Source organism: Humulus lupulus, chromosome X, assembly GCF_963169125.1.
Source record: "Humulus lupulus chromosome X, drHumLupu1.1, whole genome shotgun sequence".
Classification (NCBI taxonomy): domain Eukaryota; kingdom Viridiplantae; phylum Streptophyta; class Magnoliopsida; order Rosales; family Cannabaceae; genus Humulus; species Humulus lupulus.
The window spans coordinates 32402077-32473718 of NC_084802.1; the positions used below are offsets into that span (position 1 = coordinate 32402077).

Consider the following 71642-nt stretch of genomic DNA (forward strand, 5'->3'; position numbering starts at 1 on the left):
TCATTTGGCAGCTGGGTGCACTTAGTTAGGGGGCTGGGAGATACTAGAATACTTTGACAAAAAATAGAAGAAGGAAAAAGGGAAACAATTTGATCTCTTTCTCTCCCACTCAATGCTCTCCCTCTCCCTCTCTAAGGTGGCTGAATTTGAAGGATTTTAGACCATTGATCAAGGGATTCAAGGCTAGGAATTGGGAGATTGACCTAGGCTCAAAGGTAAGTTTCAATTAGCTTCTTGATTGAATTCTGTTGAGAAATGTTAAGGTTAAGAGCTGATATGTGTTTTTGCTTGGTGGATTCTTGGGATGAAGCTTGGCTAGGTTTAGCTTGAGAATCAAAGGAAATCAAGCTTGGAGGTGGATTTGAAAGAAGCTCAGAGTTGAATTTCAGTTTGAGGTAAGAGTTTCGTGCATCTTTGAGGTTGATTTCTGGTGTGGTTTAAGATTTCTGAAGGGAGGTTTAAATTTTGTAAGTTCTGGTTTAAGTTTTATGAAGATTTTAACCAATTTGTGAATCTTGGGTTTGAATGTATGTTTGGGTTTGTTATTGATGTTTTTGGGTTGCCATATGGTCTATTTGGGGTTTTGGAATGAATTTGGGATTTAGGTATGTCTTGGTAATGGTTTGGAAGTGTTTTGGCTCGGGAAAATGTTGGGGAAAAACCCAGATTTCTGGGTTCGCGTATGGGTGTCGCGGCCCTATTCTTCCGTGCCGCAGCGCTAGGATGCATCAGGGAAGGGCACCATTCTGGGTGCTGCGGCCCCTATAGGGGAGTGCCGCGACACTAGGCCATTTCTGGGCAGGGGAAATTTTCAGTTTTTAGGCTTTTGCCCAGGGGGGTTCGGGGGATGCTTCCGCTACCTTGTGGGGGGAAACGAGAGGTCCCGAGAGCATGGGATTGGTTCCGGGGGATGATTATAAATTGATTAGTAATGAGAGTGCTATATATGTGTTGTGACTAGGTTTTCAGCGAGGCTCGGGTTAGAGGACTGTGCTCGTGATCGCGGTGCTTGAGAAGCTCGGGACACAGGTAAGAAAACTACTGTTCCCACAAAGCTTGTATGCAGGGCAGACCCCTATATGATTGTGTTGCAGGGTGTAACCCTTTGATTGAGTTTATTCATGTTTGGTATTTGCTTTATTATGCTATGTGTGAATGTTAGGCAAGAGTCGGGAATGGCGCAGGCTGAGGTCAGCAAGGCCGGGAACGACAAGGGGCCGAGAACGGAGTTAAGCACGTGGAGTCCAAGGCTGAGTGCAGCAAGGGGCCAGGAGCAACGTTTAGCATGTGGAGTGCGAGTTGCCAGGGCGAGACCCTAGAGGATACCTGGGATATCCTTACGCTGTGGACCGCGAACCCAGGGCCTGGTAAAGCGCCTGGGACGGCATGGCCGTATGTGTATAGCCTATTGATGGCATGTTTATATGCTAAGTGTTTGATATGCATATGTTATCTGCTTGTGAGGGTTTTCTTGCTGGGCTTCGGCTCACGGGTGCTCTGTGGTGCAGGTAAGGGCAAGGGGAAAGTCGACCAACCATGAGTACGGAAAGCGTGAAGCGACGCGTACATGTTTGGCCTCCCGACCGCCACGGCCAGGGGTATTTTGGGAGATGTTTGTATTGAACCTAGATTTTGTCGTTTAGCCGACTCTGATTATACTTTTGAGTTGTAAATATTTCTAAACAGCATTTTGGGATCCCAAATGTTAAACGCTTTATGATTTTCAGTAAATGGAATTATTCTCAAAGTTTATAACTCAGGTTTATGGTTTAATCACACTTTTGCCTTAAAACCTCGATTAGCGAGTTAATTGCACGTTTTAAAATCACTTAGTAATGGCTCTAAGGTAGTAGGGCGTTACAGACCCAATCTTTTTTTTAGTGGGTAAAGTACCCAAACATCCTAAAACTGCAATTCCATCCAATTCCGTCAATAGGGTCTCTGTTAGTGGGCCATACTAGACACGTTCAGGCTCCAGATTAATCCTAGGTTTAATTTTTTAAAACAAAAAAAAAATATTTTCAAATTTAATTTCATTATTATTATTATATTTTTAAAACATAAAAACTAAAACCCCCAAACCCACGAAGAGAAGCCATTTTCGAAGAGGCTGCAAGGAAGAAGTCGACGGTTGAAGAAGAAGCCATTTTTGAAGAGCTAAGGAAGAAGGAGGACTGGGAATATGGATGGTGAAGGTTCATTTTGCTATTCTAGTCGAGTACACAGTGGAGGGAGGTATCGGGGTAGGGGTCCAGTGAGGTATGATGGAGTAACCTATGATTGTGGCTTAACGTCAGCATTGAGGACCTCTTGGACCAATCGAAATCCTGGTAGAAGGTTCAGAACATTCTATAGAATGAAAGTAAGTTTTTTAAAATTTTCTCTTGTTCTTGATTATTCATGATTTGAATGGTGTTTTTGAAATAACTTGTATATTTTCTGCCTTATTACAGTCAGAGGAGGGATGTAATTTTTTTCGTTGGGTGGATCCAGAAACTTGTCAAGGTGGAAAGGGTTTGATTCCAGATTGGGTCAAGAGAATTGAAGGTGAAGATTGAAATGGGGAGGAAAAAGTTGGGTAATGATCAGAGACATGTAGAGATAGGTGACAAGAAAATTGGGAAACAAGTTTGTACAATGTGTGCTCATCCAAATAGTGGTCTTTGGTTGAATATAAGTTGGGAGAAACTATTTTTTTTTTTTTTGTAGTTGTCATTGTGCTAGTATTGCTGCTGAAGTAGTGGTCATTTTACAAATGTAATGGTCTCATGAGTTGTAACAATGACAAATGAATTGAAATGAAATTGTGCTGCTTTTTTGTTTGTGAAAATTGGTGTGTTTTGATTGAAAATTTTATGTTAAATTGTGTTGAGGGCACTTGGTTGTATTGGTGCATTTAACAAATTACATAATATCAATAACATAGGCATCAACATAAATACCAATACAACATTAACTAGTTTTCAGCAAGTTTGAGGTGGTGCCTTTGGTTAGAAGCATATACATAGTACATGTTGGCAATATTTTAAGGGTTGTACCTTATACATAAAATCAATTAAGCCAACATGTCAAAACAAAGTGTTTTTGTAGTTAATTAAAACAAAGGCATGACTTAAAATGAAATGTTCCAACTGCCTAATCTAAGGATGTTCAGTGGTTTGTGGATGTGGCTGAGATGATGAAGCTTGTGTTGCCTCTCTTGCCTTTTGTCTCACCCTCCTTTTCTTTCTTTTGATAGTTTCTGGTGTTGGATTTTTCTTTGGCAGTCTTCCCATTCTTCTCTGTTGAACAGGCTGCAAACAACATACCTTAGCATTAATAAGTTGTAATTATCAGTTCATATTAAACATAAAAGGAATATAGAATTTGCCCCAATACCTGTTCTGTAGGCTGACTCTTACAAGTACGTCAAGAGTGACCTTGTTTCCCACAGTTGCTGCAAAAGTTTGCCTGACCTACTCTTTGAGCTTTTGTGGCATTGGGGGCAGGAGGTTCATCTGGTTCTCTTTTCCTTGATTTCTTAGGTTTCCCATGCAAGACATTCTCAGTAGGTGGACAAATAGGATTTTGTCATGGATCTGGCCACTTATCAAGTGATGGCATTGGCTCTATAATTATAACGACCCAAATTCGCTAATAAGGCTTAAGGGCCTTGATTAGTGTGCCTGGAGGGCATAATGGGAATTATGTGTGATTTTAATGATTAAGATGCATGATTATGAGTTAAAGCATGTTATATGACTATTTGAATATTTTAGATGCATGACTATGTGTATTAGTATGCATGTAGGCCCTGATTAGGTTAGAAGGGCATAATCGTAATTTTGGCCATTATGGGCATAGCTGCTTTGTTATATGTGATAATTGTCGAGACCACATTATTATGTGGATATATCTGTGATCTGTGACTCGAGACGATCCTAGTGAGCAAAGTAGCGAAAAAGTCATGGCGGGGATTTATACCTGGCTCGGGGTGAGCTTAGGGGTATAAATGGGAATTTAGCGAATATACTGGAGTCTATTTTGACATTAAGGAATAATATTGATAACTAATTAGGTATCGGGAATTAAGCGGGAAATATTAGAGACACTCGAGGAATTAGCGGGAATTGGGTAAAGTGACTAAAATGCCCTTAAGTGGATTAAAGGGTTTAGACTTAATGGGGAGGGCATACTAGTCATTTGGCTTACAGAAGTTAAGTAATACCAAGGCTTTATGTTAGTGGGATTTGTAGAATATTGGAGAAGTCTGAAAAAGAAAGAAAAGGAAAGGAAAAGAAAGGAGAGAAAACAGAGAGAATTCTCTAGGTCGGTTTGTGCTTCCTTCACCTGTTTCTTGAGGATTTCTGGAGTAAAGCTCAGAGGAGAGCTGGGATTAACTAGGCATCAAGGATCCTAACCTAAGACTGAGGAATTGATAGAGGTTTAGCAAGGGTTCATCAGCACCTGAGGTAAGACTTAGAATTCTTCAGTTTCAGTTTCTGGTTTTTGAGTTGTGGTGTTTAAGATGAATTGGATGGAACCTTAGGGAATTTAGACTTAAGACTGAGGAGGAGCAAGCCAAGGGAGTCTAGAGACAGCTTGTGGTCGAAATTCTATCAAAGGTATAAGGTCTAAACTCTAAACTTTGATGTTCAGCTGGTTTTTACTGGGTTTTAGAGCTTAGAGATGATTATGGTGAATTCTGAGTTTGTGGGTGCATGTGCTTGGGTTTTCGGTGTTTGGGGTGCTTGGGATGAGTGGAGTATGGTCATGAGGTTGTTTTTGAGTTTGGGTAAGAGTTGGAAGAGGTTTGGTTGAGGTTGGTTCAAAGAAATCGCAGAAGGGAAAAATCAGTGCAGGGCTGTCTGTGACTTGCGCTACAGCGCTAGCCTTTGGGCGCTGTAGCGCTAGGCCATTATGCTGAAGGGAGTTTGGCTTCTGTTTGTAGCACTGTAGCGCCCTCCCAAGAGCGCTGTAGCGCTACCCTGCCTCCTGAAGGGGATTTTAGGGTTATTTGCAAGGGTTTTTGACCTAAGGTTTGGGGTTTGGTTCCACCACCTTGTTTGGTGGAACTAGGACTTCCCGGGGGCTCGGGATTGGCCCCGGGGCTAGGTTTTGAACTTGGGGATTTATAATGACTTTGGCCATGATTGTGACTAGGTGAGCGCTAGGGCTCGAGGGGGATCGTGCTCAAGGAGTCGAGGGATCAAAGTTATTGAATTGAAAGGTAAGAAAACTGCACCCGATTATATGATTGTGATGGGACTAAGTGCTCCCGAGAATTGTATCGTGTCAACGTTAGTATTACGCCATGGGACATGTAAAAGCGGCCTAAGAGTGCCGTACATGATATTAGCGCACAGGGCACGGATTGGCCACTGGTAGCCAAGGACAACGGGATAACAGAGGGAGCGGCCTGTGAGCGCTAACCCTAGTTATCATTTGTAAACTGTACATGTAACTAAATTGACATGCCTAGTATGTGGAGAACTTGATTATTCTGATTGATTATATGGTTGAGGTTATGTAATGCAATGTGAGATATCGACTTGTCTGCTAATTGCTTATGCTCTGTTGTTGTTGTATTTTCTTGTTGGGCCTTGGCTCACGGGTGCTACGTGGTGCAGGTAAAGGCAAGGGAAGCTGGACCAAGCCTGAGATGGAGAGCTCCGAGGTGAAATGTACATAGCCAGTTGTTCGATCACCATGGTCGAGGAGTAAGTCAGGACAAGGATTACCTAACTGTCTATTTTGCCTTAGCATGGCTGGTTATTGTACTTGAGTTTTATAACTTTTGTAAACGATCTTTAAACTTGTATTTTTGGGATCCCGTGTAACCAAGTAATGTTCCTTAATGAAAATGTGACCTTTGAGAACAACACACTTTTAACCCTAGTTCCTCTATAGCTTCTGTGACACAATTTTAATTAATTGACTTGGTTAGCAAATCTGGCACTTTATAAACACACAGTGTAACGGTCTTGGCTATCCAGGGTGTTACAATAATACTAGCATACTGAGCTATAAAAGCCTCTTACTTGTAAGCCGAATCCACAAAATCCATCACATTTAAGTTGGAGCTCCAAATGGCAGCCAAGGCATGGCCACAAGGTATACCAATCAACTGGTAACCTCTACAAGTACACACCCTATCCACCAAATTCACATAGAACCACTCTGAATCACAAAATGTACATGGAATTTGTGTGAGTCTGCTCTAGTGGACTGGTAGTGTTTGGCCACATGCTTGTTCTTTTCAATGACCTCCCTAACCCTCTTTCCTACAGGATGCACCCATTTGGAAACACTCTCCCTTTTCACACATAATCTAATCATTAACCAGAATCGAATCTTTTCTAGCAAGGTAATGACAGGCTTCTCCCTTGCATCCAATATTGCTGAGTTGAAGCTTTCACACAAATTGTTCAATAACATGTCACACTTTACATGGAACCTAAAATGACTCTTGCTCCACTCACTTGGATTTTTCTTCATCAACCAATCATATGCCTTCTCATCAACCTCTTTAAGTGATGCCATTTTTTTCTTGAAGTCCTCGGGTGTTGTAGCCCTTGCACATGCCCATAACTTTTGTTTTAGCAATAGACCAGGAAACTCTTTCTTGAAGTTGGAATGTAGATGTCTCACACAAAATCTAATTTCTGCACCTTCAAATATAGAACCCAAAGCATTCCCTAAGCCTTTTTGTCTATCACTAATCATAGTGATTTTTGTATGATCTATTCCTTCAAAATCCTCCTTCAACAAATTTAGGAACCAAGTCCATGTATCTGTGTTCTCCTTTTCACAAATAGCATATGCCATAGGAAACATAGAATTGTCAGCATTAATACCAACTGCAGCCAATAACATACCTTTGCAGTATCCCTTTAAGAAGCACCCATCCAAACCGACCAGTGGTCTACATGCTTTGAAACCATCCTTGCAAGCTTTCAGGCATATGTAGACTCTTTCAAATAACCTTCTATCATTCACCATGTTGTTCTTAATGATGGCTATGCTCCCAGGATTCAAAGCAAGAATTTTCTTGCAATAATTCTCCAATACAACATACTGCTCAGCCATAGATCCCTCTAGTCTCTTCTTTGCCTTACCCTTTGCATTGTAAAAAACATGCCTGCTTGTGTGGGAAAACTTAGTGTTGGAGGTTAGCTCCTTGAAGTTACTGTAATGCATCTTTGGATTCATTCGAAATTGAGGCAAGAAATGTTTAGCCAACCAAGTTTCATCAATATGTTTGTTGTTAAAAACAATGCCACAGTTATGAACATCCACTAATGTGTTCACTCTGAAAGTTGTGTTGTCCCTTTTCTGTACCCAAGCATATAGGCACCAACCACAACTTTGTGCTCTACAAACTGCTTTAAGCTTTGTCTGGTTGTTGAAAGCATATACAAATTATCGATCTGTACTTATGAAGTATTCCCTTAAAGCCTCTCTAAGTTGGTCCACATTAGCAAACTCCAATCCAAGAACAAACTTGAAATCTACCCATTCATCTCTTGGGACAAATTACTTTCTACTTTGCTTAGATCCACCTTCACCATCATCACTGTCTAGGCTCTGCAGTTCATCTTCATCCACATAACCTCCATCTGAGTTGTCTGCTTAGACCTGCCCACACACTTCGTTCATAGAACCCTACCATCGGCTAGGCTCAGTAATATTCTCTTCATATTGCCTCTCTTCTTCATCATCTAGGTCATACTCTTCTTCAACAAAATCTGTGTCTTCAGCAGAGTTTCCTTGGCCAAAATCAGCATCTGGCTGGACCTCCTCTTGTGTACTCTCTCTATGCTCGATTTTCCTTGAACACTGGCCCAAGTCAGGCTCTTCATGGACCTAAGTTTGGCTTGATGTGTGGCCCAAATCAAGCTCTTCATGGGCTTGGTTGGTTTCCCTTGGTCTCTGGCCCAAATCAACATCTTCATGGACCTGAGTTTGGCTTGGTGTGTGGCCCAAATCAACATCTTCATGGACTTGAGTTTGGCTTGGTGTGTGGCCCAAATCAACATCATTTAACACTTGACTTTCATTTCCCATGTCAAGCTCATCTACAAAGTTGGCTGCACCCTTACTTGTGCTGCCAGGGTGTGGCCGGGATGCTTCGGCCATCTCAGCTTCAACTTGGGTAATGTCACCCAAGTCATAATCATCTCCAGCCAAATCTGCCCCACCTCTGAATTGTTCCCATTCCTCACGTTCTAGAATCAGCACATCTTCTTCATCCTCATCACTGTCAACATCTTAACTGTCCTCATCGTCCTCTACACCTTCATAATCATGCTCATCATTCTCTTGATCATTTCCCCCCTAATCATCAGGCATATGCATAACAAATTGCTCTTCACCATCACCCTCTTCTCCTTCTACATCCTCATAACCATTTATGACCATTTCAAACTCTCTCTTATTAATGACATAATCATCCGCTTTAGCACTAACAACCACATCTACCCTAACATCAGCATCATTAGGCAGCTCCTCAATGACACATCTTTTCAATGCAGCTGTGGATGAGGAACAACATGGGGGGGCTACATGTGGTGCTGGTTCCAAACTGCTATCCCAACTAAGTTTCAAGACTTTCTCTGGCAGAATTATATAGACATCAACATGTCTATATTTTTTTACCTCCATGTCTTCCAATAGCTCAAGTACATTCTTGTTTGTGATTATTCTCTTCCCAACATGGAACTCTTTACCTTTTGGTGTGAACTAGAAACCAAACAGAAGCTCATATCCAATCTTCTTAACAAACCTCTCCATGTCCAACATGCCAAACTCATTCATTACACAACCATCAAAACAAGCCACCTGCTCTCCCTCATATTTCAACTTTCCATTTGGATTAAACCAATTACCCCCGTGATGTACAATTAGTTTGACCATTTATGAATTCAATCCTAGCCATCCAAAATATTCAAACATTAATAATCCCCCACGTACTTTAAAACTCAGCACATGTTAAAACAAAAGACAACCACAACCCCATCCCAATGCAAAGATTCCACAAAAATAGTGTGTAGGATAGTCAAAAACATCTTTAAAACCAAAATTGTCAAGCACTACTATTAATGTACTTACTAAACATTTAGTAAAAAAAAATATGTATAAAAATGGAACCCAATGGAAAACTTAGTGGTCCCAAAACCCATTCATGATTTTGTTCAAGCACAAGGATAACGGTAACAAACACAACCATTTTTCGTCTGAAAACTTACCATAAATGGGACCTGGAACCAATGCTTCCCTCCATGGCATTGTAGTCGTCTTCTCCAACAATCTGAACCAGAGTAAATGCCTCCTCCTCCGTCGTCCATCATCTTCGTCAATGCAAGGCCTGTCATCTTCGTCAACTTGGCTCGTCTTCTTCGTCAATGGGGTTTTCAAGACTTTGGGTATTTTTCGTGGGTTTGGAGACTATAACTGAACTTTGGGAGTTTTAGTTTTTAGGTTTTAAAAATAAAATAATAATAATAATGAAATTAAATTTTAAAATATATATTTTTAAAAAAAAAAAAAAAATTAAACGTAGGTTTAATCTGGAGCCTACACGTGCCACTATGGTCCACTAACGGAGACCCTATTGAAAAAATTGGACGGAATTACAGTTTTAGGATGTTTGGGTACTTTATCCACTAAAAAAAAGATTGGGTCCATGCCGGGTATTTTCCCCAAACATTGGGTACTTATGCCGCTATTATCCCAATTCCACGTGACTCCACTAAAGACTCAAAATTGCACTCTTAAATTCATAGAATGCTTTATAAGCAATATAGATACGTTATTAATTATCCATTGTTACAACCATAATTATCACTCAATCCTCTATAGATGGTCTACAATGAGAAGAGACTAAAATATTGTTTTACCCCTCATTGTATTTTATCCTTAAAACACTTAGTTCCTTGTAAATGATATTTCAATAAACTAATATTAATTACTGAAATGAGATCTCTATCATTTAGCACCTTGAACCAAACTAAAAGGAAACCATCATTTCACTTCTTCATCAGAAGCTATAGATGTTCATATCTAGGATTAACACTCCCACTCAATTATACTATCGAGTTCCTAAGATGTAAGTATGGGCTAGTCCGTAGGGTTAGCTGGTAACGAACAAGTCAAAGACCTCAAATAATACAATCAGTTAGAATACTAACCACTCAGAATTGAGATTGAATTGACCTATGGTCAACTATATGATATGACTAGAATAGATAATAATGGTATGTTTACTTATCCTATCTACTATCAATATCGGTCCAGTCCAATGTAACAAATACATCCAATCTTATCTACTTTGCTAATGTTCTGGAAAGAAGATAACACTACATCGTGTAAGTAGATCATATCGTGGATTGGAAAGTTAGTGTAAATCATGTGCATGGACTAATCTTAGGACTAACTTATGTTTGAACATATAATCATATTCATATACCATTCTGATTATGTCACTACAAATACGATTAGCTATATGCTCAGGATTTAATAGAAGTTTATATTAAACAAATAATCATGAAAATAAAACATGTGAGCAAAGTGATTGACCAAGTTAAAAAATGATTTCTATTCTTTTATTGATAATAAATGAGATTACAAAGAAATTTGGTTTTAATTAGGGCATAAAACCCCAACAAACTCCCACTTGCACTAATTGAAACTAATGCCTTAATTATACTAATCTCATTTCCTTGATATGCTTATCAAATGTAGCTTCTGGTAGTGTCTTTATAAATGGATCTGCAAGATTGTCTTCAGATGCAATCTTCATAACCTTCACATCTCCACTGGCCACATATTCTCGAATTATGTGATTCTTCCTTTCTATATGCTTACTCCTCTTGTGACTTTGAGGTTCTTTCGAATTGGCCATCGCTCTTGTGTTGTCACAAAACAATACAAGCGGTTTATCCATTTCTGAATAACACCAAGTTCTGAATAGAACTTCTTTAGCCAGGCTGTTTCCTTAGCTACTTCAGACGCAACTATGTATTCAGCCTCCATGGTGGAATCTGAGATCGCAGACTTCTTTACGCTTCTCCATATCACAGCTCAACCCCCAAGAGTAAACACCATTCTAGAAGTAGACTTCTTGTCATCGACATCAGACTGAAAATCTGAATCGGTGTAGCCTACAGGGTTCAAAACACCACCCTGGTAGACTAACATATAATCCCTAGTTCGCCTTTAATACTTCAGGATATGCTTAACTGCTATCCAATGTTCCGGTCCTGGGTTTGACAAATACCTGCTCACTACTCCCACCGCATAGCAGATATTTGATCTAGTACGCAACATAGCATACATCAGACTTCCAATTGCAAATGCGTAAGGTACTTTTCTCATTGCATCTTCCTCTTTAGAAGTCTGGGGATACTGCTTCTTTGAAAGATAAATTCCATGGCGAGACGGTAGACGCCCTTTCTTGGAATTTGTCATTGAGAAACGTTCAAGCACTTTATCAATGTAAGCTGCTTGAGATAAAGCTAAGAGTCTGTTCTTTCTATCCCTAATGATCTGGATACCAAGAACATAACTTGCTTCACCCAAATCCTTCATCTGTATTTGAGTGCTCAACCAATTTTTCACATCTAACAATTTCTTAACATTGTTTCCAATGAGTAAGATATCATCTACATAAAGAACTAGGAATACCACTATTTGATTTGCCTTCAGTTGGTAAACACAAGGCTCATCAATATTTTGTCCAAAGCAATAGGTTTTGATTATTTCATCAAACCTAAGATTCTAGGAACAAGAAGCTTGCTTAAGTCCGTAGATGGACCTATTTAACTTGCAAGCTTTTCCTTCTTGTCAAGCTACTTTAAATCCTTCTGGTTGATCCATATAAATGACTTCGTCAAGCTTTCCATTAAGAAAAGGTGTCTTGACATCCATTTGCCAGATCTCATAGTCGAGAGCGGCTGCTATGGATAGGAGGATGCGAATGGACTTGAGCATGGCTATCGGACTAAAAGTTTCCTCATAGTCCACACCTTCTCTTTAGGTATAACCCTTTGCCATTAATCGAGCTTTATAAGTTTCGATATTTCCATCAACACCTCATTTCTTCTTGTAGATCCACTTTCACCCAATGGCCCTAAAGTCACTAGGTGCTACCACAAGATCCCAGACGGAATTTGAGTACATGGACTCCATTTCCTGTTTCATGGCTTCGAGCCATAGTTCCTTTTTAGGGCTAGCCATTGCCTGTTTGAAAGAAAATGGATCATCATCACTAGTGTCACCAACAACCATATTGGTTTCACCATCCAAACCATAGCGATCTGGGTTCCTAGAAATCCTCCCACTACAACGAAGCTCCGTGACTGTTTGCTCAGGAACATTGGTACTTTCTTCATTTAAATCAACTTGGGTCGATTGGACATGAAGAGTGGCAATTTCATTATCAACTTTCATTGATGACGATGGGATTTTGGTTGGAGTGAATTCTTTAACCATCTCCTCTTAAACTAATTTGATGCGTGGTTTAAAGTTTTGGACATTAGTCATTTTCCAGAAAAGTAGCATTCGTAGAAGTAAACACTTTCTTTTCTGAATGATTATAGAAAAGTCCACCCTGAGTACCTTTAGGATAGCCAACAAACATGCAAACTTCAGTTCTACGGTTCTAGCTTTCCTTTTTCCCCAGGACATGGGCGGGATACCCCTAGATTCTATAATGGCGTAAACTAGGTTCAGACCATTCCAACATTCTAAAGGTGTTTAGGGGATTGATTTAGATGACACGACATTGAGAATGTCGTTTGCGGTTTCAATTGCATGTCCCTAGAATGAAGTTGGTAGACTTGAGTAATTAAGCATGCATCTAACCATTTCTAATAAAGTTCTGTTTCGGCATTCCGCTACACCATTTTGTTGCAGAGTACCTAGGGTAGTAAGTTGTGATAAAATCCCAAGATTAGTTAAATGATCTTGGAACTACATATCCAAATATTCTCCACCCCTATTAGATCACAAGATCTTTAACGTTTTACCTAATTGGTTCTGAGCCATAGCTAAGAATTCCTAAAACTTTGAAAATGTTTCTGATTTCCTATGCATTAGTTAAAGACATGAGTATCTAGAGTAATCGTCAATGAAAGTGACGAAATACTCAAAACCACCTATGGCTTGTACATTCAAAGGTCCACAAACATCTTAATGAACAAGTCCAAGTGGTTCCTTGGCCCTATCACCCTTTGCAGAGAATGGACACTTGGTCAGTTTACCTTCTAGACAAGATTCACAAACAGGTAATCCACCTCAGGTAAGTACCCTCAAAGGCTCGTCCTTTGTAAGTCTTTGAATTCTATCATAGCCAATGTGACCTAGTCTCAAATGTCATAAATACGTCATGTTATCATTTTTAGTATTTTGACGTTTATTGGTCCTAGGTTTAGCTACTTTGAATAAATCATTGTTAAGAGTAAAGGGTTCGTTAGGTCGCAGAATATAAAGCCCATTTTCTAAACATGCAATACACAATTGTGATCCATTAAAAGAATTAGTTATATTAGAACTTGTGAAAGTCATAACAAATTGTTCTAATTGCAACATGGAAACTGAAATTAAATCTCTGCTAAAATTCGTAATAAAAAAATACATCATTTAAAATAAAAAATTTATTTTCGAACTTCAGGCAAGCTCCTCCTCTAGCTTGGATCGCAACGAACGCACTGTTCCCAACTCTAAGCTTTAAGCCGCCTTTGTCCACTTCTTCCCACGATTCAAGAAGCTGTAAAGAGTTACAAACATGGTTAGTAGATCCAGAATCAATAATCCAAATAGATTTATAATTCTCTAAAACACATGTTTCTAAGATATATGAACCATAATCATTCCTTTGTTTTTAGCTGCTAGAAATTTGGGACAATCACGTTTCCAATGCCCATTCTCTTTGTAGTGAAAACACTTACCTCTACCTTTCTTATTTTTCTTGCTCTTCCCCTTAGGCGTCTATGCATTTGGTTGTGCACTCATATTTGCAGCCTTTGCAAGCTTGGGGTTGTTGTTTTGTCCACCTTTCCTCTTGTTTCCAGCTTTTGAAGACGAAGCTTGGTTAGCTTCAGCCTTAGCTGGATCAACAGCAGTAGTAGTAGTTATCTTCTTTTATCCTCCCTTACTTGGTCCACCCATGATTGACTCAATAGTCTAAAGCTTGATCATGAGCTACGTCAGAACATAGTTAAGTTTATTCAACGCATAGTTGGTGGTGAACGGCAGGAAAGCTGGAGAGAGACTGTTGGGGATTAAGCTGACTTGAGTTTCCTCATCTATTGTTGCTCCATGCAGCTCAACTTCCTAAAAGTAGTTTGTCATTTTGATCAGATGATCGCGAACATGTTGAGAAGGTGCCATTTGAGCATTGGCATATTTCTTAGTGGCCTCAAAACGAGTCTGCGTTGACTTGGCACCAAACATGTCTTGGAGCTGATCCATGATTTCATAGGCCGTCTCGACATTCTCCATCTTTGTCTCAAGAGTGTCGACCATACTAGTCAACATGTAGTACCATGCCTTGTTGTTAGCCGTCTGCCAACGCTCATACTTATCCCTCACATACTTGGTGGCTCCTTTAGTTGGAACTTCCGGAGATTCCTCAGTCATGATGAACTTGGAGTTGTCACCAATCAACACAATGTTGATGTTTTGCTTCCATTTAAGGAAGTTTTCTCCAGTGAATTTCTCGATAAAAAGTTGAGAATGGATGGGAGTAGACACAGCCTTAATGATACTACAAATTATCAATAAAATAGAGATCAATCACATTTGCTCAATAAAACTCCTATTCACACAAATTTCAAGAAATATCACAACATATACCATAAATGTGTAAGATATGATAAAAAATATAAAAAACAATAATATCTCTATTTCTTTAGGTTTTTAACTAATCTATGATATCCTTGTCCCGGTTGGCGAGAGTAAAAAATACTACTAGTTAAATAAAGTTGTAAAGTTATTTAATAATGGACACCATCTTTAACAACCTACTATTCGCTCAAAATAAGAAAACAAAATCTCTTATTTTATGAGTTAGACCCATGATTTCGATAATCAATAGATTTATTCCTAGTAGTCACCGTATGGGTGAGTCTAGTAGAATTTGACTTATAATTATCTATCTTTCGAAATCTAACCTTGTCAAAATAACTAATGAACACCTTCCGTAGGGGGATGAATCAAAGCGTCTCGAGGGCCCATTAAGCCATTGACCTTGTTAAACCAACGATGGAGATCGAATATAATTCTTAAAATAAGCTCATTATAAAATTATAAATAGTATTCTTATTATTTATTTATTTTCGAAAATTAATGACTATGGTTCTCCAAAAAAATGAAAAAGTTAAATTTTTAAAACCAAAGTCCTGTAATTTTCTATTAATTCTAAAGTGTCACATTGAAACAAATTCAATTACATTAGAATTAATTTGTTGCTAATCAATATTTAGGTTTAACTATTATAATGAACCTATACAATTAAGTCCAACTCAGACAAATGGGCCTTAACAATTGGGCTTGCATGGAGGAGGGTTGGGTCTAGTATGTCATTCCCACTACAAAGGCCCCCATACTTCCATACAAGGTCCAAAAGACAGGAATTTAAACCTTTGTTTTATTAATTGTTATTAATTGATTAGGCCCACTATAGTCATGCAAAGTAAATGGGCCTTCAGAAGTGGAACCACTCACAAGAGAGGAATTTAAAATTTACATTTTCTAATGGGCCCAAATAAAACCTATCATTTTATGAATATTTTATTTGGAAAAATCCATATATCTAGCAAATATATGGGACATTATATGCGTCTAAGCTCAATTGCAAAAATACCACATATAGTGCAAACAAACATGTTTTAATTGGATGGGCCTAATCATGTTACTATATGAGCAAGTCTATGAATTTATGCAAAAATACCACAATTAATTTCTAAAATTGATCAAAAAAATCGAATTAATTAAATTTTTACCTATGCCAACAAGATGCATCTTCTTTTCGGTAACTACCTATGCCAATAAGATGCATCTTCTTTTTGGTAGCCCATCACTTGAGAACTCCAAAGTTAAGTGTGCTTGACCTGGAGTAGTCTCATGATGGGTGACCTCTTGGGATGTTTTCCCAAGAAGCATGCGAGTGAGGACCAAGCATGCTGGAAAGACTCGTGTTGGTTTGTAGGGTTAGTCGTCATTCCAGGAAGCAGCCATAGTGATGTGGGGTGTTACAAATGGTATCAGAGCCTTGACCCAGCCAGAAGTGTGGCCGACGGGGACGTCAGACCCCTAAGGGAGAGTGATTGTGACAGTATAAATCCTTTGATCCGCAGGGGGAAAGACTGGGTAAAAATCTGTGCAATCCCACATCTCCTGGGGAAGGTCAAGTGTGATGATTCTAATACTGTGTAGGTATGGGACTACAAAGTTGAAGAAGGCTTAAATGGATTGATGGGTACTACCTATGCCAACAAGATGCATCTTCTTTTTCGGTATCCCATTACTTGAGAACTCCAAAGTTAAGCGTGCTTGACCTGAAGTAGTCTCATGATGGGTGACTTCCTAGGAAGTTTTCCCAAGAAGCATGTGAGTGAGGACAAAGCACGCGGGAAAGACTCGTGTTGCTTTGTAGGGCCAATCGTCATTTCAGGAAGCATCCATAGTGACATTGGGCGTTACATTATGGGTCAATTGAAGCAAATTTGGATAGGTTTTAAGTTAAGACTTGGATATATTTATGGCTAGTTTCCTGCTGATTTGAATTTTGCAAAGTCTAGGAGTGATGTTGTAGCTATGTTGTTAGGCTTTTTAGTGATGCTGCAGCATTGAAGATATGCGAGATTTGAGAATTTTTAAGAAATTTTTGGCAATTTATTTTGGCAAGAAATCAAGGGGCCATGCGATACATCGCAGAGTAGAGGCGTGGTATCGCCATTTTAGAAAAACAAAAAAAATGATTTTAGATACCCCAAATAAAAATTAATATTTTTACCAATCCCTAATTTCACCCCTCCCAAACTCACAGCTTCTTCCCCAACCTGATACCCCCACCTCCATAGTCGACCCTCACCTCCAAATCACCACCACCTTCTGCACCTCCGACCACCCTAACGAGACCCACAGTCGCACATGTAGCGTCCCAAATTTGCTAATAGGGCTTAGATCCTTGATTAGCATGTCGGGAGGGAAATAACTGATTTAATTATGTTAATATGTGAATTAAATGATTATGTGATTATAAATGCATGTTTAGGTGAATTAAATATGCATGTGGGCCCCATTTGGTTATTAGGGGCATATTTGTAAATTTAGCCCATTGAGGGCATAAATGCAATATATTTGTATGTTGTGATTGGTACCACGAGGGTGTGGTGATATGTTTGTGATGTCCGATCCGAGACGGTCCTAGGGAGCGGATAACTAAATAGTCACAACGGGGTCGAATACCCGGCTTGGGAGGAGCCTAGGGGTATTTTGGGAACATTTTTGGTGTTCGGGATTTACCAAGTAGCGGGTAGTAATTTAGCAATTATTTGGGCATGTCGGGATTAAAATTAGAATTTATAAGAACACTTGAGGAATTAGTGGGAATGTGGCAAAAGACAATTTTGCCCTTAGAGGCGTTAGAAAGGGGGTAAGGATAAGTTAGGGGTATTTTTGTCTTTTGCTCCATGGGATAGACACAGCTGGGCCTTGGGGGTTTTGTGGGATAAAACATAAGTTAGAAAACATTTCCACAAGTTCCCTTCCCTTTCAGTCACGTTTTTCTCTCTCAAGGCTAAGGAGGAAGTTTTTTTTGCTGAACTCAAGGGGGAAAGTCTTTGAAGTTCAAAGGGGATTGAAGCTAGAAGTAGTTGAGGTTTAGCTCAGGGATGGGTCATCAGTTGAGGTAAGGTTGTTTCTATGTTTCTTCTGGTAATTATTGCTGATTTTACCAAGTTTCCTATTATGGTTTAGATGTTCTATATGGTTGAAGTTTATGATATGAATTCTGAGTTTTATGAGTTGGTGAGGTGAGTTTTGGGGTATCTTTATGAGTTATGCTGCTTTGGTATGAATTGTGGATTGAATTATGGGTCTAGACTATGATTTGTGTGGATTTTTGAGAGGTTAGTTTGTAAAATGCATGAGAAATTCTGGGTTTTGGGGCTTGCGTCGCGGCCCCTGATCTTCAAACGTCGCTGCCCGTGTGTGCAAGGAGGCCTGGGGAGCCTCTAATCATGCCCAGGCGTCGCGGCACAAGTAGGGCGCGCTGCGGCCCGTGTCCTCCAGTAGAGAGGGATTTGCCCTCTGACTTGTAGCGGGCTGCAATCCTAGAGGGCATGTTGCGACTCAAAATAGGAAAAGGGGGAAAATGAAGGTTTTAAGCTTAGGAACCCAAATGTTAAGGCACGGGAAGGGTTCTACAACCCGGTTTAGTAGAATTTTAGGTCCTGGAGGCTAGATTAATATTCCAAAGTTCTTATTTCATTTAGGGCTTGATGGGTGGTTATTATGAATGCATTGTGACTAGGTTTACATTAAAACTCGAGTTATAAAACTATGCTAAGGACCGCGATAATCAATCAGCTCAGGACACAAGTAAGAGAATTTTTTGTACCATAGAGCTATGTGGTGTGTTGTGATGTATGTATTTTTTATAGGTGTTATGTCAAACATGTGGTTGTGACTGATCGGCAAGAGCTGGGAGCGGCAAGAGCCGGAAACGGTAAGAGCCACAAGCGACAAAGGGCCAGGATCGGCGTTAAGCATGCTGAATGCAGGTCGCTAGGGCGAGGCCCTCTAAGGGTGTTGTACACACCCGTTCGGTTAGGACCGCGGACCTGGCGCCTGAAGGCTCACCCTAAGCAGAGGAGATCCCTGTTGTGCTCCTGTACTGTTGCAATGATTATGCTGCAATCATATTGTGCTATTGTGTTTATGTGTTGTTATACTGCTATGATGTGATGATGTTGTACTGTTGTGCCATCGTGTGTCCCAATAACAATTTGTAGATTGTTTATTGCCTTTGATTAAGTATTTATTTGTTGAGATAAATTAGTGTATGTTGTGCTTGGGGTTCTCTTGTTAGGCCTCGGCTCACGGGTTCTCTATGGTGCAGGAAAAGGTCGGTCAACCATGAGTTGGAGGGCATGGAGCGGTGCGTACATGTTCGGCCTACCTGGCTGCCACAGCCAGGGTTATTTTGGGGAATATGTTGTAAAAGTTATTTTTGTTGCCTAGATCGACAATATTTCCTCTTCTGAGTTGTAAATATGTTTCTAAACAATATTTTGGGATCCCAATGTAATACTTTTATAATTTAAATGAATGTCCAACCCCTTTTACGCCAAAATCTTATTTTAATGAGTTTTCATTTTAATTAACCACACTTTTTGGTCTAATATCTCGATTAGTGAGCTAATGGCACATTTTAAAATCACATGGTAACGACTCTAAGGGAAGTAGAGCGTTACAACACCACCCAGCTTCGCCTCCCTGAAACCCGACCACAACCCCACCTAAACCCGTCCCCGATCCCCGTAGGCTCCACCCCCCACCACCACGAAAACACTACCGCCCAAACCCACATACCCATGAAACAACCTTCCCCCCGACGTCGAAGCTTAATTCTCACCTGAACCCGACCACGATCCTCATGACCCAAGACCATTCCACCGAGAGCCCTTGTTGCAGGCCCGAAATCACCAACACCAAAACCCGCCCACAACCCACACTCCTACTCTGCTGACCGCCCAACTCCTGGTTTGCCCCTGTGCAAGTACCCCCACGACACCACCACCTGAACCTGAAGCCCCATCTTCACCCTTCTCTGCCCAAACTCGCGGACCTAACACCTCTATACCATAGCTCATTTCAATCATCTCTCACCAAGACCAACCGAAATCCACTTTGAAAGCATTATCTTGGCACTTTTTTTTCTCACGGAAACTAGGTGGGTGTTGTGGTAATTAATATACGCAAGTATACGCAGTCACACAAGTAATATAATGATAAGTAAGATCGTCTCCACAGGGATTGCAAACAAAATTCAATGTAAAACCAACTAATTAACAACTTAAAATAAATGGAAAATATGGGAATGATTGGGTAATGAATCTAAATTTAAATTACTGTAAATAAAACCTGCTTAAAATGTGGCTACAATTACTGGAAAAATAATTGCAAGAAAAAGTATCTATGGAATGATAGACTTGAATAGCTAAATCCCCCCTATGTTTTATCTGCCCAGTTGTTATAACATTCGTTCAGCAAAGTTGCACAGAGTTAACAGAATTCTAGCTATGCTCGTGAGGTTTTTCCAAAACTCATTGATTAAGTTCTACTACTTAATTGAATATATTCCTATATTTAATCAGGTTGTAGAACAGCAATTAAACATCAATTCTCAAGTTATGCAAGGTAGTAAAATATTCCTATCTTACTTACTAAGAATAACCCAAACATGGAAATTCTCTTGCATCATCCAAGTTGTATCTACTAGATCTAGCCTTTCCAGAACCAAATTTAGCTTAGCAAATTGTTACTCACGGCCAAATTAATAACAATAACAAAAACAGTAAGCTCACTTGAATGAACAAAGGCAAATTTACTAAAGTCATGCATCAAGATTAATTAATTCAAAGCATAGGGGTTCATAGCTATTCAAATCTCAAAAGGTTTAGCTCATGTTCAAACCAGTAATTACAATCCAAAACAGAGTTTGTTCATCCATGACTAATACTTCAGTTTCACAAAATATAGAATTAAGAGTATATGCTACAGAAAAGGAAAAGATAGAAGAAAAAGAAGAAGTAGAATCAAAGTATGCTTTTGTCCTCCTCCTTCTTTTCTCGTGGATATCCTCTTATGGGTACTTGGTTTTCTGTGTATATTTCTCTGCAATATTTTCTCCTCTAATGGCAGCAGCACATGTGTTCTATTGAATAATCTTGGTGGCTGGTACTTCCTTTCCTTCTATATCTCCAGGGTACAATTTCATTTACCCTAATTAGAAAGCCCGCTTTCTTCTCTTTGGCCCACTAGTCCAATCCACATCAGCTAGCTGACATAATTTTAAGTGACTGCCACATAGGCGCTGAATTAGATGAAGAAATTCCTGCTGGTATTTTGTCCACGTCATTTTCCAGTACCCAGAAATGCTATAGCATTTTGTTCTCCAGCAAATCAGAAGCATTTCCAGCTTTAGTGTTCACTTTGGCCTCGAATTCCTTTCTTTCCCTTGGCAATTCAAAAATTCCTTTCCTAAACAACAAAACAAACATAATTAATTAATTAATTACATTTAACACTAACAACTTAAAAGACTCCTAAATTAGTACACTAACTAGAAAAGAAAGATAAAAACTAATCAAACTTACAAACAACATCACATTCATTACTCTTTTCACGAAAAATCAAGTTTAAAGTTAATAAAAATAACTCTATACCATAGAGTTATCAGTGGGATTTCAAGAAATTATTTTTACAAAAAGAGGAAACCCACAAGTGTCTCAAGATCATTCAAGGTACCTCATCGCTTGTGTTTGCTCACTGTGGAATTGAAGTTCATTATGGCTTGGATTTGTTGTTACTGAGATTTTGTTGATTATTATTCTTGATTGGTCCATTTTTCTCACGACCTTGAAAGGGTTAGTTGTGTTCTTGATTCTGAGGTGTGTTCACACACAACCAATCATTGAGTAATTGAGGTGTGAGGTTCTCTATATTGCTCTGTTTGATGTTGATTGCTTTCATTCCTGGGGCTGCTTCTTAAGCTATTTGAGATACACTGTCAGGGCTTTATTTTGGTCTCTTTTCAAGCATCACAGGTCCTTTGGGTCATATTAGGGGCTGTTCTGACTATCATTCCCAGCCGAGCCTACTTGAAATATTGCTTGTGATTCAGGAGTTCCAATTTACTCGGAATGTCTAAAAGTATTGCTCGGAAATTGCGATCCCTTCAAAAGTTCCATTGTGACATCGCTGAGACTCGCTTTAAAGAGACATATAGTCAGCTGAAGTTTATGCTAGACAAGGAATTCAACTTAGCAAGCTCTTGTGAGGAAGAAGTGCCCACTTATGTTAGAGAGCCTATTGTGGAGCTGCATTGGGAATCATCTTGTGGACTGCTTGTGTGCCCTGATGAGGACATGGAGAGGGAATTCTATGTTGGGAATAGTGCCCTTAAAGCAATTTTAGTTGAAAAATGTTTTAAATGAAATAAATAATTGAATTGAATTATTATGTATATAGACTATGTCCAATATTATGTTGATAATATTAAGTAAATATCATAATATTCTAAATTTTATCCATGTGGTCTTAATCTCATATTGGTATGAGAGGATCGAGATTAAAATAATAAACTTAAAATAGTTTACAGTAAAATAAAGTTATGGAATCTTTAGATTAATTACTGCTAGTACGATTCGCTAGTATTATGAATACAAGTGACCTAGATCTGGGTCACTAGTGTAGTAGGACACTTTAGTGAAGGTATTTTATATATAGTGATATATAGAACTGGATCAGATGTGATTTGTTAATACTTGTTTAAACACCGTTTCATAGTATTAAACAAACACATCAAACGATAATCATATACACGATGATCTCAATCCTGAGGTTGCTATGAACTCCTATATATGTCATTTGATCCTTCGATTCATGCGTTAAGGTTTGTCAGAATGATCAGGCTAAGAATAATTATTTTGGGGACTCAATGATATATATGGTTGGGGACATAGTTTAACAAATATGGAATCTATACCTTCTTATAGATTGAATAATGGTTCCCTATTGGGTTGACTTTTGGAACTGAAAATGTTATGAGTGTTCACATCGCAAACTTGTTGTGACACAACCTTCACAAGTAAAGTCAATGGTACTCTAGGAACAAGATATTGCTAAAAGGGTAAAACGGTAATTTTATTCCCTTTTAATTATGAACCATTAATAAAAGATTAACGTTGTATGTAATGATTATATCAATGGACATTTTATTCTTTAATAATGTACTCAGTAAATATATGTCTATAATTTTCAAGAGTTCAATCTCATATTTATAGTGGAGTAATCATGAGACTAATAAATATGATTATTTAATCAAAGAGCTTTGATTAATAATCTAATATTTATTGGAGCTTGATATTATAGGTCCATAGGTCCCCAGGGTGGCTCTATCAACACCATATCAAGGTAAGAGTTGATACAAGGGTAAAACTATAATTTGGAAATTTGAGAAGAATTTTATTCTTCAGGTCAAGTATACAATTAAATGATAATTGAGGTTATTAATTTGGAATTAATTATTAAATTTTTAAAAATATATTTATTAATTTAAATATATAATTTCAAAATTTATATATATAAATAAATAAATAAATTTTGAAATTAATTATTTTATTTGAGTGGGAGAAAATAAAATTGATATGTCAAAAATAATTTTTGATTTATTGAATTTTAAAAGATGATGATAATGATGATCATCAATTTGAATTTTTAATTTAAAATTTAAATTTTGAAATATGGTTATCATTTTCTTCCTTAAAAAGATAAATACCTTATTTTGTGGAAGATTGATTTTAGTTAAATAAAAAAAATACAGTCCAAGACTGTGCCATGTGTGTAGCACTACACTGATATTGTATTAGTGTTTTTTTTTATTTCATTTATTTAATTAATTAACAATTTGAAAATATAATTTTTCAAATTTGGTAAGTTAGATATTTACCTAAATCAATTCCTCTCATCATTATGATATTATTATATTACTATTATTATTAATAATAATAAGGTAATAGAATAATCTCTATATATATGATATAGAATAATAAGAAGAAAGATATAAAATATACAAGAAAAGTTTCAGAATTTTTGTTAGACAAAAAGATTATCTTCTTCTTCTTTATTCTAATCATTCTCAGACCATAATCCAAGTTCTCATGTGTTGAGAAATACTTGTGATTCCGAAATTACAAACTCATGTTCTCTATGTGTCCACACACATCTTGAGGTGTAGAGAATACTCCAGAAGATCGTGGTTTGAGTACTCAAAGCGTTAGATAAGAAGATTGATATATATATATATATATATACGAAAATACTCAAGGACACTTGATAGGCTTCAAGAGGTAAAAGTTCATGTTCTTGTATGTTTATATGTTATATATAAATATATTGTATATTTATATATATGTTGCATGATTAATAATATTTTATGCTAATGTTTCTGTAATGCCCTACTACACAGAGACTGAAACACTGTATATTTTAAATAGTGCTAAACTCGCTAAATGAGTCATTTGACCATAATCGTGTAACTAAACGTGATTAATGGTTTAGGGTTAAAAATATTGGTCAAAGATACAAATGTTTCACTAAAATGTTTACTGTATACATGGGGTCCCAAAATACATTTAAAAGGTTAATTATATAAAAGAGTTACAACCTGCTGACCTAAGCGGCAAAATAGGGTTTAACCCTAGTTCCTTTTTAAACCCTCGGCTGTGGTGGTTGAGTAGTCGCATATGTGCACATCGTCACCTAAGCTCTCCAACTCAAGGATGGTCCAGCTCTATTTTCCCTTTACCTGCACCACATAGCACCCGTGAGCCGAGGCTCAGCAAGAAAACTTAAACATGCTCATAAGCAGCTAATAACATATTACCAAATCATAATAAGCATGCCTAGCAGTAATAACCCTTCCCATGCATGCAAGAAAGTTCAAATAAATGATTATGGAATCATTCTGGCTCAACGCCCTAAGATATGGGACAAATGAGTCACCCTGGGGCCCTCTGTCCTCTGTATAACCAGCTTTGGAGCTGATCTAGCATACTCAACGCTAAGTTTTCTCTGACCAGTAGATCGATCAAGTGTATGATGTGCTCCTGGTTAGGCTAGATCATATGGACCAGTGCTTAGCGCGCTATCGCCCTGCTTGACTAATAAGTCAATGCCTTATGACTAGCATTCAGTGTGTTAATGTTGTCCTTGACTAATAAGTCAATGCTTTACGACCAACACTCGTCGTGCTAATGCCGTCCTTGACTAATAAGTCAATGCTTTATGACCAACACTCACCATGCTAATGCTGTCCTTGACTAATAAGTCAATGTTAGGATATGGGACTAATAAGTCACCCTGGGGCCCTTAGCCATATCCTATGTATAAGCATACCTGGCGTTGACCAGCACCCAATGTGCTAAGGCCGTTCTTGACTAATAACTCAATGCTAGGATATGAGACTAATAAGTCACCCCAGGTCCCTTAGTCTTATCCTCTGTTTAAGCGTATAATGCGCTGACCAGCACTCAACGTGCTAAGGTTGTTCTTGACTAATAAGTCACCCCAGGTCCCTTAGCCCTATCCTCTGTATAAGCATACATGACACTTCTAGTTAGCCTAAGCATCATGACCAGCACTCAGCTCGCTATTTCCGCCCTTGACTGATAAGTCAATGCTTTTCGACCAGCGCTCAATGCTATTGCCGACCTTGACTAATAAGTCAATGCTTTACGACCAGCGCTGAACGCTATTGTCTCCTTGACTAATAATTCAAGTCTTTCCCAATAAGATAATGCAAAAAAGCATATATCATAAGTTAAATATCCAGATATAAAGCATTCAACATGCTTAATCAACAATCACAAGCATAATAATCATGCACATACTCAAGTGTCCATGCCCTATTCATGTTCATGTTCAACAATTCGGAATCACAAGCATAATAATAATCATGCACATTTACAGAGACTCAGGCTCTGATTAATTCTATATTCAACATTTAGGCCATGCCATAATCACATGTATCACATACTGGGTGCAGTTTTCTTACCTTTAGTCCAAGCACAGGTTACCAATAAACGACCCTCGAGCACGATCATGATTCTAAACCCCTAGCGATAACCTAGTCACAACCATAATATAGAATCCCGTAAAAAATGAGTAAACACAGGCTTCTGGACCGAGTCCTAGCCTTTGGGACGTCAAATCCTACCAAACGGGGTAGTAGGATTGATCCCGAGCCCTTAGGTTTAAGTTCCTAGGACTAAAAACCCATTTTGGCCATTTTTGCCCTTTTGGGCTGCAGTCCCAAAATCCCAGGCCGTAGCCTGCTCAAGAATAGGAGCTAAACCCCTCTCTATCTGTGACGTGGGCCGCGGCCTGCAAAAAAGGGGCTAGGGCACAAGGTGCCCCTAACAGCCAAAAACCACCTTTTTTTCAAGCTTGGGCCGCGACACACAATAAAAGGGTCGCGGCCCAACCACGAACACAACCCAAAAACTCTTATTCTCCCACTTTAAATCCTTCCAAAAATGTATCCAAACATACTCAAATCTCAAAAACAAAGTTCCCAATCATCTCAATGGCACAAAATCCTCAAATCACAAGCTTCAAATCATTCAAAAAATCTTCAAAACGTAAAATCCAAATTCAAAACTTAAGAAATTTTAGGAAACGGAAACTAACAAATTCAAAGCTTAAATTACCTCTGATTATGTTGTTTCTCGCTAAATCCTCCAACTAATAAGCTTTTAATCTTTCCTAAAATCGTTATGACTCTAACCTTGCTTGAATCTGAGTCCTAAAACTCGAGTTTCCTTTGAAAATGCGAACAACGTCAAAAAGGGATAATGGGAGAGAAAGAATGTACTGAACGTTCATTTTATAAAGGGGGATCTTTTCTCTTTTTCTGGAATTTTGGGAGAAAAATCTGAGCGACGAGTGAACTCATCAATTCGTGCTTGTAATTGTCAAGTAATTCAATACTAAAGACGAAGTGGATTAGGTTATTATTGTTCATCAGAATGAACAGGGCTGAACCACTATAAAATTTATGTGTATTTATTCAAGATAATCGTACTCTATCATTTGTTTCATTTATTTCGTTCAAAAGGTGTCGTATACTGCACATACGACCATTGGCCAATTTCACTGGTCAACAATATGAAAAACATGAATTAAACCATATGATTGTTTCTTTGCTTAATCTAGGGAATAAGGGTTGATTGGGAAGAACTATTTGTGCACTAATTGAGAATTCATTGAAAACTTTGTTAGGTTAGCATCTTAATACTTGAGGAACTTGGCTTGTATATACACTTGAGTTATCATTTGAATCATTGATTTGAGAGCTTTAGCCCCAATTTAATATGACCATTTTCAAGTTGATTCCAAGTTTCTTGTTTTGTTTTGTTGTGTCTTTTGTATCTTTGAGGTGTCTTTTGTATCTTTTGTGGTTTTGTGTGTTTTAGGGAGTAGAGTCATTACTCGGGAAGAGCAATGCGATAAGTTTGGGGGTGTGATAACTCTAGGAATTAGAGTTATTTTTATGCTTTTAAACTTATATTTTTATCAAGAAAAGAGTGGTTTAGGATGTGTTGCCGTGGTTTTATTTTAGTTTTGTGAAAAATGAAATATAATAATATAATATTAAATAGGGTTATTTGCGGCAATAATGCCTATGTAGTTCATTTTGTTGCACTTAAATGCTAATGTAAAATTTTTGGCGGCAATAATGTCTACCGTTAATGTTTTGGTGCAGTCGTTGGTCCCTGAGCCGTTAGGAGTATATATGATACATGTGGCACGACTCGATTGGGTTAAATTATTAAAATTTAAAACAAAACTCTATTTATTATTTTGGTTTCTAATTTAAAACAAAAAAAAAAAACTAACCTTGATTAATTAATATAACCAAAAAAACTGATTGTCTAAAACCAAGTTGTAAAACTAATCTAAAACCAAAAAATCTCATAATTCCATACCCAGAAAAATCATCTAAGCTTTCCCCCCACGATCGAAGAGACGACCGACCCAGCACGGAAGAGACGACGACACAATGTCGACCATTCGACAACCGGAGGAACAACCACCCGACTACGATGAGTTCTTTTCTGTTGTACAGAGTTCTTTTACCCAAAGTTCTTTTCTGTTGATTGGGTTTCATTTCTCAAAGTGTTCATGCAGTTATTTTTTGGGGAGAATGATAATGATACTCTATATAGAGCAGTTTGGGCGGGGAAGGGTGTCGATTTTCAAATTTTTTGGGGGTGAGAATATTGTTGATTTATGGTAGGTGGTATTATTAAATTTGGGTAAAAATGTTGTTGGGAAGCATGTGCATACAATTGACAGAGTGGGGTCCATTGAAATATATACTTTGTTTATTGAAAGGAATCTTTGTTGTTGTGGTCCATGGTTCAATCGTGTGGTAGACTATGTTGCTCTTCAAGTGTGTGAACTATATTGTGTTTCGGTTTGTGTGTGTGTGAAGTGTTGACATTGCATTTTTTATTTCTATTGACAGGTGGTCATACTAACATCTTCACTATTGCAATACACCATGGGGGAAGCTGGTTTACTCCATTCGGCAATAGAAGATATGAAGGAGGTAAAGTTGATTATGTTGATTGGGTGGATACTGATTACTTCACTAGGATGGAATTGGATGGAATGGCCTTGGACTTAGGACATAAACTTCCAGTGGGTTTTATGTACAAACCAATAGGAAAGGTGCTTAATATAGGCTTCATGGTGGTAGGGGATAAGGAGATCCTAAGAATTGTAGAGGATATTGAGAGGAATCGGGCTACAAAGATTGACATATATCTTGTTTTTCCTGAAACAATTTTACATTTAGATTGGAAGGAAGATTCAGAAGCTGTTAAACATGTCCCTGCTACCATTTTACCTCCTCTGAAAAGATGTATTATAGAGGAACTACCAGATGATTGTGATGTCCCTACAGATGTTGTTGGTATCCCTGTTGATGCAACCATTGATGGGGAACAAGAAGAGTTTGATGCTGATCAATATTCTGAGGAATTTCATGATGCTGCCTTTGATGAACCTGATAAAGAGGAATATGAAGAAGAGTTTGACTACATGGATTATGAAAGTGATATGGAGAACCAAATACCAGAGGTGGTTGTGCTTTCAGATTTAGAGGATGATATTGGTGATGTGAGGGAGGATACAGTTGAGGAGAACCAAGACCCAGTTCAAAGTGACAGAAATAGGAAAGGAAAGCAAGCTGATGTGAGGGAAAATACAGCTGAGGAGAGCCAAGACAAAGTTCAGCGTGACAGAAAAGGGAAAGGAAAGCAAAGTGATGAAGATTTCATATTGGAGGAGGAAGAGTTTGAGCAAGATGTTGAAGCTGAGATAGAGATGGGTACACAGTCTGTCCCTAGGAAGTGGTGGCGATCAGTTTCAGATTTTTGTACTCAAAATCTTGATGATGGAGACTCAGATGGTATATGTTCTGAGGAGGAGTTACACGAATTGAAGTCAGATGATGAGTTTGATGCTGTTAAAAATTCCAAAGAATTCAACCCGAAAACCAAAATGCAAAACTTCCAATTTGTTCTTGGCATGGAATTTGCCACTGTTACAATTTTAAGGAATGCAATAAGGGAGTACTTTATTGAAGGTGATCGAGAATATGTATTTATTGCTAATGATTCAAATAGAGTTAGAGTTAAGTGCAATGGTGCAAACTGTGAGTGGATGTTGTTTGCTTCAATAGTTAACAAGATAGATGGCAAAACAATGAGGGTCAAAACACTTGTTGACAAGCATAGTTGTGGCATTGTTTTGGACAATAAAAAGCTGACCTCAACTTGGCTTGCAAAGCACTTTTTGGAGCAATTTAGGCTAAATCCGAGTATGGAATACAATGCATTTAGGGAGATAACTGCAAAGACCAAGTACTCACGTGTGTCTAGCTGGACATTTTACAGGGCCAAGACAAAAGCAAGGAAGATGTTGGATGGGTCTGTCAAGGAACAATACGCCATTCTTGATGACTACTGTAAAAGGTTGTTGGATACCAATCCTGGCTCTACTGTGAAGTTGAAAACTGATTTGGTTAATGGGAGAAGGCAATTTCAGCGTATTTATATTTGTCTTAAGGCATGTAGAGATGGCTGGTTGGGGGGTTGTAGACCTCTAATTGGTCTTGATGGCTGCTTTTTAAAAGGTTATTGTAGGGGCACTTTATTGGCTGCAGTAGGCATTGACAGTAATAACTCCATGTTTCCCATTGCCTACTGTATTGCTGAAAAGGAAAACACTGAGGTTTGGACTTGGTTCTTGGAGCTATTGAAGGCTGATATTGGGAGTTTGAGTCCTACCAAGGTGACAATGATGAGTGATCGTCAAAAAGGATTAGAAAATGCAGTGGGAGCCATCTTTAGTGGGTGTGAGGTGAGGTATTGTGTTAGACATCTTCATGCTAACTTTAAAAAGGAATATCCTGGACTTTTACTTAAGCAACTTTTGTGGGCAGCAGCTAAAACTACAACACAAGCTGAGTTTGCTCGAGCAATGCAAGACGTCAAGGATGTCTCGGATGGTGCTTACAATTGGCTGGCAGGAAAGAACCCCACATAATGGAGTAAGTCACATATTTCAGAGTACCCAAAATGTGACATTTTGGTGAATAATTTGTGTGAGAGTTTCAATGCAGCCATACTTGATGCTCGCGACAAGCCAATTATAACTTTACTAGAGAAAATTAGATTTTGGTTGATGTCTCGGTTTTATAACAAAAAAGCTGAGTTGGAGAAGATGACTCAACCTATGGGGAAGAGAATTTTGAAGATAATTGAGAAGCAAAAAGAGGTTGCAAAGCATTGTCTGGTTACTAGGCCTGACAAGTTTCAATTTCAGGTTCAATGCAGCAATGGTAGTGCCTTGGTTGTCGATTTGGAATTCAGAATTTGTACATGTAGGAGGTTTCAACTATCTGGGCTTCCTTGTAGCCATGCACTAGCTACTATCTGGTTCATGGGAGGTAATGTCTTTGATTATGTCCACAGATTCTATAAAAAAGAATTATTGCAAAAAGCATATGAACAGAGTGTGCATCCTATGCCTAGTCCAGATATGTGGCCTCAGATAGGACTCAACCCAATTGATCCACCACCTGAGACGAAGCTGCCTGGAAGACCTAAGAAAGCTAGGAAAAGGGAGACAGATGAACCTCCACCTGCTTTAAAGAAAGCTCGAAGAACTGGACAAGTTAAAACATGCAACAATTGTCTGAAAACAGGCCACAGGAGAGAAACATGCAAATCTGCTAAGGTGGTTGAGGTATAAACTTTATGCTTTCTTCTCTTCCTAGATAATTTTTATCATTGATTAGTTGCTTTATCATTGTTTTGTGAATTTGGAGCTAAATATTTGTTTGTTCAACCTATTTTAGAATCGTGTGGTCAAAAAGCGAGGTCGTCCACCACTGCAGAAACCAACTGAAGCCACACTTTTAAGGAAGGAAAGAAGACTGAAACAACATGCTAAAGGAGGAACTAGTGGTGCAAAGAATGCTCAACCCTATACTGTCTGACTGGAAGGAGTTTCATCTTTTGATTTTATTTTGAACTAGTGGTCGAATTTTGTATTTTGGTGTCTGTTATGTTGACCATTTTAGAGTCATGTACAAATCACCTTTTGATCATATCTGTTTTTTGAGTCATGACAGGGTCATGCTGGCCATGATATTGGTCATGTACAGATCAGATACATATGGCTTTTTAGGCCTATATTTTTGTACCTATCTCTTATGGTAATGAATGTAACTAGATGTTGATCATATTTATTTCACAAAATACATAAACTAGAATACTGAATTCAAAATAGACCAAGATAGATTACAATGATTCGGGGTTTCATTTTACAACAAAATTCATTACAAATCAATGCCTAGGGTGCAATAGCTTTGTCATTGTCAATACTGCACATGAAGATTACCCAAAAATAAACTAACAATACCAAGAACTTCTACTTTGATTTTGTAGCCCAAATAACCATAACCAATAGAATTACAGCAAAATACATAGTATTCAAAAAGTAGTAACACTGCATTCGACCTCCATCATTTACTCTACCCCTGCTTTCAGCACAACTTTCACAGCTTTCTCTTCCAACATTTTGAAGGTTGTGAGATTGTGTCTCAAATCCATTTGAAGAACCACTGCATTGTCGATGACTTCCAATGTCAGTTGTCGTACTTAGGGATGTGATTTCAGTTTCAAGGTCACCAATTTTTCTTAGTAGTTCAGGGATGACCACCTTTGCTCGATGGCACATTGGAGGGTCTATCCATTCAAAGAAATTACACCCACTATAAATCTGAGTTGACCAAAACATACAAAATTTCTAGTGAACACCCATAACCATTTATTCAATGAATCAGATTACAAAAACAAATGGAGACCAATCTTACCCGATACTTGTTGCATGTTTTGAATCTTCGCCCAGGATTTTTGTTTGTCCAAGTCGTTCTTTCTACCACTGGCCTTGGTGGTCGACAATGGCAATTTTTTCCAATCTCCATTAACACGATGCAAAAGATGCCCTAACCCCCAAATCGAAGGAATTACAAGTTTTCTTCTAGTGGGTTCACGTGCTATACTGTCGGGGGTGGATCGTCTAGGTGTGGTCGGGGGGAAAGCTTCATCGTTTTTCTGGGTATGGAATTTTGAGATTTTTTGGTTTTAGACAATTAGTTTTTTTTGTTATATTAATTAATCAAGGTTAGTTTTTTTTTGTTTTAAATTAGAAACCAGAATAATAAATAGAGTTTTGTTTTAAATTTTAATAATTTAACTCAATCGGGTCGTGCCACGTGTATCATATATACTCCTAACGGCTCAGGGACCAACGGCTGCACCAAAACATTAACGGTAGGCATTATTGCCGCCAAAAATTTTACATAAGCATTTAAGTGCAACAAAATGAACTACATAGGCATTATTGCCGCAAATAACCCTATTAAATATTAGTATAATGATGTAAAAATATATCCTAATTGTTAAATTTTGTCTTTGTAGGTGGTTGGAAGAGTCTTAGACATTTTGAGAAGGATTTGAAGCTTGGAGTGGATCAACATTTTGGGATGCTGCATCATGGATGCAGCATTATGCTCTGCCAGCAGCTCTCTCAAAGGCCCACGTGAGAAACTACAACATTTTGTCTTATCCAACTTAGTATTTTTGAATTAATTATCACATGGGCTGAGTGATATTAATGGGTATTGGGCCTTTAATTTACTTGGTCCATTTTGCTTAAAAAAAAAGAAGAAAAAGGGAAAGAAAGGAGATGGAAGAATGGGGCCCACGTGGGTATAAGGAAAAGAATGACCTAGCTACATCATGAATTCTTCCCCAAAAATTTGGAAGGATACATTTAGACCAGAGAAAGAGGGAGAAACCACCTGAAAGAAAAAAATTAGCCATTTTTGGAGAGCTTTGAATGTGAGAAGAAGAGAACAACAAGGAGAAAAAACTAGAAGACAAAGACTACTTGGAGACATTCCCTTTGGCTTGCCTCTCTCTCTCTCTCTTTACTCTTAGTTTCTTTAATTTTTCTTGTCATTTTCTGAATATTGATTGTTATTATCTGGGTGTTTTTGAGTTTGTAACCAAAAACTAAACTCTAATTAGCTAGGACAATTTGAACCCTAATATGTGACTTATGATATTTTGATTTTAATGCTAAATGCCACTTGAACTTTATTCATTCAAATATTTCTCATGATTAATACTTGCTAATGATTGATCATCTTTAGTAAGTAGTTGGGTTAATGTTCAAATCTTAAAAGTTTGGATTTAATTTACATACAATTTGAATGGTGCATGCTTGAATTCTTTGATTCAATGTTGTAGTGATATAGACATATATTATTACCATGCATAGTCTTATGGAATTGATGCTTGAATTGAACCTTTGAAATTAAATTAGCATAGAAGAATCATAGTTCTTTGACGAAAGCCTATGAAAATTAATTGGAATTCTTGACTAATAGACCACCTGTTGCTGCAACACCAATCCAACATCATTATCAGAGTTGCATATTAGGGGCATAATTATTCTAGTTGCCATCATACTATTTGTTACTCCTTGATACAATTTTTCTGAGTTGTTTCTTTTATTTTTCTGCATTTAACTAGTCCTTAATTACTTAGTTCTTAGATCACAACCTTTTCAATTAATTATCGTGCTTTTAAATCATTTTGTTAGACTTTAGTTTCACAATAAAAAAACTTAAACATAACCCTTGTGGAGACGATATCTGGTACTTCCTACTATATTACTTGTTGTTAACAGTGTACATTTGCAATTACCAAAATACCCTTGGGTTCACCCCGAGCTGAGTATTTGACCCCGTTGTGACTAAACCGCTAACTTGCTCACTAGGATCGCCTCGTGCTGAATAACCCAAATATATCCACATAATAATGTGGTCTTAATCATAGAACACATATATTTACAAGTATACCCTCAACGGGTCAAAATTATGAAAAATGTCCTTCTTATAAGAAGCAGGCCCATATGCATGCTTAATACACCTAAACATGCTATAATAGTCATATCATAATATAACTCACATAATTCACATAATCATGCATATAATCACATAAACACCTAATTAATCCAATTATTGCCCTCATGCCCCCCTAATCAAAGCACTAAGCCTTATTAGGAAAATTGAGACGTTATAGTGAGGAGGAGTGAAGGTTGGGTCAGCGGAGGGATTGAGCAGGAGAAAGATTAATAAAAGGGTATAAAAAGTAGATCCAATGAAATATTGGATATAAAAGTAAGAGTATTAGAAAGTAGCTAATAATTAAAGTGTCTAACTAAAATTGGGTACCCAATCTAATTTCTACTACAATCAAAGGGCCCAACCAAGAAATGGTCTAAGACTTGCCTAGAAGATTCAGAAGTAGGTCGAAAGCCCTAAAAGGAGATATCTTTCCAAGTATGTCATATATCTAGTCAGCCCATCCAAGAAAACCATCGCCAACCCAAAATACTTGCAGAGCAAGTTGTTGAGCGTGGTCAACACACCATTCTGACAAGTGATGTAAACTGCCTTAGAGGTGTGTCAAGCCATGCTTAGTTTAGACATCCCATCCACCCATTCCATCATGTCAGCCTACCCAAGCCCGTTCAAATAAAATAAATAAATAAATGAAGAGGAAATTACATTTTATATTGGGTAACCAGTTAAATAACATGTACCAGGAGGGATAACCAGTTATCCTGAGAGGAGTAACTTTCTACCATAAGAGGGGTAACCAGTTACCATAAAAAGGGTGACAGATTACTCATATTAAATATGAAAATAAACATCAAATTTGAAGGAAAAAGAGGAAGAACACTTCATTAAAAAAAAAAAGTAACTATGATTTTAGTAACATAGGTAACCAGTTACCATAAAGAACCTAGAAATATACACACACATCATAACATGAAGGTAACCAATTACCCCCATAAATATACACACAATGAACGTGAAGGTAACCAGTTATCCCCAAAAATATACACACAAAGAATGGGAAGGTAACCAGTTACCACAAATCTGAAGATAGAAAGAAAAAAAATCAGATCCACCCCCTTTCCCTTCTCTCCCATCTTCTTCATATAATTTTTTTTCTAGATTTGAATGTTCCGATCAGGGTAACTGGTTAACCATTCACGTTTTCATATTTTTATTAGTTTTCTTTTCAAATTTTAGTATTTCTATAAGGGTTACAGTAAAAAGAAATGCTGAAAAAATTGATTTGAAATTTTTTATATATAGTGGAAAAACTATAAAAAAAATTATAATAATAAAAGTTAATAAATAAAAAAAATAGTAAAATAATTATGTAATGTTAAAATATGTGTGAAAAAAAAAGAAATTGGAATGAGAAAAGAATAAGTACAAAAAATGAAGAAAAAAGAAGAGAAAAAACTTAGGAAATAAAACAAAAAAAATATGAAAAAAAAAAAACAAAAGAAATGATGAAGGAAAAAAACAGATGAATGAATAAAAATGAAAAGAAGAAGAAAAAAAATATTAGAAAAATGGAAAGAAAAAAATATGAAAGAAATTGGTAAAAAAAAAATGGAAGAAAAAAAAATAGGAGGAAAAAATAATAAATAGAAAAATGAAGGAAAAAAATATAAAATTGAAAAAAAAAAATTACATTCAAAATCAAAGAAAACATAACTATGATTAAAAAAAAAGTGATATTTTCATATTTTAGTTTGCTATTAATTGTGTTACCCATAATTTAATTTTTTCTTTAATAAATTTTTCCATATAAACTAAAAAAATATATAATTTTCATATTTTTGTACATTAATGCTATAAAAGTCATATTTTAAAAAAAAATTCATAGTTATTTATTTATTTTAAATGTGAAGATAACCAAATGAAAAGCCTGTAAAAGGCCTCCCGTCCCCCACATCCGAAGGATGCCTTTCCCGACTACTGTTCAAAACACTTTGAAAATTATACACATGTATTGTCCTTTTTGAATATTCTTAATTATCCTAATTGATCTCCTAATACGGTATGCTTTTTACAAATTTAATTGTTGGGTTTAGCCCAATCATTAAATATATGCACTAAAGTTCTTTTTCAAATTCTTAGTGGCATGTGAAATGATATCACATTTTTCTTTTGTCTGACATACATTTGCTTTCATAGCAATGTAATTTCAAGGCCATACTTTTTTAGATTGCTTAAAGTTTAATTTCAAATTATGAGGTCATTTATTTTAACCAATGTCATGTGGTGCCGAGGTCGAGGTTACAACTATGATGATCAGTTAGTATTTATAAGGTCATGAAGTTGCAACTATGTTCCTTGCTCTAATGTTTTACGAGGTCGAGGTCGAGGTCGAGGTCGAGGTCGATGTTACCTTTATATTTCTCGATTTGTATTTACGATATGCTGAGGTTGAGGTGGCCATCTAATCTTGTGAGGTGTCGAGGTCAAGGTGGTTGTCATACTCCTTGTTTTAGTTGCCTGATGCTTGTTCGTCACCTCGACGTGCCAAGTATTATCATTTCTCTCAATCTTATTATTTCTCATGTCCCAATAGATTTTGCACCTTTAAACATAGCTCTCCGAGCCTGCTTCTATACATCTCAATGCTGTATTTTTAGTCTGGACCATGGACTTTTGCTTCTATATCCACTGATTATCAATGTTTTGGACTTCTAGATTAAGCTTTGTATTTTTGCTCCCAAATTTATCGGCCATCGCCATTTTTATTCCCAAATGTTGTCTCAAATTTTGCAAAAGAACCACAAAAAACTTGCCAAATAAAAGATCAAACAGGTTCATATATTTAGAAAGACTAATGATAACAATTTTTACACCAAAACATTACACATCACATTGATGTAAGATGAGTCCTACTAGATTAAAATGTCTTGCTACACATGTGGGTGTAATATTTGCAAAAAAAATTCATCAAATATGCCTCTTATAATTGGTCAAATTGCAAGAGCAAACACATCAACAATAAAAATTGACCAAGGAGTTAAATGCTAACAAATAGTAAAAATAGGTTGTTATTTTTCTCATTATATAATATCTTGGGGACCTATCTGATATTTTATATAATAATATATTAAAATATTAGTGTGTAGTGACAGTTAGTTTGGTTGCTTCTTCCTTGTTCTGATCTTCATGTCGACTTGTATGACCAGCTACTGGGCAACCACAAATTACGTCAACTCCCGAGCATTTTGGTTCGCCAGCGGCGGACCCAAATCGGAAAACCTTAGAAATCTCCGGCAACTCCACGCCTTTGTACTCAAAACTACAACTTTCCCTCTCTCTCTGCCGACCCTTGAACTCATTTCTTCCTCTAGAAATCTGGGTTACGTATGTTTTATCTTAAAGCACTTGGAAAACCAGGACCTCGGCCTCGACCTATGCAATGACATCGTTCGGAGACTTTCTTCCAGCTCTGCCAACGACAATGGCAACCCACTTCGAGCTGTCGTTTTGTTTCGCGAGATGCTTGTCAATGGCTTCCGTCCTGATAACTATACGGTTCCTTATGCTCTCAAGGCCTGTTCCCAGTCTCGGGCGCTCAGAGAAGGTGTCCAGGTTCAAGCTTATGCTGTCAAGACTGGGCTGGTGTACACCAATGTGTACGTGAAGAACACTCTCATCAGGCTTTATGCTGTTTGTGCGTCTGTGAGTTCCGCCCGCAAGGTGTTTGACGAAAGTTCTCTGAGGGATGTGGTCTCTTGGACCACGCTCATTCAGTGTTACGTAAAGAATGGTTTTGCCAGGGAAGCTATTTTGACTTTCTTTGAGATGTGTGATGCCAAACTGAAAGCCGATGAGAAGACAGTGGTTATCATTCTCTCTGCTTGTTCGAAGCTTGGAGACTTAAAATTAGGTAGAAAAATACATGACTATATACTGGACAATGGGGTTCCCTCAGACGTGTACGTGGGCAATGCACTGGTTGATATGTATCTTAAGTGTGGTGATGCTGACTCCGCACACAAAATATTTGATGAAATGCCAGTCAAAAATGTAGTTTCTTGGAATTCTTTGATATCAGGATTGGCTCATCAAGGTGAATTCAAGGATGCAATGGATATGTTTCGGAAAATGCAAAGCATAGGGGTTGAGCCCGATGACTTTACGTTGGTGGGTGTTTTGAATTCCTGTGCAAATCTTGGATTGCTTGAGTTGGGGAAGTGGGTTCATGAATACATTGATAAAAAACAGATTGAGGCTGACGGGTTTATAGGGAATGCACTGGTGGATATGTATGCTAAATGTGGAAGCATAGACCAAGCCTTTAAAGTGTTCCAAGGCATGAAGCGTAGAGATGTGTATTCTTACACTGCCATCATTGTAGGCTTAGCTATGCATGGAGAAGCGAAAAGGGCACTGGATATATTCTTTGATATGCCTCAAAGAGGTATAAAACCAGATGAGGTGACATTTATAGGTGTTCTAACAGCTTGTAGTCATGCAGGTCTTGTGGTGGAAGGAAGAAAATACTTCACGGATATGTCACGTGTGTATAATCTTAGACCTCAAACAGAACACTATGGCTGCATGGTCGACCTTTTAGGTCGTGCTGGACTAATAGAGGAAGCACAGGAGCTTATTGGAAACATGCCAATGGAGCCTGATGCTTATATCTGGGGAGCCCTTTTGGGAGCTTGTAGGATCTATGGGTGTGTTGAACTTGGAGAAGATGCAATGAAAAAGTTACTGAAGGTGGAGCCAGAGAGAGATGGTGCATATGTACTTATGTCAAATATATATTCATCTGCAAATAAATGGAGGGATGCAGTGAAGTTAAGAAAGGAAATGAAAGACAAGAACATGAAGAAAACTCCAGGGTGTAGTTCGATTGAACTTGACGGTGTAGTTTATGAGTTTCGAAAGGGTAGTAAATCACACGCAAGAAGTAAAGAGATATACAAGCTGCTGGAGGAAATCATGAGCCACATAAAGAACTTCGACAACTTGGCACGCTGATGAACAGGATGATTTTATACAGAGAAGACCAACCACCCAATTGTTTTATTTGTTGGCCACGTTTGGTTCGGTTCCCTAGTTCAAATTCACGAACCTGGTCATTCATTCATCAACTTCATAGTAGGATATTTTCATTGCAGAACATCATAATGTAAATGTTGAGCTGCAACTAAGTGGAATACAACAATGAGAGACACCCTTATCCAAAATTGTCAATTTGAAGTGGGAGATGAAGATTTTGGGTTGATGTTAAATTGGTCAATTAATGGCCTGTTTATGTGTTCGAGATTTTAAGAGTAGATTACCGTACAAGAAAAGAAAAGAGTTGAGAAAAAGAAGGCAATGAGTCACACAAATATCTTGGCTCCTGCAAAGTGTATAGTTTTGTGGCTAAACTAGGGATTTGAAATATTATTAGTTTATCCCATAATGCCGCCACCCAAGAAACGTGTTGTACCGCCACATCCTTGTAGATGAAGATTTCTTAATCAAATTCTATTCAAACTCAAATAACTCTTATTTTGTTTGCACGTTTGATGAGCACTCAAATCTAGAATATTGTTGTTATAAATGCTGAAGAGAATTCTTTTAATCAGCAAACTATCACCATAGTTGTGTAACTATTGACATGATTTCAAAATTAACTAATGAGATGCAAATTTGATTGATTAGTTTGGGCATGGGAGAAGTAGTGGTGAATAGTAGGTGGGAACCACATAGGAAGTAACTAACTAAATGGTAAATATGCTGAGTTAGAGAGTAGGTGAACCAGACAGATACTTTTGATATTCTCACCCATCATTACTCTCTTTAATTTGGTACACCTGTACATATAATAATAGTATATACATATAACTATTTAATTCACTGATTTCTACTTCTACATGTAATTTTAACAAATTTCAAATAAACACAAACGAGTAAAAAAAGATGAAACACACTGGTGATTTTCAGTATTTTGAAATTAGAGGGTTCCTCTTGATTTTTATCTAAAAGTATGTCAATATGAATACTAAAAGGGGTTGACATGATATGAGTCTTGGTGTGTCCAAGTAGTTAGCTTTTTCTTTAGTGAACAAAGTTTTAAAGATTGAGAGAATTATGAGTTTGTTAAGCATAAGATATGTTTTAGTGTAAATGATCCAAAAAACTTGCTAACCAAAAAGAAAAAGGCAAAGAGAGACTGATAAAAGAAGACTTTTTTAAGGGATACAACTAAAATACTACCAGTGAAAGTGGCAAAGGCAAAGATTGGTCACTCAAATAACTATACAAGGAAACTAATATATAGATTAAGAGAGTATCAGAAAGGAAGGAGATTTTCATTCTCTAAATGCAGTCTAACCAAATCTCAACCGTTTTCTCATTTGGAAAATACCATGGTTAGACACAACGCGATCCTAACCGTTCGTTACAGACGGTCATGATTGTTTATAGCAAAACTCTTTTTATTTTACTTTTAGTATTCTTGATTCATACATAAATTAAAGAAGGAAATGCATTAGAAGTTGATACGTTCATTATTTTGTGACTTTTTCTAACTAACTTCAGTTTGAGAGTACTTTTCTTTTTATCTTTTATGTACCAAAGTGAAAAGTATATAATTCATTTATATAAGTACAAACCTACCTAATCAGCTCCTGCCTCCCACAGCCAGGCCACCCATCCTATCCCTGCTTTAGTAGTATTCTCTTTTCTTTCCTCTACCAGAGAAAGTAGAGACCTTTTACTTGAGGTTGGACAAGTTTGCCTTTTTTTTCTCTTTTCATTATAACATACATGAATTAAGTAATTGGGCCAAAATATGTAATGCATATACAGTCCAGAGAAGAGAGAGAGAAAACTTTGATGTAGGTTCATTGCATCCATGAATTTTCTGTTTTGCTGAGTTAATGTGAAAAAAAAAAAGAGATGTCAAGTTGAGATTTTCTCTCAGTCCTTTGTCTCTAATCTTTTTCTTTATCCCCAAGAAAACGAAGTTAAAAATGTTATGAATGAATAAAAATGATCATTATTGAGTTGCAGGAGAGTTAGATAAATTAGTGCTTAAAAAATACATGGTGTCTTCTTTTGATGGTCTAATATACATGTACATATCTTTCATGTGCTCATTCATTCATTTATTTTTGTCTAACTTTTTTTTGTGCATGTGAGATCATCTTGGCAGACTAGACTAAACGAGTATATCTCAAAACACAAACATGTACGTGGATGATGGAAGCTGCAGCTTTGATCCCAACGACACAGCCGAAGCCACTGCCGGTGGTTCTGAAGATGGATTCAACTCCCAGATGCCGCCACTGCTTCCATCCATGAACGGCTTTTCAGCTGCAGAAGAGCTTGCTTACCACCAACAACAACACCAGCATCTTCCTCATTCTCAAGAAGAAGTAGCCATTGATATGGAGCTTCAGCAACAACTCGCTTTCAGCATGGAGAACTCTTACAACATTGATATCAACAGCACTTCTCAGTTGGTGTCGTTTGATCATCTTCAGCAGCAGCAGGAGCAGCCTCAGTGGGACAATCAAGACATGGCTCACAACAACATCCATCGCCATCAACTTCAGGAGCCTGCTGATCTCCTCAACCTCTTCCACTTGCCTAGATGCTCAGCCTCGTCCTCTTCATCCATCACCTTCGCCAACCCAACCCCAAAAACAGACAACTTCCCAAGCACTTCCTTGGCTTTTTTGGGAGATGTTCCAATGGGAATGGACAGTTCTTCTTCCTCGTCTGTTCTCTACGACCCGCTGCTCCATCTGAACCTACCTCCGCAGCCTCCTTTGTTCAAGGACCTGTTTCAGTCTCTCCCAGATGGCTATGCCTTTCCCTCCGCAGCCTCAAGAAACGGATCCTTGGTCAGCAATGGTGCAATGGATATGGATGGAGAGGGAAGTGGTGGGGTTTATCAAGACGGTCCTGAAGGAATGCAGTTTGAGAATGGCGTGTTGGAGTTTGCAAGGGACAGGGCTTGTATTGACAAAGGAAGAGATGGCAGAGGGACCAAACACTTTGCTTCCGAGCGCCATAGGAGAGTGCAGATGAGTGACAAGTACCAACTGCTGAAAAGCTTGGTTCCTAACCCAACTAAGGTAATTTCTATAGAGAGTTATTTGTCTTTTTCTTATTTATTGTGTTTTTATAACCACAATCTGTGTTTGTTATGGCATGGTGAAAAGAATGATAGAGCATCAATAGTGGGAGATGCCATTGAGTACATCAGAGAGCTGAGGAGGACAGTGAATGAGTTGAAGATACTAGTGGAGAAGAAAAGGCGCGGCATAGAGGCTAACAAGAGGCAGAAATCGGAGGAAGATACTGCTGGAGAGGTAGAGAATTGCAACGTCAAGCCTGACCCTGATCAGTCCTACATAAGGAGCTCTTGGCTGCAGAGGAAATCTAAGGACACTGAAGTTGATGTTCGCATAATCGACGATGAGGTAACCATCAAATTTGTCCAGAGGAAGAAGATCAACCTCTTGCTCACTGCCTCCAGGGTGCTTGATGAACTTCAGCTTGATCTTCGCCATGTTGCAGGCGGACATGTGGGAGACACTTACAGCTTCTTGTTCAACACCAAGGTTGGTTCTACTTAGTTTTTTTTTATCTATCCTTACAATTTGACTTTGTCTCCTAGCAGTGGTTGGTTGGTGATGATGATCTTGCTGTGTGTTGCAGATATATGACGGTTCTTCCTTGTATGCAAGTGCCATTGCCAACAAACTGATTGATATCCTGGATAGGCAATTCACTGTCATTGTTCCACCTACAACTAGCTATTAGCCATTTGAGAATCTAAGATGTTATCACTTTAATTTCCTTATACATATATGGTACTGTTTAATATGAAGCTGGTAGACTCGGTAACTTTTTAGTAGATATAATAAACCTTTGGTAGTAGGAATGAAGTATAAAGAATGGGAGTGTTCACTTGCTTTAGATCTCATTCTGGCATGGAACATACATATAAGTAAAGGTTTTAGTTATTAGCAAACTTGTGTTGTGATCTCTTAATGCTACTAACACTTAAAGAACATTAGAAGTTTGGCACGTTATTAGAAATTCTATGAGCATTATTTTCATCTTTATGCTAAGGTTTCAAAAGAGCGCTAGCCTTCACTCAAAGCTCAAGCTATATCTTTCTTGTCTTTTTTTTTTTTGACCAAAACATGCATGAACGAGAGATATCAGATATGCTTACTTTTTTTTTGGGCCTTCTACAACAAAAATCAAGCCTTTTTTGGATGGTACGATAACATCAATTCATTATGACATGCCCTTGATGATGTAGGAAAGAAGAGATGCATAATATAACAGAAAGCAGAATGATCAAATGGGATTTGTAAAATGCATTTGTGGGAGTGAACCTTAGGACGTAGACGGTTTTGATCCTTTTCTTCCGAGACGAAAAGCTTCTCATCATATTGCAGCAAGATTCTTGGGCATATTGACAAGTGTACTCCATCTTAGAGTCCGTCCGCCCCAACTCAAAAGATTACATGAGAAACATTGAAACCATCATTTCCAGTAGTATATCTTATTAAGAAAAAAAAAAAAACTTAAAAATGTCTTTTAAGCTTGCTTTATTTTCTTTTTCAACTATATTTAAAGGGGTTGGCAATTTTAGAATAAATTAAAAGAAAGATAAATGCAACAGGGGCTTTAGTGCAAAGTTTGAGATTTTCAGAGCATGCAAATTGTGATGCTTGCAATTTTAGTCCATTATACCACGTACTAAGACACTCTTTACACCTAACACCCTCCTTTCTTGAGCATATATGGAATATCAACAGTACTCCATCTACTAATCAAGCAGTCCTGAATCTGAAGAATAAAATTATTTCATTTGTAATCTAGGTGATTCCATGGAAATCTCCAAGAACGACACTAAAGCAATGGTTTAGGAATGCAATGCCTCAATGGGTTCTAGAAATTCCATAGTGAATTATCACAGTACTTAAGCAGTAAATGAACTCATATTACTGGTGAAGTAAAAGAGTTGATGCCTGCGAACGACCAAAAAGCACAAATCACATGAGAGTTGCTTCAATTGCCTTCATGATGTTGAAACTCTTTAAATTGTCGTCTCATGCTGTTGAAGACTCCACTTGCTCTAGCAATGGTTCTTCACGCAGCTCATGACTTTGACGGAAATCCAACAGCACGGAAGCTGCAGTTCAGATTGTTGTTGCTGAGGTGCCCTATAGAAAAAATTCAGCCTAAGAAGATCAACCGATTCTCTGTGTCCAAGAACTTGTTGGATATTTAAAACGTTGATGACAAAATCTACGGCAAATTCTGCAGCTTATCATTCAGTAGTTTTATATAGTTCCTTCAGGCAGTTTAATTCTTATTAGCAAACCATGCAAGCAACCTGGTCTGGATGATAAATTTGTTACTGTTGCTTTGGTGCTCACCTAGGCATTGCAGATGTCTGAAGGCTACTTCTTTCGATTGAAGCAGTAGAGGGGGCACGACATGTGCCTTAAAATGAAAGTCTCTTGATTTCTCTCATGTTGCTGGTTGACAACTCTAATACAGTACTAACTATGGCAGTTTACTCAAGAGGGAAAGTAGCTTGACAGTTGTATCTGTGGCTCAGAGAACATGATTTCACAACTTAACGAATGTGATTTTGTTAGTAACTTACAATGTCAATGAAGTACTGTGATTCATATGCTTGTCAAAGTTCTAAAAACCATACTATAAAAGCTCCAATAATCCACCACTTCAGGTGTGAAGTACAAAATAAGAAAGTCCAGTGGGACTTATTAACATAAAACCAACAAATACAGTATGGATCTCGTGCACTCAAGTGCAGTGTAAGAAAATAATATGAAAAAACAAAAACAAAACAAAACTTCTCTGCAAAATCTACAGAAATGGAAGTATCCACTCTTAAAACATTTTATAAAGCAGTTTTTCATTACATTTTACTTTGATTACGATCAAAATGCACTAACACCTTCCTTATTGTAACATTTTACACCCCCAAAAAAACCAAGCTCCTAAACTCAATGTAGGAAGTAGCTCCCCAACAAGGAAGAAAGACTCAGAGATACCTATCCAGCAAAAATGAATAAATAAAATTCAGAGGAGTCAATCTATGTATTTATCTTTGCAAAAAACTCATAATTTCACAATATATTGAAGGTGTGTCAAGCCTACGTAAATTACAACCTTTATCATTAAACATAAGGCAGAACAGGTTCTACAGAGCATAGCTCATTTATGAGTAATGTCCAGTACAAAATTTCATTTAGAAAGCTCTCCTAATGAAGCAAATCAAGCAACATTATCATTGATTTGATCCATAGACTACACACAACATACTTTGGAGTATAAGCCTAATCTTAATTCAATTTATTATGAGCAAATACATCACCCATAAAAAGAGATACATATATGAATCTCCCATGAAAGTTTTTCAAACAGCTTTCGTTGATTATGCTAATCAATACAATAAGGCAATCAAATAAAGTTTGATGTCAAGAACAAAACTTCAATATCTGCACATTGTCCATTAAAGAACAGCCCTCCGCTACTACATTTTCTCCCTAAGAATTTACCCTTTACAAGCTTCAACTACAACCCATCTATCCAATTTGATTCAAACACACCCACAAACAGTCTTTATGCACCAAAATCAAACAAAAACCAGCAAAATTATAGTTAGAAGAAAAGAACTACTTACAAATAAAGTCATTCATATCAGGGGGAGTTTAGGAATTTGGCCTTTTCTTAGGAGAGAAAGAGTGTGCTCAGCTACATCAATAAGATCGGCAATATTGTGGAGGGATCGCTCTTCGGAAGCCACTAAGAAGATGGACCGAGCCTCCGCCTTCTTCGACAGCCGTGCGGCCCAAGTAAGCGGCAGCTCCGGCGAATTGAGGCTCCGCAATATTTGACGATAGAGAGACAGAACACGTCCCTTATTCCGAGCCAAATCCTCCGCTGTCGCCCATATCAAACCTTTCGCCATTGTTCTCTCAACCAAGCTAATTATCAAACCAAAAAGAAAAAAATCAATTGAAATCAATATAGAAAAAATCGAACCAAAGAAAAGGGAAAAAGGGGCAAGCTTTCATGGCTGAGTGAGTACCTTTGCTGCAATGTTCAGTGAACAATGGCCGATTTCTTTGGTTTTGCGATGAAAGCAAGACTCTACGAGAAGCCCAGCCCAATAAGGTGAAATCGGGCTGGGCTTTGGCAAAATTATAAACCCAAAATAAAATAGAAATAAAAATTAAAAAAGTTTCCGTTGCCGGGACTTGAACCCGGGTCTTTCGGGTGAGAGCCGAATATCCTGACCAACTAGACTACAACGGATTTTTTGATAAAATTTTAAAGAAATTATAATTTATTCATTATTAAATTAATAAGATATATGATGATATAACTGATTCCCAATTGATCAGCTGAAGGTTTGAAAATAGGAACGTTGTAGTTTTACAACAGAAAACACCATAAGCTCCACTTTTGTCTCTTTTAGTAATTCTCATTCCTCCTTAATCTTAACTAACCATTAACTCTTTCAACCTTAGTTCTAATAACTCTAGATTTTACTCAATTACTGCACACAGACTCAGAGGTATTTGACACAAAATTACCATTGGACTAAAATACTACTAATGCTAAATTACTTATAACAATTGAAAACTAAAACACTTCACTATTAATAATTAATGTTTCAAAATTTAAAAACCTCTTCTTCTTCTTCTTCTCTCCAATCTCTATTGCTGGCTCAAAGGAATATGACCGCCGCACCAAGCAAAGTCCTTTCATCATGGTAACAAATTCCTTATTATTCCCTTTTACTTTTTATTTGATATCATTGAATGCAGCTCAAAATCTGACTCAAAAAACTTCTCAGGATTGCCAAGACTGTGCCTTCATTAGATATGGAGTTATATGTAAGTCCTTCTGTAACCCCATTACTATTATTATTATTATTATTGTTACTATTATGATGATGATGATGATGATGATGATGATGATGAAGCTCATGTGATTCTTCACAGGAACTTTTGGCTACAAAATGTGCGAACATTGATTCCATACTCAAATGTGGATCACCAAAAGATGTTCCTCCTTTTCTTGGTGACATCCATATGAACTCAAAGACTTTGGAGCTTGTTGCAAGCTTCTGTCACGGCTATGAAATTCATCTGTCAGCAGACAATGTGGTTCCACTCACTTGTGTTGCTCATTACTTGGGAATGACTGAAACTCAGTCCAAAAACAATCTTTTGAAAAGGGCTCTTACTTACTTCGAACAAAGTGTCCTCTCTAGCTGGAATCAAACCCTCAAGGCCCTTAGAACCACTGACAACATTCTTGACCAAGCAGTGCAACTTGGCCTTGTTGGTGCTTGTGTGGATTCTCTAATCACCAAGGCTCTCTCCGATCCTCGTCTTCTCGGAGAACCAATCAACAAGTCTTTGATCAGCAATGACACTAGTAGTGAGGAGGATGAGAACGATGAGGACGATGAGTTTAATCATCGGCCAAGTGCGAGGAGAAGGCTGTTTGTGCTGAATTGGCAAAATGAGGATCTAACAACACTGTCTCTCCGGCTCTATGAGCCTCTCATCTATGAGATGATCAAGAGAGGAGTGCCATTAAACTATGTGACTGCTTCTCTTTGTAACTATGTTAAGAAGTGGGTGTTTCCCACTTTCACATCAGTAGTAGAAGAAAAGCTCTCCTTATATGAGAGCAACTCACAGAGAGAAATCATTGAAGCGGTGGAGAGGCTTTTGCCTCGTGATAGAGGACTTTTCATCCCTTGCGCTATATTGCTCCAAATTCTAAGGTCTGCCGTGTTTTTTAAAGCTAGCTTGGAGTGTACAGATGGTTTGGAGTTTAGGATTGGAACAAGTCTTCATCGTGCAACTGTCAATGATCTCTTGATACTCTCTCAAAATCAAGTATGCACCAGGGAAGTTCAATATGACATTGATTGTATAAGAAGGATTTTGAAACACTTTTATGGAAACTACACAAGTTCCCATTTGTCAGGTTTGATTTTAGTGGCTGAACTAATCGAAGAATTCTTAGCTGAAATTGCTAGCGACATAGATTTGAAGATAGAGACATTCATTGAATTGGCTGAGTTGGCAGTGAGTCTTTCTAAGGGAACTCAGAGAAACTCTGATGGATTATACAAGGCCATTGACATCTACTTGGACAAGCATAAATATCTTACTGAATCAGAGAGAGAGAAACTGTGTCAGCCTTTGGATTTCAACAACATGTCTGTACAAGCTTGTGATCACGCAGCGAAAAATGAGAGGCTGCCGGTGAGGGTGACCGTGCAGGTATTGTTCGCGGCGCAGTTGCAGCTCCGAGACTCAATCATGAAGGAGGTTCAAGGCTCTCAAGGTAGCCGCCGGTTCGGCGAGAAAGAGGAGGAGTTGGAGGAAGGTGATGATGAAGAAGAAGAAGAGGCTAGATTAGTGGTAGTAGGAGGAGGATGTGGTGAGGAGAGCATGAGAACAGAGATGGAAAAGATGAGCATGAAGCGGGTGGAGCTTGAAAAAGAGTGTTATGTGATAAATCAAGAGATTGAGAGAGATGAGAGTTTCAGAGTTGAGAAGAAGGAGAGGAAGAAGAAAGAGAAGAAGATGAGTTTGTGGAGAGAAATGAAGAGAAAGTTTGGGTGCATTAGTACTAGCAGCAATGTGAGTGATTCCAACTGCCATGAAAGGAATAAGAAGAAGAAGATGTAATCATAGAAGTGATATTGAAATGAAATTTTTTTTGTTGCTCTGGGTAGCTTAGTTCTTCATTTCGGTTATCATAAACTTATTTCAATATAATAATTGATTTTCTCTCTGACATGAAGGAGAGAAAGGATGTAGAGGCAGAGGAAGAAGAGCACAGAGAGGAAATGAGGAAGAGATCAAGTTTATTTTACATTTTTTGTTTTGATTTATGAAAAAGGGAGTACTTTTCTATTATTATGTTTTTAATTAACATGCATTGACTCGTATTTTTTTTTAATATTATTAGTACTAGTACATGTATTAGTCATTACATTGATAATATTATTATTTGTATTTTATTTATTGATTTTTTTTAAATACACATTTTTTTTTATTATTTTACATTTTCTACTTTCTTTTTAGAAAAAATACGTTTCAAAAATACTATTTTCAAAGTTTTATAATTATGAAAATTCGAATTTTAGAAAGAAAAAAAACTTGAAAACAACAGGATCAACTAAACATCAAAATAAAAAACTTAAAAACAACATAAAAACACAAAAAAAAACCTAAAAACAACACAAAAAAGACAAGATAAAACCGTAAAATTTAAAAAAAAAAATGTTTAACCGTAAAAATTAGTATTTTATGTAATTTTTCCTTTTATTTAACTGTTTTTGTAGGAAAAAAATTGAGTGAATGAGAAATTAATGCCTAAATCAGTAATGATAATTCAGCAAATCATTTACTCTAACTAATTTTAGGAAATCACTTTGATCAAAGCAAACACTTAGTCTCTTTCTCTCTTCAGTCTCTGTAGTATTTTCTGGTGATAGAATGAATATTTGTTTCAAGTTTGCCTAAGTAGGCGTAATGATACTTTCGTCATGCTTGATAGTTGTTGTCCCTGAGAAGTAGTTATTCACGAATCCTCTAGCACCGTTCAGGTAAAGGGGGCAAATCTGTTTTAAGGAAAATATGTTTTGCGTGCATCGACTTTAGTTTATTCTTTGTATATTGTATTTTTTTTATTTTTGTTCTTCAATTAAATATATTAATATATATTTCGTTCTTTTCAACTGTATTATTTCTAACAATCTTAATACATTCGGACTCTTTTTTAAAAGACGAAAGACGGAAGAAAATTTTAAAAATTTTCTTTTAATTCTAATTTTTTGCAGTTAATTCGGTGTCAATAAATTCTACACATGTTATATGTAGACTAATTTATTTATTTTTTACAATTTTTCCTTCTGTTAACGTTAGTTTTTTTTTTTCGAAGGTCCTTTTTTGTTTTGTTCCAATTTTTTTTTTTTGAGTTATTTATATATAAGCATATATGAATATATGCCTTTTTTTTTTCTTTTATCATTTAAGTGGTACGTAATATATATATATATATATATATATATATGAGAATTCAGGGGTTTCACTCTAAGCCCTACCGGTAGGGCTTTCAGTGTTTACAACTCGTGAACAGTTTTCGACGCGATTTTTTTTTATAACCTTGTATATTGTAGCTATTTAGAGCATCCTGCAAATTTTTAGAAAATTCTGAATAGTTTACAGTACCGAAAACTAGGTTCAAACATGTTATTCCACGCGTGACTAATTTTTTTTATGCGCGTGGAAAACATGTTTGAACCTAGTTTTTGGTACTGTAAACTATTCAGAATTTTCTGAAAATTTGCAGATGCTCTAAATAGCTACAATATATACGGTCATAAAAAAAAATTGCGCCAAAAATTGTTCAAGAGTTGTAAACACTGAGAGCCCTACCGGTAGGACTTAAAGTGAAACCCCTATACGAGAATTCCCCAATTTATATATATGCATAGTTGTATGTAATCTTTTTTTTTCCTGACATAGTATAATATATATAGGAAATAATATACAAATGAAAATAGGTACATTCTTGTTTTGCATACTCATATATATATATATGATAATTTTTTTATAGGTGCTTCACTTTAAGCCCTACTGGTAGGGCTCTTAGTGTTTTTCGACCCGTGAATAGTTTTCGGCGCGACTTTTTTTTATGACCGTGTATATTGTAGCTGTTTAGAGCATCCTGCAAATTTTTAGAAAATTTCGAATAATTTACAGTACCGAAAACTAGATTTAAACATGTTGTTTTCCACGTGCATAAAAAAATTAGTCACGCATGCAACAACATGTTTGAACCTAGTTTTCGATATGGTAAACTATTCGGAATTTTCTGAAAAATTGCAGGATGCTCTAAATAGCTACAATATACATGGTCATAAAAAAAATTCGCGCCGAAAACTGTTCACGAGTCGAGAACACTGAGAGCTTCATCGGTATGACTTAAAGTGAAGGCCCTATAAGAGAATTCTCCTATATATATATATATTCATATATAATTATATATATATTTATATGTCTTATGTTTATATTCTATTCTACCTATCACATGTATACTCATATGCATAATAAATATATGTATAGATTAATCAAAATTAAGATCACAATGAATATATAGGTAGACTAGGAAGTTTTTTTTTTTTTTTTTAAACTAAAGGAAAGCTTTATTAACTTAAGATGTCCTCCAACAAGAGAGACAACAAACTAGAAGGAACATCACTCCCTCTAATAATACAGTCAGCTTGAGAACAAGACGCTCGAGCAAGATAATGAGTAATCTTGTTGGCAGACCGTTTCACAAAAAATAGATCAACATCACAAAGGCTATTAAGCAAGTTTTTACAATCATTAATTATTAACCCAAAAGTTGAAACCATTTTCACAGAATTTCGAATAGCTTGGACTACATTGAAGCAATCCGTCTCCACCACCACTGACCGCCAAGAGCGTCTCTTAATCCAGCTAAGAGCTTCTTTCAGGCTAAAGCCTCGGCTTCTAAAGGCTTTACTCTACCAACCTTCAAGGACGAGAAAGCTTCAATAAGATGCCCCTCAGAATCTCTCGCCACACAACCAACACCAAAATTTCCTTCAGGAGCAAAAATAGCTGCATCAACATTCACCTTGATAATCTCATAACGGGGTAAATTCCAGTGCTCATTTCCATCACCTTGCCGCTAGTTTGCAAAAGATGGGGCCAAATTTTTAGATTGAGCGGCTAACCATTGATCAAGTAATATAGAAGCTGATAGCACTACCTCTTCAACTGAAGATCTCTTCTGGTTCCAAACTAAATTGTTCCTAGCCTTCCACATCTCCCAACATAAAACTCTTGCTTCTGCGGTGATCTCAAAATTGCCTTTGGAGAACACCTCTTCCAACCAATCACCAAACTCAGTGAATGGACCTGCTAGGACCCCTACCTTAGCTCTAGCCCAACAGCCACGAGCAAAATTACAAGTCACCAAAGCATGTAGAATAGATTCCATCCTAGAGTTACAGACAAAACAAAGAAGCGGCACATCCACATGTCGAGAATGCAGTTGCATACTAGTTGGAAGGCACCCAACTGTCGCACGCCACAGAATATTTTTATCCTTTGGTGGAATCTTCAAATTCCATAACTTCCTCCAAAATCCTAAACTGTCAGAAACTGCCCATCTACCATTAGTCTCTTGAATCAGCTTATAAGCAGAACGGACAGAATAGCTTCCAGACGTTTCCTTTGACCATTGCCAAGCATCCCCGTCAAAATCATCACTCAGAGGAATGCTTAAAATCAGATCAATATCCCTCCTCACGAACATGTCAGAAATGACTTCCAAATCCCATTCTTTTCTATCAACTCTGACTAAACTGCACACTTTTTTATCAATTAATCCAGGATGATCAGGAATAACACACGGACTACTCTCGTCTGGTAGCCAAGGATCATGCAGAATTGAAATACGTTTACTGCTTCCTATACTCCATCGAGCGCCCTTAGCCACTAAGTTCTGGGACTCCAAAATGCTCGGCCAAATGAAACTCGGATTAGACCCCAAAGAAGCACTAAGGAAGGACCCTCTAGGATAATAACGAGCCTTGAACACCTTGCCAACAAGCGAGTTGTCTCTTACTAACAATCTCCAACCTTGTTTCCCTAAAAGGGTGAGATTAAAGTCCCTTAAGTTTCAAAATCCTATCCCACCACAGTGCTTATGATAGCACATCCTTTTCCAACTCATCCAACTGATACCTCTCCACGCGGTAGATGATGAACCCCACCAAAATTTACTCATCATTCCCTCCACATCCTTACACACCTCTAAAGGGAGAAGAAATACATTCATAGCGTAATTTGGAAGAGCTTGAACAACAGTCTTCAACAAGACCTCCTTGCCTGCCCTTGATAAAAGCTTCCCATCCTAACTTTGTATTCTACTCCTGATTCTCTCCTTAAGAAAGCCCAAGAGAGCAGATTTATTTCTACCCATGGTATTTGGCAATCCCAAGTACTTACTGTATGCATCGGCCTCCTGAATCCCCATCATTAAGCAAACTTGTTGGCGCACATCAAATCTAGTATTTGAGCTAAAGAAAACTGAAGATTTAGCTAGATTAACTTGCTGCCCTGAAACCCTTTCAAAAATCCTCAGAAGATTCAAGACATTCCCTGCCTCACGTTCAGTAGCCTTACAATACAAGTAGCTGCCATCTGCAAAGAACATGTGGGAAACCATAGGAGCTCCTCTTGCCACCTTACACCCATGTAACCAGCCTTTAGCCTCAAACTACTTAATCAAAGCTGAAAGGCCCTCTACGCAAATAATAAATAAATAAGGGGATATAGGGTCTCCCTGTCGGATCCCTCTACCTGGAGAAATAGGTCCCACTTCTCTATTCCCACAAACCACCCTATAACGTACAGTTGATAAGCAGCAATCAATAAGATTAATCCATTTCTCAGAGAAGCCCATCTGGGAGAGAATAAATTTCAAATAAGGCCACTCAACACGATCGTACGCCTTACTCATATCAAGCTTCAGAGCCATATACCCATCATTGCCGCTTCGCTTCCTCTTAAGATAGTGCAAAACTTCAAACGAGACTATGATATTATCTGTTATTAGACGGCCAGGGATAAAAGCGCTCTGGGAGTCAGATATAACCTGATTCAGAACTTGTTTCAACCGATTAGCAAGAACCTTAGAAGCCACTTTATACAGGACATTGCACAGAGATATCGGTCTCAGATCACTCAACTGTTCTGGATTCTTCTTTTTTGGAATAAGAACCACATTTGTATCATTGATCCCATCAGGAAGAGTCACCATATTAAAAAAATTCCTGACAAAACTCACCACATCACAACCCACTATTCTCCAAAATTTCTGGTAAAATGCTGAGGTCATTCCATCTGGCCCAGGTGACTTGTCAGGGTGTATCTGAAATAGAGCAGCTTTCAGTTCTTCTTCTTCCACTGGTTTCAAAAGCTCCATATTTTGTTGATCAGTGTTACTAGGCTGAATACAATTAGTAATCGCACTCCAATCCATGTGCCTGGCAGTGAACAATCCAGTGAAATAATTGCTAATAGTATCAGCTAGGCCCGAGTTCCACTCTACCCACTCACCAGAGGCATTCCTCAATCTAGAAATGTGATTCTTCCTATGTCTTGCACTTGCTGAAGCATGGAAAAACATGGTATTTTGATCTCCTTCTTTTAACCAAAGTTGCTTTGATCTTTGACTCCAGAAGATCTCTTTTTGAGTAAGAGCTTCATATAATTTCTGTTGCTCCTCCTTATATCTTTGTACTGCCCCAACATCTCTTCTACCTTTTAGCCGTCTGAGATTCTTCTTACACAAATTAATTCTTTGATTAAAGTTTCCAGTAACTTCTTTCCCCCAATTTCCCAACACCTGACCACAGTAAGCCAGCTTACCTTGAATATCCCTATTGGTACAACTATCCCAAACATCACTAACAATTTGCTGGAAAACCGGCTCTCTCAACCAAGCATTTTCAAAATGAAACTTCTTCTCTAAAGGGCTAGATTGAGTGAATCTTGGCTCCAACAACAGAGGGGAATGATCAGAAGTAGACAATTCTAGATTGAAAAGCTTTGCCATTGGGAACATGTGTAACCAACTATGAGAAGAAAGAGCTCTGTCTATACGGACCTCAACCCATCTGTTTGTACCAAAACCCATTTCCCAAGTAAATTGATAACCATTTAACTCCAAATCTATTAAACCACACTCATTGAGAACCTATTGAAAACCTTCCAATAGCCAGTTGGGATAAGGAGCACCACCTTTTTTGTCTTCTTGACTGACCACATTGTTAAGGTCTCCAATCAAACACCACGACAGCTCTGACTGTTCGTGAAGCCTTCGAATTAGGCTCCAGGTTCTTCTTCTAAGGGCTCTATTTGGTTATCCATACAGCCATGTAAGCCGCCACTCTCGAGCACCTTCCTCCTTCACTATCACGTCAATATGATTCTAAGAGAAGCTTAACAATTCGATTTCTTCTTTACATTTCCACAGCAGAGAAATACCCCTACTTCTACCTTTGGCATCTATAGAGAAACTACCATCAAAACCTAGATGAGTTTTCACTCTGTCTAGTCGGTCTCCTCTGCTTAAAGTTTCACATAAAAAGACATATTTGGGCTTCTTTTGATATACTATATCCTTAAGGAATTGTAAAGCCTGTGGGTTCCCAAGCCCACGACAATTCCAGCTGAGGACACTCATTGAGATAGGCGAGCCCCAAGCCCAGGACCCGCTAGCTGCACATTTTTTGAAAGCCCATTAGATTCGTGGCCCGTAACACCCTCCATATCCTCATTCGGCCCAACAACACCTCCCTCAATCATACGACGTCGTTTAGGGTCATTAATAGTTAACTCAATATTAGGAATATTTGCCTCATCTTCTACCTGATTCAAACGGGTTCCACCTTCCCTCCTCAATCGTTGATTTTCCTCCTCCATAAATGAGTTCTGACCTCCAGCAATCCCACTATTACCGCTCCCTTCCATCCTTCCTGTTCCTCGCGAATCTAGCCTGGTCAAATCCCCACTCATAACACCACCTTCCATATTTAGATTTACTCCTCTGTTACCACCATCAGAATGACCATCGTCAATGAATGACGCCTGAGAAGAAGAGCCCGACCGCAGCCATTTAGATCCAATCATTTTGTTCTGTCGCCGAGAAGCTACTCGCATCCAGGCCCCATATGGCTTCACAATCTGCTCCAATGGAGTGTCAAACAGCTTATCGCAAAACCTCTTGGAGTGACCAATGATCCCACATATAAAACAAAATGTGGGTATGTATTCGTACTTGAAAGTGACCCAAAACCAGTCACTGCCACTTTTACGGATCTTCATTCTCCTTTTGATTGGAATATCATTATTAAGCTTAACTCTCACTCTAAGATAGACCCTCCTGACCCCTGTAAAATTATTCGGATCAGATTCAACAAACGTAACCACACTATTCCCCACATCCTTAACAACCCTTTCAGACATGAGGCTTGGTTGCAAATCATGTATCTGGACCCAAATGTCAAGCCTGTTCAAGGTGATTTGCCTCGGATTATCTCCCTCCTTCAAACATTCAAAAACTAATTGCATCCTATCAAACGTCCAAGGGCTCCCTTCGATGACCCTTCTTATGTCAACTTCATGATAGAATTGAAATAGATAGAGATTGTTTTCCAACTCCTTTACATACATACCCCTTCCAGGTCGCCAAAACGCAACCATCATATGTTGCATTTGTTGAAAATCAATAATTCTTTTTGTTAAAAAATGGCCAACAAGGCACCACCTTGTATCCACCCCTGATCCATCGTTTTCAACAGAGTCATAAGATATCCCACCCTCATTCTCCTCTTCCAAATTGATCATTGAGTACCTCTCCTCCGACTCCTTCATAGACATATTGCTAGCCAACATTCTTTCTTTAGAAAAAAACTGGCAGAACTTTCATACAAACTTTCCGACCAACAGACTTATAAAGAGACGACCATGTCAATAGACAAGACAAAAATAACAAAAATAACTCTAGGAAGTTATTAATACATATGCATTAAAAACAATATTGAAAATAAACATGATTCATTTATATACATATATATGATTTTATGCGTATCAATTTATATATATAAGGTATGAATACAGTTGTATATGAATTTTACATACATATATGCACATATTTTATATAATTTAAGTTTAAGTTACCTTAACTTGAAATTTTATATATTACATGCAGCATGAACGTTTTATATTATATAGTAATATATTTATATATATATGCGAATGAAAAACTTGATAGTGTCACAATTGTAGCGACCCAAATTTGCTAATAAGGCTTAGGACCTTGATTAGCGTGCCTGGAGGGAAATAAGTGATTTGTTATCATAATACGTGAATTTTTATGAGTATGTGATTAGAAATGCATGTTTAGGTGAATTAAATATGCATGTGGGCCCCGTTTGGTTATTAGGGGCATGTTTGTAATTTTAGCCCATTGAGGGCATAAATGTGATATATTTGTGATATATCTATGTTGCATGATCCGAGACAGTCCTAGGGAGCGGTTAGCTAGAAAGTCACAACGGGGTCGAAAACTCGACTCCGGGCGAGTCGAGGGGTATTTCGGGCATTAGACGTTTTATGGGGTTATCGAGTTATGAAAATAAATATTTGGAGATATATTTGAGGTTAGAACGTTTAGGAGGGAATATCGGGGAAATTTACCATTTTGCCGTCAGGGAAGTTTTTGGTACCCCGAGACTTGAGGTAACCTTAGAGACTAAGTTAAATAAAACAAAACATAAGAAACATTCAGAATTCTCTAAACCGACCATTTCTCTCTCTATCACTCGGTTCTCTCTTTTCTCTTGGGAGTTGGGTGAATTTTGGTGAAAACTAACCAGAAGCTAAGGATTTTAAGCTGGGATTTTGGGGGCTAGGAGCTTGGAGCTTACGGAAATAAACCAGGGATTCAATTAAGCAAAGGTATGCTTCTAATTTTGTTAAATTATGTTTGAGTTCTGCTGATATTTCAGAATTTGCATGTGAGTTAAGTTGAGAATTGCTCTTGATTATTTGGGTGAGTTTTGCGGTTAGTTTCTATTGGGTTTTGCTGCTAGGATTACTCTGGAAATGTTTTGATGATTGAGTTGGATTATTAGGTTGATTTTGGGGTAAATTGGCTGGGTTTTCATGGTAAAAATGGAGGATTTTTCTGGGTTCGAAGGGTCGGGCTGCGGCATTGTTCTTGCTGAGCCGCGACCCTCTAGAGCATTTTGGTGGCCAGGAAGAAGGGCAGGGCACAACATGCCCGAGCTTGGGCCGCGGCGCGCCTGCCCTGTTTTGGGTTTGGCGTCTCTGGTTGAAGCGGGCCGCGACATGGGTTCATGGGGTTGCGACACTTAGTGTGCTTTTGGGCTTTAAAGAGGTTTTAGGCTCGGGAATCCAAAAGTTAAGGCTCTGGATGGATTTTATCACCCAGATTGATAGAATTCAAGGTCGCGGAGACTAGAATTATGATCCAAAGCTATTTAGAGGATTAGAACTTGATGGATGGATATTGTTGATGCGTTGTGGCTAGGGTTTCAGCGAGGCTCGAATTAGGGGACTATGCGCGGGACATCGGTGCTTGGAAACCTCGGGACACAGGTAAGAAAATTATTGTACTTGTAAAGCAGGGCAAGGCCCTATAGCTTGTGTTGCAAGGCATGGCCCTATATGATTATGTTGCAGGGTGTAGCCCCATTGATTGTGCTTATACATGTTTAAGTATTTGTTTAATTATGCTATGTGTGCATATATGTGAATGAATGGCAAGAGCCAGGAACAGCGAGGGTCGAGAACGGTGAAGGCCGGGATCGACAAGGCCGAGTACGGCAAAGGGATGGGAGCAGCGTTTAGCACGTGGAGTGTGAGTTGCCAGGGCGAGACCCTAAAGGGTACCTAGGATATCCTCACGGTGCAGACCGCGAACCCAGGGTCTGGTAAAGCGCTTGGGACGGCATGGCCGTACATGTTTAGCCTATTGGCAGCTTGATTAATTGTTGGATGTTAAATATGCATATGTTATCTGCTTGTGTGAGTTTTTTTGCTGGGCTTCGGCTCACAAGTGCTCTATGGTGTAGGTAAAGGCAAGGGGAAAGTCGACCAACCATGAGTACGGAGAGCGTGAAGCGGCGCGTACATGTTTGGCCTGTCTGGCTGCCACGACCAGGGGTATTTTTGGGAGATGATTGTACTAAACCTAGATTTTTTCGTTTAGTCGACTTTAGTTATATTTTTGAGTTGTAAATATTTCTAAACCGTATTTTGGGATCCCAAATGTTAAACGCTTTATGATTTTCAATGAATGGAATTATTTTCAAAAGTATATGACTCTGATTATGGTTTAATTACACTTTTGTCTTAAAATCTCGATTAGCGAGTTAATTGCACATTTTAAACTCACTTAGTAACGGCTCTAAGGAAGTAGGGCGTTACAACAATGACAAGTGGCTTCAAAATTAATGAGTGTGACAAATGTGTTTATATAAAAAATACAAACGATGGATATATTATTCTTTGTTTGTATGTAGATGATATACTCATTGTCGGAGGCAACCAACGAATGGTAAAATCTACCGAAGATATGTTGAACTCGAGGTTTGACACGAAGGACATGGGACTGGCTGATGTAATTTTAGGAATAAAGATTACAAGGACGCCAGTTGGACTTAGTTTAAGTCAATCACCTACGTGGACAAGATTCTTGACAAATTTGGTAAAAATGATTCTGGTGTGTCTAGAACACCAATTGACATAAGTCATCTGTCTAAGAATAAAGGCGACAGTGTCTCTCAAGCAGAGTATGCTAGAGTGATAGGTAGTCTAATGTACTTGATGAGTTGTACAAGACTAGATATTGCCTACACTGTAAGTACTTTAATTCGATTCACAAGTAATCCAGGTGTTGAACACTGGAATGAAATTACAAGAGTACTTAAGTACCTGCGATATACTCGTAACTATACCCGAGATCTAGCTAATCTTGAAGGATACACTGACGGAAGCTGGATATCTGACATCCAAGACACGAAAGGTACTAGTGGATATTGTTGGGAATTGTGCCCTGAAAGCATATGTAGTAGCCATTGTTTTATGAAATAAATAAATAAATTGAATTTGTTATGCATATATTTTATGGACTATATTATTTTGTGATAATATTATGTAAATATCAGAAAAAATCCTAAGTTCATATATGTGATCTCAAACACGTATTGGTACCGGATGATTGTGTTTGAGATAAATGAACTTGAATAGTTCACAGTAAAATAAAGTTATGGAATCTTTAGATTAATTACTGCAAGTACGGTCCACTAGTATTATGAATACATGAGATCTAGATCTGGATCACTAGTGTAGTAGGACACTATAGTGGAGGTACTTTATATATTAGAGAATATATAGAAATGGACAAGATATGTTTATTAATACTTAGTTAAATACTGTTTCGAAGTATTAATTAAATATATCAACTGATGATCATATACAAATAGATCTTAATCCCGAAGTTACTATGAACTCCTGTTTATGTTATATGAGTTCTTTGATCCATTCATTAGGGTCTGTCAGAATGATCAGGCTAGAAACTTTTGTTTTGAGAACTCATTAATGTAAATGGCTGGGGACATAGTATACAGATATGGAATCTATACCTTCTCGCAAGAGATTGAATAATGGTTCTCTTAAGGGTTGACTTTTGGGACTGAAAAAGTTATTGAGCTCAAATTCATAATTTAGTTATGAATTAACATTCAATAGTAAAGTCAATGGTACTTAAGGAAACAAGTAAAACGGTAATTTTATTCCCGATTAATTATGAACCATTATTAGAGGGTTAATTTGTATACAATGATTATATCAATGGACGCTTTATCATTATAAAGTACTCAGTAAATGAAATGTTTATAATTACAAGAGTGCAGTCTCATATTTATAGTGGAATAATCATGAGATTAATAAATTAAGATTATTTAATTAAAGAGTTTAATTAATAATCTCAAATTTATTGGAGCTTGGAATTATAGGTCCATAGGTCTCCACAGTGGCTTTATCAACACTATTCAAGGCAAGAGTTGATATAAATGGAAAAATAGTTGAAGATCATATTTAAGAAGAAATTTGTTCTTCGGGCATATGCAATTATATGATAATTAGTGATTAATTAATTAATTACAAATTAGTTGTAATTAACAAAATTAATTAATATTTAATTATAATATAATTTTCGAAATTATATTAAATAATTAAATTAATTTCAAATTTTAATTAAATAATTAATTAATTATAATTTTCGAAATTATAATAAATTAAATATTTATTTTCGAAATTATATTGGATTTAATTAATTGTCCGAATTAATTAAATATCTTTATTTGAGTGGGAGATAATAATCTGATAAGTTCAAATTGGATTTGAATTTAAAAGATTGATATTTATTCAAATAATTAATTATATTTGATAATTAGTTAAAAAGATATTTAATTTAAATTTGAATTCAAATTTTGAATTAGTTATGAGGTTGTTAGATTTTTATCTGAAAAAGTAGTTTGAATAAATAATTAAATAAAAATAGAAAAATCAAATATCCCTAGAAATTAGGGTGGTATATGACCACACACGGTCCATGGACTATGTGTGGCGTGTGCTGCATATTTCAAGGACAAATTTTTCAATTTTATTTAATTAATTAATGGATAATTCAAAAAATTAGTTTTTGGATATTTTCATTAATAAGATAATTTATTAATTAAAAGATAAATTGTAAGTTAGTTACAGATTTATTTTTTAAATTAAATATTTTCTATTTAAGTAAGACTTATCAGAAAATATACAAAAAATTCAAAACTCAGTCATTCGCTCTGTGAAAAATAGAACGATGCTTTTCAATCTCTCCCTGAAAAGATAAAGAACCAATTCTCAGGTCTATTATCTTGATCTCATGTGTTCAGTACATCAAGTAGAATCACAAATAAACTATCCTTTATTCTCTAAGTGCCCACACACTTCTTTAGGTGTAGAGAACGCTGTGGAAGATCTTGGTGTGAGTACCTGGGAGTAGCTTGGATGGGAAGATCGTTCTTATTACGAAAAGATAGCAATGACACTTGATAGGCTTCAAGATGTATGATTTCTATTCCTATCTTGCTTATGATTAATGTATGTATATTAATGGATCTGCATATTTAAAGGTAGTTTAAATATGTTACAAAATTTTTGTTGTACGCTGGGCCAACCCACCACATTTCCGCTGCGTATTAGGAAACTCGTTCCTAACAATTGGTACCAGAGCGGTCATTAATCTCCGCGTACATTAAGTACTGTGTGGGAATAATATGCATTCTTATGTTATTGTGATATATGTGAATGGATGGATGTATGTATGATTATAGTTTATTCTTAAGAGTCATTAATTATATGGTATTTTGGGTTTAGGAATTGTTCTTAAAATTCTAGATGAAAATGTAAGCCATTTTGGGGCATAGGAATTTTTTGTAATTTAAGTTTTTGCATTAAATTATTCGAAAAAATTCTGTAAGGCCCGAACCACGGGTTCCGTGCCCCGAAGCCCGAGCCTAACCCAGCCGCGCACCTTCACACCTGCCCCCTGCCCCCTACGCACCTTGCCCAGCCGCGCTCCTGTGCCTGTTGCACGCGCCCTGTGCCCCTGCGTCTGCCAGCTCCACGCGCCCATGCCAAGCCACTAGCCATAGCCCGTGCTCCCCAGCCACGCTGCATGCCTCATTCCAAGCCTACTTGTGCCGCCAGCCCTAGGGTTTGTACATTGTTATTCATTTAAATTATGGGCCTAATTAATTTTATCCCATAATTAAAATTATTTTATTTTGAATTAATTGTATGAGCCCAAATTCAAAACCGAGCCTAATAACTTATTGGACATTAAAGCCCAAGTTAATTATTCTTAAATTTTGTTTAAGATAATTAAAAGTTATTTTAATTCAAAATTAAATGGATAAGTGGCTTAATGGATTAAGACTGTTTGTGAAGGCCCAAAGTTGTAGATAGAGATCTCTTTAGGTCTTATTTAGTTTCTTACATTTTTGCAAGTGTTGTAAATTTTCTAGAAATACCCAAGACACCCGGCCCGCATTTATTTATTTAGTATTTATTTATTTAAATGTTTGAATGTGATTAAATTGTTTAATACTTTATCATGTATTTTCGACATGCCATACATATTACCCACACAGTATTTAAAATTGTGCATGCATCTCATATGAGTGGAAACATGCCTTAGGATTGTCCTTTGTGATTATATGCTTTATGTGATGGACCATATAATAATAAATATAGTTTTAACTAGTTCAAGAGTGGAAATAGATTTTAAAAGTTGTTTAATTTCTAGTATTTAATAAAATTGTTTTATTAAATAAATAAATGATATTCCTAGTAATTATAGCAAATTAAAATTGAATTAATTTGGGCATAGTTCTATAATTTTAATTTTGCTTAATTTGATTAGTAATTATTAGAATATCATTTGGTAAAAATAGATCACTTTATTTTTACAAACCAAATTAAAAGGCATAAGATGTTTTGAGAAAACACATATTCTAAAATAGTGAGTGGGAGAGGGAGTTATGACAATAAGTCCTATGGTCTCCATTATTAGTTGGCATCGAGGTAGCATGGAGAGGGCCTCGCGGCACTATTGCTTGTGTCCCCCTAAGGAAGGCTTCCGACTGTGTTATTCTCAAGGAAAACTTATTTTTCAAGAGTAGGATTTAATGATGTATTTCAAGTTTGACTAACCCTAAGGCACACTCTTGAGTTAAGTCATTGATCTAAAGTAATGGGTTACACTCACAAGGTACATTAGGCTTTCAAGCGGACTAGTGTTGATAACTCTAAGATTTAGAGTTATTTTTATATCTTTAAACCTAATTTTCAAACTAAAACAAAAGAGTAATGAGTTGTAATTAGTGAAATTGTGTCCATTTAGTGTATCTGTGTAGCAAGGGACTGTGTGTTTGTATTGTCATATTTTTTTAGTGATCTATGTAGTTTAGTGTTTGTGTTAAACAGGAAAGGAGGCTGGAATAGGTGATCGGGAACTTTGGATCAAGAAGGGGAACAAATCTGGAAATAGCATGTTGTTGTTCTATCAATGCTGTAGCAACCACAACGTAGCAATCGGCAGGGACCAGTGAAGAAACGTGACAAATTCCAGCCGGACTTAATAAAGAATAAGTGACGCCTAGGTGGCGAGAATGTTGTACAATGAGTCAGCTGGATGGTGTGGCAAAGGGCAAGAGGGCACAATTGACTTTGACTTACTAATTAGGGTAAACCAAGTACCCTAAAAAGGAGGCAGCCGAAATAGAAGGACACTCTGATTATTTAAGAATTCTGCATTTTCACTAAGAAAAGTACAGAGAGAAAAGAAAAAGAAGAGAGAAGAAGGAAGTACTAAACAGAGGAGAAGAGGAAGGCAGACGCCTAAGGGAAACCTGAGCTCACCACTCATCTCTCTAATCTCTCTCTCTCTCTCATTTTGTATTAAACTCTTAACTAGTTTTCTGATTATACTCAATGGAACTTTTCTGTACTGGATTTGTGTTTATAATTTCAGCTATGAACTAATATCCTAAGGGTTTGGGTGGTTATGAACCCTATATTATGAAGTAATGTTTTGATGCATGGTTGTGGTAATTGTGACGTTGTTCAATTAAGTGTTGTTAATGTTAACTGATTGTTGTTTACTGGCCATAAGTAACAATTATTTAGCTAGATCTGATTTTGGAAGAAATTAGGCTAGTCGATCCCACTTAATTGATGCAAGAGAAGTACCTTTTTAGGTAAATCTTAGTGGTAAAATAGGGATGTTTTGCTGCCTTGTATAACATGAGATTTGGTGTTTAAATGACAGTATGCAACCTGATTTAATACAGGAATGTGTTGAGTTGAGTTGTAAACGTTATCAGTAAGTTTTGGAAAGAACTACTGGATCTTTGTGAAATCTGTTAACTCTGATGCAATTGCAAAACCATTGCTGAGCCATTGCTGTAACAACTGGAACGAACAAAGGGGAATTAACCACCCAGACCTATTTTTCTCGTATCTGAAATCTACACAGAATTCCTTCATTTTGATCTCTGAATTTTAGTTTAATTAAATTGCTCATTTACATTTATTTTCAGAATTAATCACTCAAATTTTCTCTTGATTTGGTCACTGAATTGTAAACTGTTTTTGGTTGATATTTCATTTATTTAGTTTAAAAGTCCATGTGGAGACGAACTTTGATACTCTATCACTGTATTACTTGTTGTCGATTGTGTATACTTGCGCATATTTTAATCGTTAGAAAATTCACAACAAGTTTTTGGCGCCGTTGCCGAGGACTTTAAAATTAAATTCTGTTTTATCAACTATTTGACAATTTATTTTGGTTGTTTTTAACCTTGTTGGTTCGGGTTGTGCAATCTCAGGTACCTACAGTGTATGAACCAGCAAGAGGACAGTGAACTTGCTCCTATTGACCCCGAGATCGAACGTACTTTCAGAAAAAGGAGGAAGGCTCAAAAGGCTAACAGCCGAGGCACTATGGCTGAGCAAGTTGATGAAGAGGGGGATGGCCAGCAAGTCACTAATCCCATTGTTTTGGCGGATGACAGAGCCAGAGCAATACGGGAATACACTGCCCCCATGTTTAATGAGCTAAATCCAGGCATTGTGAGGCCAGAAATACAAGCAGCTCAATTCGAGCTCAAGCCAGTGATGTTTCAAATGCTCCAAACCGTGGGGCAGTTTAGTGGGATGCCAACGGAAGATCCTCATCTCCATCTTCGTTCATTTTTGGAGGTGAGCGATTCTTTCAAGCTACAAGGAGTGAGTGAAGAAGCATTGAGGCTGAAGCTATTTCCGTTCTCTTTAAGGGACCGAGCTAGATCATGGCTCAGCACCCTTCCTCCCGATTCGGTTACAAATTGGAATGACTTGGCTGAGAAATTTCTAAGAAAGTACTTCCCTCCCACCAGAAATGCAAAGTTTAGAAGTGAAATCATGTCGTTTCAGCAGCTGGAAGATGAGTCCACTAATGACGCGTGGGAGAGATTCAAAGAGCTTTTAAGAAAATGTCCACACCACGGTATCCCACATTGTATACAAATGGAGACATTCTATAATGGTCTCAATGCAGCCTCTCGAATGGTTTTGGACGCTTCAGCCAATGGAGCCATTCTTTCCAAGTCTTACAACGAAGCATTTGAGATTTTGGAAAGGATTGCAAGTAACAACTACCAATGGTCAAATACTAGAGCTCCTACAAGCCGAAAAGTAGCGGGTGTTCTTGAAGTAGATGCTCTAACCGCTCAAATGGCCTCAATGACCAACATTTTAAAGAACATGAGTATTGGAGGAAATGTACAGCCAGCTGCTGCCATTCAGAGTGCAGAAGTATCATGTGTGTATTGTGGGGACGGGCATACTTTTGACAATTGCCCTTCTAACCCAGCGGCAGTTTGTTATGTGGGAAACCAGAATTTTAACCGAAACAGTGGCCCATACTAAAATTCGGATAACCCAGCTTGGAGGCAGCATCCGAATCTGACTTGGGGGGGTCAAGGAGCAAGTTCCAGCAACACACCAGCACCAGGAAAGCAAGCTTACCCACCCGGTTTTTCACAACAACAAAGACTTTCACAACCTGTCCAACACTCCCAGCCGAACTCTTTGGAGAATCTAATGAGGGAGTATATGGCTAAGAACGATGCAGTAATACAGAGCCAAGCAGCTTCTCTTCGTAATCTTGAGATGCAGCTCGGCTAGCTAGCCAATGAAATGAAAACTAGGCCGCAAGGATCTTTGCCTAGTGATATAGAAAACCCAAGGAGAGATGGGAAAGAACACTGTAAAGCTATTCAGCTGAGGAATGGTAAAAATCTGGGAAATTCTGAGGAAATACAGGGTAGTGGGGAGCCCACTTCAATCCAAAGCAAAGGAGAAACAAGTAACAAAAATGCCCAGGAAATTGCTGAAACTGGCCCAGTTGCTACAGCAAAGGGTCAGCAAACTGCTCCAGTAAATTCTGGTCCTAAACCGCCTCTTCCATTTCCGCAGCGATTTCGCAAACAACAACAGGATGGTCAGTTCAGAAAGTTTTTGGATGTACTGAAACAGTTGCATATTAATATCCCCTTGGTCGAAGCATTGGAGCAAATGCTGAATTATGTCAAGTTCTTAAAGGATATTTTGACAAAGAAAAGGCGATTGGGGGAGTTTGAGACTGTAGCTCTCACAGAAGGATGTAGCGCGATGTTGAAAAGCAAGATCCCTCCTAAGTTAAAAGATCCTGGCAGTTTCACGATTCCGTGTTCTATTGGAGGTAGAGATGTTGGAAGAGCATTATGCGATTTGGGCGCTAGCATTAACCTTATGCCTATGTCAATCTTTAAAAAGTTGAGTATTGGTGAAGCACGACCCACGACTGTTACATTACAGCTTGCCGACAGATCCATGGCTCATCCCGAGGGCAAAATCGAGGATGTTCTAGTCCAAGTTGATAAGTTTATCTTTCCGGCCGACTTCATCATTCTAGACTATGAAGCAGATAGAGAAGTGCTTATAATATTGGGTCGGCCCTTTCTTGCTACAGGGCGTACTCTCATTGATGTACAGAATGGAGAACTTACTATGCGGGTGAATGACCAACAAGTCACTTTTAGTGTATTCAAAGCCATGAAGTTTCCGGATGAAGTTGAAGAATGCTCTAGAGTTGATGTTATTGACACTTTAGTGGCTGAAAGAATCAGTAGAAGTGTGGAAAAAGCTGCTATGGGTACCCAGATTTTTGTAGATGAGGAGGATTATAGTAGTGAGGAAGAGCAGATTATTGCATGGGTGGATTCTTATCAACCAGTAAAGAAATTCAATAAAGTCTTCGAAGCTCTAAATCTGCCAGAAAAGCACTTCCAGCCACCCAAACCATCTGTTGAAGAGCCACCCCAGCTGGAGTTAAAGCCACTGCCTAGTCATTTAAAGTATGTGTACTTGGGCGACAATGATACTTTGCCTGTAATAATTTCAAGCTGTCTGGAGTCTGTTGCTGAGGAGTCATTGCTGAGATTACTGAAGCAGCATAAAAGGGCAATTGGATGGACAATGGTTGATATTCAAGGGATTAGTCCAACATTGTGTATGCACAAGATCTTGCTGGAAGCTGATTGTACTCACTCTGTGGAGCAGCAAAGGAGGTTGAATCCAGTGATGAAGGACGTGGTTAGAAAAGAGGTCATTAAGTGGCTTGATTATGGGATAATCTATCTGATTTCCAATAACACTTGGGTTAGTCCTGTCCAATGTGTTCCGAAGAAGGGGGGTGTTATAGTAGTTACAAATGACAGCAATGAACTTATTCCTACTCGCACAGTTACTGGGTGGCGGGTTTGTATGGATTATAGAAAACTGAACAAAGCCACTAGAAAGGACCATTTCCCTTTGCCCTTCATCGACCAAATGTTGGACCGCTTGGCGGGTAAGGAGTTCTTTTGTTTTCTTGACGGGTATTCTGGGTATAATCAGATATCTATCGCGCCTGAAGACCAAGAGAAGACTACTTTCACCTGCCCATACGGCACATTCACTTTTAGGAGGATGCCCTTTGGGTTATGTAATGCACCAGCCACATTTCAGCGGTGCATGATGGCTATTTTCTCGGATATGGCTGAGAGTATCTTGGAGATATTCATGGACGATTTCTCTGTCTATGGGGATTCTTTTGAAGTTTTCTTGGAGAACTTAGAAAAGGTCTTAAAGAGGTGTGAAGAAACCCATCTAGTGTTGAACTGGGAAAAATGCCATTTCATGGTGCAAGAGGGCATTGTATTGGGGCATAAAGTGTCTAGCAAGGGGATAGAGGTTGACAAAGCTAAACTGGAAGTTATTGAGAAACTACCATCCCCTACCACGGTAAAAGGAATTAGAAGTTTCCTCGGCCATGCTGGCTTTACAGGCGTTTTATAAAGGATTTTTCAAAGGTGTCCAAACCCTTATGCAGCTTGCTGGAGCAAAATAGGCCTTTTGAGTTTACTGATGAATGTCAAGAGGCATTTTTGAGATTGAAGTCAGCCCTTGTTACAGCACCAGTGATCATAGCACCCGACTGGTCGTTACCTTTTGAACTTATGTGTGACGCCAGTGACTTCGCGATTGGAGTTGTTCTTGGGCAGCGGAAGAACAAAATTTTTCATTCTATTTACTATGCAAGCAAAACATTGGTGGACGCCCAGATTAATTACACTACAACTGAAAAAGAGCTGCTGGCCATGATTTTTTCCTTTGAAAAATTTCGATCCTATCTTGTGGGGACTAAGGTTATTGTGTACACGGACCACTCTGCTATCAAGTATTTGATAGCCAAAAAGGATTCTAAACCGAGGCTTATATGTTGGGTTCTATTGCTGCAAGAATTCGATTTAGAAATCCGAGATAGGAAAGGCACTGAAAATCAAGTAGCGGACCATTTATCAAGGCTGGAAACTCATAATAACAGCAGCAAATCAGAGGCAGAATTGCAGATTCAAGACTCCTTTCCTGATGAACAATTACTAGTTGTGGAACAAGAGCAGGTACCATGGTATGCAGACATTGTAAACTTTTTAGTTGGGGGCGTACATCCACCAGATTTCAACAAACAGCAGCTAAAAAGATTCTTACATGATGCCAGATTTTATTTCTGGGAAGAGCCATACATGTATAAGCAATGCCCAGACCATATAATGAGAAGATGTGTCTCAGCAAATGAAGTTTCCAGCATCCTAGAACACTGCCATTCAGCTCCTTATGGCGGTCATTTTGGTGGGCAACGCACCGCTGCCAAAGTATTTCAGTCAGGGTACTATTGGCCTTCTATCTTTAAGGATGCTCACGATTTTGTTCAACGTTGTGACCGCTGCCAGTGAGTGGGTAACATCTCAGCCAGGAATGAAATGCCTCTTAATTGCATTTTGGAGGTGGAATTGTTTGACGTATGGGGCATTGACTTTATGGGTCCTTTCCCGCAATCTTTTGGGAATCTCTACATTATAGTGGCTGTGGATTATGTGTCAAAATGGGTGGAGGCAGTAGCTAGTCCTACGAATGATGCAAAAGTGGTTATGAAGTTCCTGCATAAACATGTTTTTACAAGATTTGGTACGCCAAGAGCTTTGATTAGCGATGAGGGGACGCACTTTGTAAACAAAGTCTTGGCTGCCCTATTGGCTAAATATAGTGTCAAGCACAAAATCGCCACTGCCTATCACCCGCAGACCAACGGGCAAGCTGAAATCTCTAATAGAGAAATCAAGGGCATTCTTGAAAAAGTTGTGAATCCGAGCAGGAAGGATTGGTCCCAGCGATTAGATGATGCACTCTGGGCCTATCGTACAGCTTATAAAACTCCATTAGGCATGTCTCCTTATCGCCTAGTCTATGGGAAGGCATGCCATCTTCCCGTGGAGTTGGAGCACAAGACATTTTGGGGGCTAAAAAATCTGAATATGGATATCTCAGCAGCTGGGGAGGCCAGGAAATTGCAGCTTAATGAGCTAGATGAGCTACGCTTATTTGCCTATGAAAATGCCAAGCTGTATAAAGAGAAGACGAAGCAATGGCATGATCGCCGAATCAAGGAAAGAGCATTTGAGAAAGGTCAGCAAGTATTACTCTTTAACAGCAGGTTGAAGCTCTTTCCTGGGAAACTCAAGTCCCGTTGGTCTGGGCCATTCACTGTGCGAGAAGTATATCCATTTGGCGCTGTCCTAGTAAAAGATGAGCAATCGGGAAGGGAATTTAAAGTGAATGGACAGCGGTTAAAACACTATTGGGGAGGCGAGGTCAACCGAGAAAAGACCTCGATCTCCTTGAAGGATGCTTAAACAAATTGTAACTTGGGGTGCCTTACAACGAGTGACTAATTATCAAGTCAGTAACAGGGGGTCTGTACCTTTAAACGAGTGACTAATTATCAAGTCACTAACATGGGATACAACTCCCTTAGCCATGTGACAAAACAATCACCTAGGCCTTTGGCCCTGATTCTGAGTAACTAACCTTTGGCTACTCAAGTGCTTATAATTTTCATCGACCTTCGAGTCGGTCTAGCATTAATGCTCATTGAGTCATTTAACGGTGATATCGATTAGATCTAATCTTTTATCGGCTCTACATTCATGACACTTATGCCGTTTCTGACTTTTAGGTCAGTAAAACGCAACCAGTGCCGATCCTGACTAGTTAGTCAGTGCCACACACAAGTAAGCAATGCTACAAGACATATATCATATGTCAAATATCTGAACACAGGGCATTCAACATGCTTACTTAACAATTGCTAGCACAATTAGGATCATGCATAAACACAGAGGCTCAAGCTCTGAACAATCTCATATTCAATATTCATGGTCTGCCCTAATCACATGTTTCACGTGCATCACATGCATCACATTTAAACATCCAACATGCATCAAGAATAACCATGCATGTCATATACACATGGTTATTCAAGCTATTTGGCATGAGACGGTCCTATATAGTGGATTAGCGATTTTTTCATAACGGGGTCAATTATTGGGTAATAGGAATGTTATTTGATGATAAATTGGGAGTATTTGAGATCAGGATGGAATTCTGGAAGTTTTGACTATAATGTCCCCGGGGAGGTTTTTGGGACCCCG

The 71642-nt window shown here is 37.8% G+C and overlaps 6 protein-coding genes and 2 non-coding genes across 10 annotated transcripts; 3 read left to right on the plus strand and 5 right to left on the minus strand.

Annotated features, from left to right (window-relative positions):
- The first annotated feature begins 37217 nt into the window (after positions 1–37217).
- On the plus strand, positions 37218–39966 carry LOC133804224 (pentatricopeptide repeat-containing protein At1g08070, chloroplastic-like). The gene has a single exon (XM_062242378.1). It carries the CDS (start codon positions 37469–37471, stop codon positions 39293–39295), a length of 1827 nt encoding a protein of 608 aa, XP_062098362.1. The 5' UTR covers positions 37218–37468; the 3' UTR covers positions 39296–39966.
- Positions 39967–41496: 1530 nt separating this feature from the next.
- LOC133805693 (transcription factor bHLH91-like) lies at positions 41497–43183 on the plus strand. The gene is made up of 3 exons (XM_062243857.1): positions 41497–42390; positions 42478–42879; positions 42977–43183. Exons 1-3 carry the CDS (start codon positions 41497–41499, stop codon positions 43079–43081), a joined length of 1401 nt encoding a protein of 466 aa, XP_062099841.1. The 3' UTR covers positions 43082–43183.
- Positions 43184–43978: 795 nt separating this feature from the next.
- On the minus strand, positions 43979–46485 carry LOC133807302 (uncharacterized). 3 transcript variants are annotated; one of them, XM_062245544.1, is made up of 3 exons: positions 46401–46485; positions 45993–46296; positions 44976–45360 (listed from the first exon to the last, which is right to left on the minus strand). In XM_062245544.1, exon 2 carries the CDS (start codon positions 46278–46280, stop codon positions 46005–46007), a length of 276 nt encoding a protein of 91 aa, XP_062101528.1. In that variant the 5' UTR covers positions 46281–46296; positions 46401–46485; the 3' UTR covers positions 44976–45360; positions 45993–46004. The 3 variants fall into 3 exon arrangements, with proteins under 3 accessions (XP_062101529.1, XP_062101528.1, XP_062101527.1); XM_062245545.1 differs by lacking the exons at positions 44976–45360; positions 46401–46485 and adding an exon at positions 43979–44889 and having other exon boundaries at positions 45993–46379; XM_062245543.1 differs by lacking the exon at positions 46401–46485 and having other exon boundaries at positions 45993–46375.
- Positions 46486–46554: 69 nt separating this feature from the next.
- Positions 46555–46627, minus strand: TRNAE-CUC (transfer RNA glutamic acid (anticodon CUC)). Its single transcript has one exon. It is a non-coding gene; the product is annotated as a tRNA-Glu (tRNA).
- Positions 46628–47366: 739 nt separating this feature from the next.
- LOC133805694 (BTB/POZ domain-containing protein At5g17580-like) lies at positions 47367–49029 on the plus strand. The gene has a single exon (XM_062243858.1). It carries the CDS (start codon positions 47410–47412, stop codon positions 49027–49029), a length of 1620 nt encoding a protein of 539 aa, XP_062099842.1. The 5' UTR covers positions 47367–47409.
- Positions 49030–51865: 2836 nt separating this feature from the next.
- On the minus strand, positions 51866–55084 carry LOC133805695 (uncharacterized). Its single transcript, XM_062243859.1, has 5 exons — positions 53746–55084; positions 53392–53586; positions 53128–53271; positions 52148–53031; positions 51866–52066 (listed from the first exon to the last, which is right to left on the minus strand). Exons 1-5 carry the CDS (start codon positions 55082–55084, stop codon positions 51866–51868), a joined length of 2763 nt encoding a protein of 920 aa, XP_062099843.1.
- A 545-nt stretch (positions 55085–55629) lies between these two features.
- On the minus strand, positions 55630–56829 carry LOC133805696 (uncharacterized). The gene has a single exon (XM_062243860.1). It carries the CDS (start codon positions 56827–56829, stop codon positions 55630–55632), a length of 1200 nt encoding a protein of 399 aa, XP_062099844.1.
- Positions 56830–65973: 9144 nt separating this feature from the next.
- LOC133807846 (small nucleolar RNA R71) lies at positions 65974–66080 on the minus strand. Its single transcript, XR_009879734.1, has one exon. It is a non-coding gene; the product is annotated as a small nucleolar RNA R71 (small nucleolar RNA).
- Positions 66081–71642: the final 5562 nt, after the last annotated feature.

What these genes read in the sequence shown, in the direction of transcription:
- LOC133805696 (XM_062243860.1), bottom strand. Translation starts at nt 56,829, where the DNA reads ATGTCTATGAAGGAGTCGGAGGAGAGGTACTCAATGATCAATTTGGAA.
- LOC133805694 (XM_062243858.1), top strand. Translation starts at nt 47,410, where the DNA reads ATGAACTCAAAGACTTTGGAGCTTGTTGCAAGCTTCTGTCACGGCTAT.
- LOC133805693 (XM_062243857.1), top strand. Translation starts at nt 41,497, where the DNA reads ATGTACGTGGATGATGGAAGCTGCAGCTTTGATCCCAACGACACAGCC. An exon ending in TGGTTCCTAACCCAACTAAG is followed by an intron (nt 42,391 to 42,477) that starts GTAATTTCTATA and finishes CATGGTGAAAAG; the next exon opens with AATGATAGAGCATCAATAGT. An exon ending in GCTTCTTGTTCAACACCAAG is followed by an intron (nt 42,880 to 42,976) that starts GTTGGTTCTACT and finishes TGTGTGTTGCAG; the next exon opens with ATATATGACGGTTCTTCCTT.
- LOC133805695 (XM_062243859.1), bottom strand. Translation starts at nt 55,084, where the DNA reads ATGGGTTTTGGTACAAACAGATGGGTTGAGGTCCGTATAGACAGAGCT. An exon ending in AGTGGGACCTATTTCTCCAG is followed by an intron (nt 53,587 to 53,745) that starts GTAGAGGGATCC and finishes TGTTCTTTGCAG; the next exon opens with ATGGCAGCTACTTGTATTGT. An exon ending in TCAGGAGGCCGATGCATACA is followed by an intron (nt 53,272 to 53,391) that starts GTAAGTACTTGG and finishes TATCAAGGGCAG; the next exon opens with GCAAGGAGGTCTTGTTGAAG.
- LOC133807302 (XM_062245545.1), bottom strand. Translation starts at nt 46,280, where the DNA reads ATGGCGAAAGGTTTGATATGGGCGACAGCGGAGGATTTGGCTCGGAAT.
- LOC133804224 (XM_062242378.1), top strand. Translation starts at nt 37,469, where the DNA reads ATGTCGACTTGTATGACCAGCTACTGGGCAACCACAAATTACGTCAAC.